Here is a 72,089-nt window from a genome sequence, read left to right on the forward strand (position 1 = left end):
AACAAAACAAAAATGTTGAGCCAGTGTAGTGGTGTATGGCCTGTAATCCCCAAAACTTGGAAGGCTGAGGCAGAAGGATTGCAAATTTGAGGCCAGCGGGCTGGGGATGTGGCTCAAGCACACTCGCCTGGCATGCGTGCAGCCCAGGTTCGATCCTCAGCACCACATACCAACAAAGATGTTGTGTCTGCCAAAAACTAAAATAAATATTAAAAAAAATTAAAAAAAAATTTGAGGCCAGCATGAGCAATTTAGTGAGGACCTCAGCAATTTAATGAGACTCTGTCTCAAAATATAAGTAAATAAATAGGACTGGGGATGTAGCTTAGTGTCCTTGGGTTCAGTTCCCAGTACTGCAAATAAATAAATAAATACATAAAAATTTCACTAACTTCATTTTTCACAATTTCTCTAACATTGAGCCACAACCCCAGCCCCATAAGGTACATTTTGATCAAATGATTTGACACAACAAAACAAGGTTCATGACTCTTCTAGCCTGGAGTCTTTGGGTCCTCAACACCCAGAAGTGACTCCTTTCACTAAGATAATGCCACTTTTAATTTTCCTTATCATAGCATCCAAGATTTACCCTAAATCCCACACTCATTATTTTGTTTGGTTTTTACTCTTTTCTGCCCATGATGTTGTCTGTCCTCCTCCCTTTTCCCATATTGTCACTTCCATTTCCCCTCTCACCTCGTACCTTCATACTTGGCTAACCCTTGATAATATTCAGAATTCTTTCAAGAAGGCTTCTCTGATGGGCTGGAGATGTGGCTCAGCGGTAGCGCGCTCGCCTGGCATGCGTGCGGCCCGGGTTCGATCCTCAGCACCACATACCAACAAAGATGTTGTGTCCGCCGAGAACTAAAAAATAAATATTAAAAATTCTCTCTCTCTCTCTCTCTCTCTCTCTCTCTCTCTCTCTCTCCCTCCTCTCTCACTCTCTCAAAAAAAAAAAAAATTAAAAAAAAAAAAAAAAAAAAAGAAGAAGGCTTCTCTGGCCTTCCCTCACCCTTAGGATGAAGTCTGACCTAAATTAATGGCAAAGGGAAATGTAAAGAAATGGATAATTTGGAAAAAATATCAAGGAAGCAGATTTGGCAAAACTTGTTAATGTGCAATAAATGTAAAAATAAATCATAAAGATCAAACAGGGCTGGGGTGTGTGACTCACTGGTAGAACACTTGCCTAATTCTGGCAAGACTCTGGATTCTATCTTCACTTACTGGAAAAAGAAGACAAAGAAAGAGGAGGAAAAGTAGAAGGAGAAGAAGAAAAAGAATAATTATCAAACAATGAATTCAAGATGAGAATTGATAGCAATTTAATTTCACATATGTATTTCCAAGTTTGATGTTATCTCCATTTTTAATAAGACAAATTCTCTGTATCCTGCCAGATACATCTTTTTTTTGGTACTGGGGATTGAACCCAGGAATGCTTAACCACTGAGCCACATCCACAGACTTTTCTATTTTTTGAGACAGTTTTCACTAAATTGTTTTAGGTCTTGCTAAATTGCTAACAATGGCCTTGAACTTGTGATCTTCCTGCCTCAGCCTCCCGAGTCATTGAGATTACAAGCATGCACCACCACGCCCAGCTCAGAAACATTCTTTAGACATTCCTTTCATAATATTGTTTTACTGACCCAGGACCTTTAATGACTCTCTCCTTGCTAATGCACTAAGCCTAAACTCAGCCTTGCTTTAAAAGCTGGTCTAGCCAGTTCCATTAGCTCTTCTTAGCTATGATTAGGTTGGCTATTTCCTTGTCCGGGCTCAGGTTTTGTTCACTCTTGCTTCTAGCACTTTTGCCACCCCCCTGCAGTGTACAGTCCTTTCCCCCTGCACATCTCAGGGATCATTCAAGGTTCAGCTTCAAGATTTATTCTTCTATAAAATCCTGCTTGCACAACCATGTTTGCTTGTGTTCTCTGTATTCCTGAAGCATTTGTAGCTGAGAGCATCCAATTTTGCACTTAATTATATATGCTCATCTTACATAATTTACTGTTGTTTTAATGTGGATAAGTCATGTTTCTCCCAACTAGATTATACATTTATTCAGGGTAGGAACCATAATTTATACTTTAGATTGTAAATTCTGAAATTACACTATGCTCAAATCCTGGCTTTCATACATAAAGGTGAGAAGGAGGTAATTAAAGACCCAAGGTTGAGCTCTACGCACAAACTATTATTATATTTTATATTATACCAATTAGATGAAGGTCCCTCCCTGCATTGCTCTAAATGTCATCAACCATGTGGCATTAGGTAAAGGGCTTAACCTCTCTATGTCCTAGTTTACAATATTTAAAATGGAGATATAAAAAAAGTATCTATTTCATAAAGTGTCTGTACAGTGCTTAGCAGACATCTGACACATTGTAAGGATTCAGTAAACATTAACTAATATTATTATCCACCACAATGTTCATCAACATTGAGTAGATTCCTGAAATTTATTTTTTCCTGATTTACTAGGTTGCATATACATTGTTTTTAGGTGCCTGAGAGAATCAGACACTTTTGGGTTGAAACAAAAAGTGTATATTTGTACAAATAGTAATTATTTTTAAATGTTTATAAAGAAAATTTGACTTCCCAAATTTGAGGAGCATCTCAGCATTGCCCCCATGTTTTCATCTTTGTTCTTGAGTCCAGGTGAGTAATCAAGAGTATGATTTCTCTCACATCAGGAATGAGCGCTAGACAGAGAAAGAGAACTGAGATGCCTAGAGTACTGTAGATGCTAGGTACCAGGCAGGGATCTGCTAAAAATCCATATGGAAAAGTCCTCATTTGTATAGCTCTCCGGTTTTTTTGTTTTTTGTTTTTAATACTTTTTTTGTAATTGTAGATGGATTCAATACCTTTATTTATCTTTATGTGGTGCTAAGAATCAAACCCTGGGCCTCACATGTGCTAGGCAAGCACTCTACCACTGAACTACAACCCCAGCCCCAACTCTCTGTTTTTTACATGTTTCTCAAAGAAACAAACATAAATCACCATACTGATCTATCTGTAGTTGAGGCGACAGTGTGTCTAGTAGAGTGAGAGACAATAATAAAGGTGAGAAGGAGGTAATTAAAGACCCAAGGTTGAGCTCTACGCACAAACTATTATTATATTTTATATTATACCAATTAGATGAAGGTCCCTCCCTGCATTGCTCTAAATGTCATCAACCAGCTTGTTTTGGAAACACAGTTTTGAGAACCATGTGGTTCCAGGACTGTATCTGGATGAAGTCGATGGGACTCAAGTTATTATGAAGAAGACAAATTATTGTTGTGGGGTAGGAATATGAGACTACAGCAGCTGATACTACCTAGATAGCCATGATACACACGTAGGATTCATAAGGACTGTATCAGGGCATGGTAGCGCATGCCTATAGTCCCAGCAGCTTAGGTGGCTGAGGCAGGAGGATCATGAGTTCAAAGCCAGCCTCAGCAACTTAGTGAGAACCTAAGCAACTCACAGAGACCCTGTCTCTAAATAAAATTCAAAAAAAGGCTGGGCAAATGGCTCAGTGGTTAATTGCCTCTGGGTTCAATACCAGCACCTAAATAAATAAATAATAAAAGACTGTAGTATGTGGGCTGGGGCTGTAGCTCAGTGACACAGGGCTTGCCTTGCACATGGGTTCAATCCTCAGACCACATATAAATAAATAAATAGAAAACAGAGAGATAAATAAATATTTTTTTTAAAAAAAGATTGTAGAATGTGAGTTGTTTTGAAAGAAATTCTATGGGATTATTCCTCTTCTGTTATATGTAAACATCATATTTTCTAAATGAAAGATTAAAAATAAAATTTGCTTTAAAAATGGGATTGACTTATTGTTTTAGGATGTAAAAATCCTAGACAAGGACTCATAGTGAATCACAATGGCACCTCCTTTTGGGTTCCCTTTATTCAAAACCTCTTTAAATTTTTTTTTTTTTTAGTTGTTGACAGACTTTTATTTTATTTATTAATATGTGGAGCTGAGAATCAAACCTAGTGTCTCACACATGCCAGGCAAGTGTGCTACTGCTGAGCCCCAGCCCCAGCCCTCTCCAAAACCTCTTAAAGTGATGGGTGAGGGGTCTTAGTCATTGAATGGGTGGGATATAAGGAGATGGGATGTGGGGGGTGTTGTGCGAAGAGTGTACCTGACTTCCAGCCTGGTTTAGCCTCTGAGCAGATCACTCTGCTTTTCTGATCTAAGTTTCCTCACCAGTAAGATGACCATTGAGAGACAGGAAAACATCTCTAAAACTTTTTCTAACCCTATCAGTTTAGGGTTCTGTTGAGTCTAACAAAAATTCATGTATTATTCTGGGTTTTAGATTTCAATTTCCCTCAAAAACCAATTAATCTCATTTCCTCCTCTTCTTCCCAGCATGCACATCCTGTTCCTCTCTCCCTCTGACCTTCAGTTCAGAATGTGAAAAATAAGCCAGTACTGCAAAAAATAAAGAAAAGAAAATAAAGAAAAAATATTCCTAAATCTAAATATATTGGTTACAGGGATGTGCTCTTCATTTTTTTTTTTAACCTAAAGGTGTCTAGAAGGTATTTGCTGAAAACTTGAATTGAAATTTGTAGTTTCATCCAGGTGTAGTAGCATACAACTGCAGTCCTAGCAACTTGGGAGGTGAGGCAAGATGAGTTCAAGTTCCAGGCCAGCCTCAGCAACTTAGCGAGATCCCATCTCAAAATAAAAGAGTTGGGGATGTAGCTCATTGGTAAGCATCCCTGTGTTCAATCCCTAGTACCAAAAAAAAAGAACAAACAAATAAATATGTAGTTTCAAAGGAACAGGGAAGATGGCGATGCTGAATGTCTGGCTATGTGGAGCTGCTCAAGGAAGTTTCTCTACCTGAGCTGAACAATCATTCCATACAAGGTTGATGAATATATATACTGCTTTCTTATTTTCCTTCAAATGGTTCCTTAAAATTAGGATTGCTCTAAAGTCTTCCTAATTGTCCTAAACCACACTGAGTCTTTCCATGTGGTCCTCTAATATAACTTCTGAGCAAGCAGTCTGGGTAAAAAAGGATTAGGTCAGCTCTCTTTGTGTGTCAGTGCTTGGCAGCACAGCTCCTCCTGGGACGTGTCTCCTGGCACCTACCCAGCCTAGCTATCAACAATAAAAGCTTCTCTTTGTGCTTCCAGTAAGTTATAAATAATTCTCCTCCATCCCACCTGTTTTCTGAGAAGAGCTTCACCCATGTCTTTCACCTTGAGTTGAAAAAGAAATATGACAGATGCTTTAGGAAAATGATTTTTTAATTTCCACTAAATAATTGTCCTTTTTCATCGTTCCCTACTCCCAATGTTTGGATGTGTAATTTGAGTTACAGTCCCTTCAGTTGCCAGGTTCTGAAGCTGACTGCTTCCCCACTTTATGCTAATTGCCTTTTTGAAGCTGCCCAGCCCTAAGTAATCTTCTTGTATACAGAGAGCATTAGTTGAGAAAAGAAGGACTCATTTTCTGAGCACCAGGGAAGGCGCACCCACCGCTGAGGCAACATCACACAGGGGCCATAGCTTCAGGAACTCTAATAACTATTCCCCAAAGGTGAGAAGGCCAGACTGTTGTCCTTTGGGGGAATGCCAGGCACCAGGCTGGCACTAAAGGAAGAGCAAAATAGAGTTCCTGTTTAGTCAAAGAAAATAGGTACCCTCAGTTGCAGTCCAAATAGGCTGGATTTCCTTAACACCTCTCATCCAAAACCTTCTTGAAACATCAGGCCTCATATTACTGTTCTGAGGTTAAACATTAAATCGTATTTTCCAGCAAGCTGTTGAATGAGGTCAAGCCCATTGCTCTCTGCTGCAGTCAATGCTGGAATGAAAGAATCTGCTGAATTCATCCTTAAAACTGCATAAATGAGTCATTTCTGCTGATTCATCACTGAGTTCCTATAAGCAACATCTTTCCTGAGGCATTAAAAATTGAAGCAGGAATCTTTCCTTCTCACTTGCTACTGGCCATGAAAGAGATCCAGAAAGACCAGAAGTGATCATTACCAAATAAAGTCTTCCACTTAACTTTGATCCCTATAAAGGAAAATAGACTCCAGTGTTTGTATTTTACTTGTCTATGGTACTAAACTCTGCAAGTGAATTTTGCACATAATGAAAATTTTTTTTAAATAAACATAATGATAGAAGTAATAAAAACTTTCAAAAGAGAACCAATATCCATGAGCCCACTACCATCTCAATAACTAGAACACTGCAAGCTCATGGTGTTCCCTTGCTTCCTCCTCTGTGGCATCCCTGTCTCCCCCACAGATGAATGCATTTATTACTCTTTTTCTTTTTATTTATTTATTTATTTATTTATTTATTTATTTATTTGGGGGAGGTACAGGGAATTGAACCCAGAGGTACTTAACCACTGAGCCACATCCCCATCCTTTTTTTTATATTTTATTTAGATACAGGGTCTTGCTGAGTTGCTTAGGGCTTGCTAAATTGTTGAGACTAGCTTCGAACTTGTGATCTTCTTGCCTCAGCCTCCCTAGCCACTGGGATTACAGGTGTGTGCCACAGCACTCAGCTTTCCATATTTTTTTACTGGTGAATTATAGTTGTATGTAATGATGGGGTTTATTATTACATATTTATATATACACACAATATAACAATATAATTTGGCCAGTATCACCAGTACTTTTTACCTCTCTCCCTCCCTTCCTTTCATCCCCTTCTTCCTTGCTTTTTTAATAGTTTTGATATTTATATCCCTTGACAAAAGTGTTAAGTTTTGTTTATTATCTATATAAGTTGGTTAGGGTTGCCATAACAAAGTACAACCAAGTGCTCTGAATAATAGAAATGTATTGTCTCACAGTTCTGGAGACTAGAAGTCTGAAATCACAGTGTCAGCAGGACTGGTTCCTTCTTTTTTTTTTTTTTTTTTTTTAAGAGAGAGTGAGAGACAGGGAGAGAGAGGGAGAAAGAGAGAGATTTTAATATTTATTTTTTAGGGGCATAGAAATAACTTATTTCAGAGAAGAATTCAGAGACTTTTTGTAATAAGGGGTTGACCTGTAAGCTTCCTGGTGTTCAGGTTGTACAATTTATCCATCTCAATGTGCACGTTATTAGTCTGGCAAATAATGAAACATTATGATCTCACAAAGCGCAAAAAAAAAAATTATTTTTTAGTATTTGGCGGACACAACATCTTTGTTGGTATGTGGTGCTGAGGATCGAACCCGCGCCGCACGCATGCCAGACGAGCGCGATACCGCTTGAGCCACATCCCCAGCCCAGGACTGGTTCCTTCTAAGGACAATGAGGGAAGAATATGTTCCAGGCCCCTGTCCTTAGCTTATAGATGGCTATTTATTTATTTAGCATCAGGGATAGAACCTAGGGGCACTTAGCCACTGAGCCACATCCCTAATCTTTTTTCTTTTATTTAAAGTAGGCTCTCACTGGGCTGGGGTTGTGGCTCAGTGGTGGAGTGTTTCCCTAGCATGTGTGACATACTGGGTTCAGTTCTCGGCACCACATACAAATAAATTAAAATTCATCAACAACGAATATAAATATTTTTTTTTTAAGTAGGCTCTTACTAACTTGTTTAGTGCCTTGCTATATTACTGAGGCTAGCCCTGAACTTGTGATCTTCCTGCCTCATCTTCCTGAGTCATTAGGATTACAGGCCTTCCAGCAACATAGGAGATTTCTGTGAACAGATGTGTACTGGGGATGGCACCCAGGAGTGTTCCATTACTGTTATATCCCTAGCCCTTTTTATTTTTGAGTCAGGGTCTTACTAAATTGCCTAGGCTGGTTTCAAATTTGTGGTCCTCTTGTCTCAGTCTTTCCAGTAGCTGGGATTACAGCAAGACACCACCATGCCCAGTTTGTTTTCCCCTTTTTATAAGGACACCTTTCATATTGAATTAGTGTTCACTTCAGTGACTTCATTTTAACTTGATTCCTTCTGTAAAAACTCTGTCTCCAGATAAAGTCACATTTGAGCTATTGAGGGTAAGGATTTCAACATATGAATTTTAAAGGAAACAATTCAAACCATAAGATTGTCACAAATAGGATTCTCAATATTTTGATTAAAAAAAGAAAAAAATGAATAAAAAATAATGTTCTCAGGAAAGCAGACAGTAAAATGGAGTTTAGCATATACAGTATTTATTAAGGCATATCCTTAGGATCAATATCTCTGGGAAGAAGGAAAAGGAGACAGAACATAGGCAGAGGGAAAGTTATGTGACGCAGGCCCAACAACTACTTTAGCTGATCCCACAGGGAATCTGAAGCAACAGTGGTCCTTCAGAGTTGTGTCAAGTTGGGCCAAGATGGATAGGCCTTCATACAACCACATAAATCAGTGACTGAACTTGGTCATTGCTTGCCCAATGCAGTTCTTTGCAGCTTAGGCAGTCTCTGAAGGGGCTGACAGCTGAAAGCATCTGCCAGAAGCACTTCAGCAGACAGGCAGCAAGTCCCTGAGCAAAAAGAGATATGGACAGTGAATCAAAGTGTCTATGATGCTAGCTTTGAATTGTGGAAAAATGGAGGCTCGTTATATGTCTTCTGTAACTTGGTATTCAAAAATTTTTATGCAGATATTCAGAAACCCTCAAAAGTAGAATAATACAATTAACCTTCATATACTCATCATCTAGATTCACCAATTACCAAAAATTGCAACATTGATTCATCTCTCTCTCTCTCTCTCTCTCTAACAGGGATTAAACCCAGTGGTGCTTAATCATTGAGCAATATCCCCAGCCCTTTTTTAATATTTTATTTAGAGACCTTGATAAGGACCTTGATAAGTTGCTAAGGCTGGTTTTCAACTTGTGGTCCTCTTGCCTTGCCCCCCTGGGCCACTGGGATTACAGGCATGTGCTACCAGGCCCAGCTTGTCTCTCTTTTTGTTATTTCAAATCATATTTTATGTTATTTCAGCACTATATTCTTCAATTTTATGTATATATGTATGTATGTATTGGGGATTGCACCCAGGAGGGATCTACCACTGAGCTACATCCCCAGCCCTTTTTATTTTTATTTTGAGGTAAGTCTTGCTAAGTTGCCCAAGCTGCTCTCAAACTTGGGATTCTTCTGCCTTAGCTTTCCTAGTAGCCAAAATTACAGGTATGTACCCTATGCATCACAGTGCAGCCTACATACTTCAGTATTTATTGTTAATAACCATGAACATTTTTTTTCTTTTTTTTTTATTGGTTGTTCACAACATTACAAAGCTCTTGACATATCATATTTCATACATTAGATTGAAGAGGGTTATGAACTCCCAATTTTTACCCCAAATGCAGATTGCAGAATCACGTCGGTTACACATCCACAATTTTACATAAATGAACATTTTTTTTACGTAACATCTACATCATTATCACATCTAATAAATTAACAACAATTCTTTGGTCTATGTTTAAATTTCCCTAATTATTTACTTATTGATTTATTTTATGACACTGGGGATTGAACTCAGAAGCCCTGTACCACTGAGGGCACACCCCAGTCATCATTGTTGTTGCTGTTATTATTATTATTATAATTATTATTATTATTTGGTACCAAGGATTGAACTCAGGGGTGCTTAACCACTGAGTCACATCCCCAGCCCTTTTTAAATTTTTTATTTAGAGACAGGTCTCTGCTAAATTGCTTAGAGCCTCAGTAAATTGCAGAGGCTGGCTTTGAACTTTCGATCTTCTTGCCTCAGTCTCCCAAACCACTGGGATTAAAAGGAGCGCCTGATCCCATTTCTTTTTAAGTATTAACTCATCTTTCATCTCTGTTCCTTTCCATTCCATATTCCATGTTAGGAAATATTAGTAGGTAAATTTCATTAAATGATTATAGATTATTGCTGAAATATCTCTGAAATAGTGGAAAGAGTATGAATCCTAAGCTTAGATATATTCAAATCAAGAACTTTTGTGGGTTTCTGTCTTATGTGACAATATCTATTCCACATAGTTGTATAGATTAAATAAGGTAATAGATGTGAAACTCTTTGTAAAAAATAAGGCACTATACTAGTCAACATTACTAGTCAAAAGCATTGGGAAAACACTGAATTAGTGGTACTATATTTTCTTTTTTTAAAAAAATCACTAGACGCTAACTAAATGTACATCTTGATATATAATTCTAAGAGTTGTAGAAAAAGAATAAATGAGTTAATACAATTAAAATGCTTAGAACAGAGACTGACATATAGTAATAACTTAAGAAATGTTAAATATTTTCTTTCTTTTAACAGACATTTTACTTTTCCTTTTTTTTTATAACTTTTTATTTATTTATTTATTCATTTTTATGAGGTGCTGAGGATCGAACCCGGGGCCTTGCACATGCAAGCAAGTGCTCTACCACTGAGCCCCAGCCCCAGCCCCAATGTTAACTATTTTCATAGATATCTTCAAATCATTTAGCTATAGGAGTCAGAATTTTTAAATACCATTTTTCAAATAATTACCATTCGAAGTCAAATCATAAGACTCCTCATATGCAGAGACAAAGCCAATTGTTAATAAAGATTCTTTAGCTGATATCCCAGAATCCAAATGCTACCCATAGATACTTTAATGAGAAACATGTGCTGTCCCTGTGTTATGATTTAGGCATGAGGTATTCCCCAAAAGGTCATGTATGAGAAAATGCAAGAAAGTTTAGAGGTGAAATGTTGAATTATGAGTCTTAACCTGATGAGTTAATTAATATACTTGATGGATTAACTGGATGGTAACTGTGGGCAGGTAGGGAGTGGCTGGAGGAGTAGGAGCACTGGGTATGCCTTTTGGGTATATATATTTTGTCTCTGGTGAGAGGAGATCACTCACTCTCTGCTTCCTAGTGGCCATGACCTGACCTGCTTTCCTCCAACACACTCTTCTGTCATGATGTTTGGCCTCACCTCAGGCCCAGAGCAATGGAGCTGACTGTGGACTGAGACCTCTGAAACCATGAGCACCAAATAATTTTTTTCTCCTTTAACATTGTTCTTGTCAGGCCTATTGGTCTCAGTGGAGGAAAAACTGACTAAAACACCCTGCAACCTACATTGTATCTTCTCTAGTAAGACACTCCCAGATATAGAAAACCTTCTGAGAAGACCTGTATCATATTACAGCTTGTTCTGTGTTAAATGGTGAACACAATTTTTATTAAGGCTGGTGCTTGAAGGTTTGTGCTTACTTCCTTGCTTAATAATACTTGTATTAGCACACATCACTAAGCAAATGACTTCCTTCATTTATATGATATACAAAGTCCAGCAATATGATGCCAAGTGACACAAAGATAGATGACTTTTCACTGAAGTTATACTGTTGACGCACTTTTTAAAAAATATATTTATTTAGTTGTAGATGAACATATACTATCTTTATTCATTTTTATGTGGTGCTGAGGATCGAACCCAGTGCCCCACACATAAGAGGCAAGCAGTTTACCACTGAGCTACAGTCCCAGCCACAACACACCATTTTTTAAGAACCCCTCTCCTAGTGATTTTCTAACAAGTGATTAACAAGTAGCAATGAGAAAGGGAGGGGAACAGAGGCTTGATTTGTAGCATTTATAAATTTCCATGGTGCAAATTTCAATCATGGTCAAATTCAAGACACCAATGTGATGTCACTGAACATAGAATTGGGAATAGGTACATAAGGTTGGTTCTCAAAAACACAATCAGGGCAGGGATTGTCACTCTATGGTAGAGTGCTTGTCTGTTACACATAAGGTACTGGCTTCAATCCTCAGCACATCATAAAAAAATAAAATAAATATACTGTGTCCATCTTCAAGTAAATATATATATATTTACTTGAAGATGGATATATATGTGTGTGTATATATATATATATATATATATATATATATATATATATATACATATATATATGTATCACTTACAATCAAGCTCTAGCATTAATCACCTGTATGTGACTATTTCCTGTTTTCTGCCCAGTGTGCATGTAAGAAGAAAAGTATTTTTTTTAATATATTTATTTTATTCATTTTAGTTATTGATGGACCTTTATTTTTTATTTATATGTGGTGCTGAGAATCGAACCCAGTGCCTCACACATTTGAGGCAAGCGCTCTACCACTGAGCCACAACTCCAGCCCAAGAAAAGTATTTTTAAAAAATATTTTCATTAGATTTTAATGGACCTTTATTTTATTTATTTATTTATATGTGGTGCTGAGAATTGAACCCAGTGACTCATGCATGCTAGGCAAGCGCTCTACCACTGAGCCACAACCCCGGCCCAAAAACTATTTTTTTTTAATTTAATTTTTTTTAGTTGTCGATAGACCCTTATTTATTTTATTTTTTATTTATACAGTGGTGCTGAGAATTGAACCCAGTGTCTCACACATGCCAGGCAAGTGTGCTACCACTGGCCCCAGTCCCAGCCCCAAGCAGAAAAGTTTTTTTAAAAATTATATATATATATATATATATATATATATATATATATATATATATATATATATATATATCAACTACTCAGGAAGGAGGCAGAGGCAGGAGGATCATAAGTTCAAGGCCAAACAGGGCAATGTAATGAGATCTTGTCACAAAATATAAAAATAAAAAGGGTTGGCGATGCTCAGTGTACAAGGCCCTTGGTTCAATCTCCAGTACTTCCAGAAAATTAAAAAATTAAATCAGTCTTTGTTCTAAATATATCAACTAAATGAACTTTTTAATCATGCAAAGGAAATGCAAGGATTTTATTCTGAAATGAAGATTTTGATTCAGTGTGGCTCTCAGACACTGAACTAAGCTCTGGTTAATGTAAAACACTGTAGTCCTTCAGACTAATCTTTTTAAAAAAATATTCTTTCTAAATTATAATTTAGACCACATGGTTGCTCGTTCCCCCAAATGATCTCTTGATCTTATTCAATAAAGAAAGGAGAAGAGGAGAGGAGATGAATGCAGGGTGACTCCAGGGGCAAATAATTGTCTAAAAAAACCCCCCAAACCTATCAGGTTGACTAAACTAGGATTTCTTTTTTGGGGGGAGGGGCAGGGTACATGGGATTAAACTCGGGGTACTTGACCACTGAGCCACATCCCTAGCCCTATTTTGTATTTTGTATAGAGGCAGGGTTTCACCGAGTTGCTTAATGCCTCTCTTTTGCTGAGGCTGGCTTTGAACTCGCAATCCTCCTGTCTTAGCCTCCTGAGCCACTGGGATAAACAGGCGTTATGAACTAGGATTTCTGAGCCCAGTAGGAGCCATCCATCTATAGATCCCACAGGGTGTTATTCCAGATTAAATAACCTAGATTTGAGGAAATCCAGGGAGGTAGAATTTTTGGACTGTAAAGGATTGTCCTGGTAGGGTCCTTTGGAAGGCCAACCTTAGACTAAGCAGACATTTTGGCACCATCCCATCCTATAAAGCAATAGAGGGATTCCACAGCCTGTGCTCTTCACTTTGATACAATATTGTGCTACACAATATATTTTCATATTGGAAACATTCTTCCTTAAACAAAACAGAATAATTGTTGAGAGTTAAAAACTGAAGCCAGACAGAAGCAGGTTTAAATGTTTGCTTTGCCATTTATTAGTTGTAAGAGACTTTGGGCATATTATTTAACTTCTCTGAACCTGTTTCCTCAACTGAGGAAAATAGTGAATACAACTGTACCTATCTCCTAGAATTATTTTGAGAATTAAATTAGATAATAAATCTTAAGTACTTAAACTTCATTAGGTATTCATAATATTCAGAACAATCAGACTTTCTTTTGGACTCTAGGTGCCAGACATAAGTATATGTTTATGTTATCTCAATATTAACCTTTTCTAAATCTGAGCTCAGATTTGTAATTGTTTCCAAGTTCAGAGTTGTAACCATCTATTTCTGGGGAGGAGACATGCAGGAACATAAGTCTGTGTTTGTACAGGATGGCTTGAGTAAGTGGGTTGTATTGATTTGTGGAGTTAATCTAAGAGCCAAGATGTCTAATTTTGAAAGATAATGTCAGTCATTTCTGAGGAGGATGATGATATGGATCTTTAACTAGTATCTTCGGGAATCCTATTATGGAAATAGTACCATCAGTTGTACCATTGTCTTAGTGTACATTTAAGGTGATCTCAAGGTGTCAGCAAATGTTGAGGACCACACTGCTTGAACTGGAAGTCACCTAAGTCTGATAAAATCTTTTCTATTTGTGCTCTTGGCTTTAGATTCTCCCCCTCCCCCTGCCATCCTCCATACTGGGGATTGAATCCACTGCACTACATCCCCAGCCCTTTTCATTTTTTAAAAATTTTATGCAGGATCTCACTAAGTTGCCCAGATTGGCCTCAAACTGATGATCCTCCTAACTCAGCCTCCTGAGTCACTGGGATTGTAGGTGTGCACCACCATGCCAGGCTCAGATTCTTTTTTTTTATATATAACTTTATTTTATTTATTTACTTTTTATATGGTGCTGAGGATCGAACCCAGTGCCTCACCCATGCTAGGCAAGTGCTCTACCCCTGAGCTATAACCCCAGCCTCTCAGATTCTTTATTATACGTTTAGTTAAAGCTGGAGACACCAGAATATACATCTTATTTTCCTATTTCAATTAAACTATTCCCTGATATCCTCTCAGTGTTTTACACTGGAGAACTGAAGTTCACAAAGAAGCTGAGGATAAATTCTTTGTGTGAAGCTTCCATTTTACACTGATTTTCAACTGAGCACAAAATGGACTGTTTGCTGTAAAACCAGTGGGGATAACAGGAGTGAGATTTTTAAAAAATATTTTTTTATTTATGTATTTTTTCAGTTTTAGGTGGACATATTATTTTGTTTTTATGTGGTGCTAAGGATCAAACTCGGTGTCTCATGCATGCTAGGTTAGCATTCTACCACTGAGCCACAACCCCAGGCCCCAGGAGTGGGATTTTTTGCAACGATTTTTATCTCTGGTGTTTCTGGCACTAACTTAAGGTTTCAGGCAAATAGGTCTATGAGGACCTAGCAACAATCACTGGGGAGTTTCCTGGTTGCTAGAAGTAGTAAATACCACAGGCACACAAAGACACAAAGACTCAGCCTTTCACATGCACACAACAAAACCTGGAACCGGGTTTTTCATGTAAGATATCCCGGAATTCTACAGGTACAGCATAGAAGATAGCTTATATGACCATCTTGCTTCTAAATTTGAATACTTACATTCTAACTTCCCTCAGAACTGCTACTTTTTTTCTATTTTAAGGAGAAAATGGAAGGAAATAGTGTTGTATATCTGTCTTCGGAATTTTAAATGTGTGCCTTGTTTGTAATTGCCATCTTCTATTGGAGTTACTATTGATTTCTACACTTCTGGATATATTTGTGAATGCTGAAGGATCTTCCTCTCCAATTTGATTTGTTTTTAGAAAAGGTAGAAGCATGCAGAATATGAAATTCAGCACTAGCAATTTAAGGTTTTTCTGTGACTCATTCAGGAAATTGCATAATAGCTTTTTCCCTGCCAAACTCACATACTCTTTTCAAATACCTTGCTATTTTCCTTATTTTATTCCCTTATTCCCAGCCTCTGGCTCTCTATCCTTTCTATATACTATTAACATTTTTTTCTCTTCTTTAAAGCTGTAAAAGTCTCTAGGATATAACTGTGAAGGAGATAACTGGAAACCAAAGTACCCCCCACCTTGCTAGTCTGTCTCCTAGCAACTGAATGATAGGTTGCTTAGTAACCTGAGGGGGAGGGTGTAATCTCTCTTACACATCTAAAAACACTGAAATCATTTTTAAAAGATTAAGAGTGGATTTATTTATTAAAATTTACTATATCCAGAGACAATCCTACAAAAGAGGGTACTTATTTCAGGCTGTGTTATCTTGAGTAAACCCCATAACTCTTATAAACTGTATACTAGAATAACAGACCATAGCCAGGCACAGTGGCACAGGCCTGTAATTTCACCTCTTCAGGAAGCTGAGGCAGGAGGATCATGAGCTTCAGGACAGTCTGGACAATTTATTGAGACCCTGTTTCAAATTTTAAAAATAAATATATTAACTAAAAGAGTTGAGGATGAATCTGCATCAGTTCCATCTCCAGTACTACCAAAAAAAAAAAAAAAAAAAAAAAAAAAAAAAAAAAGAATAACAAATTGTTGTGCATATAAACAGGTGAAGGGAAGAAAGGAAAAACCTGCAGCCTTTTTCTTCTGCAAGGTTTCACATATGCTAGCAAAGCACTCTACCACTTAGCTACATTCCTAACCCTATTTATTTATTTGTTTTTTGAGACAGTGATCTCTCTATGTTACCCAGGCTGGTCTTGAACTCCTGGGTTGAAAAAATTTTCTGTCTCAGTCTCTGAAGTAACTTGGATTACAGGTGGGTGCCACTGTTCCCCAGCTAGAAATCTGTATTTTTAACTATTACTACAATTACTTTAGCTAGTATATACTGACCTACAGAATCATTCCAACATGTTTCAGAGGGGCATCTTCCATTTTGAACTTAGATTAATACATGTAATGCTTAAAGATAAACCTCAAACACTGAGTACTAAATATTCTGCTACATCTTCCCCTTGCATTAGGTCCTTTGGCTAAAAAAATGGTCAAGCTTTAGATTTCTAATTTTTTTCATTCTGCAAATGCTTATTAAGATAATTCTGGGGCTGGGGATGTGGCTCAAGCGGTAGCGCGCTCGCCTGGCGTGCCTGCGGCCCGGGTTCGATCCTCAGCACCACATACCAACAAAGATGTTGTGTCCGCCAATAACTAAAAAATAAATAAATAAAAAAAAAAAAAAAAAAAAAAAAAAAAAAAAAAGATAATTCTGAAATATAAATGGCAGAATTTAATGACCAATGGAATTAACCATATGAATTAACATACATAAAGTACTTATAATAGGCCAGCAAGATGATGATAACAAACTGATACTGAGAATAGAAAATATAAATATAAAATGCTGAGGAGAGTAATGGGGGGGGTGACCCTAATTCTCTTTAGATTTATTTAACTTGAGACGTCTACAAGTCATCCAGGGAATAAAACCAGTATCAAATATAAATCTTGAATATGGAGGATTGTTGTATAAGACATTTAAAAAATGAATTCTGGCTTTTTATGTGTTTAGCTATATATTGTTTTAAGTCAAGCCTAATGCATCAATAAACACTTTTGCAAACATTAAATGTTTTTTTTGTTCACTGGTAAGTCAATCTCACCCAGGTTTATCTACAAGATGGAATTAATTAAGACAAGGATTTGAAAGAAAAGAGAGAAACCTACATTTGGATGGTTGGGGGAGGAGACTCTGGAGCTTCTTTTGATTACTATTAAATCTCTGTAGCCAGTGCACCATGGCAACCTTCCCAATCTGCCACCTAATTTCCATCTGCTTCAGGAAAGGGAAGGGCCTGGACAGAGGTGGTTCAATGTGCATTCTTGTAAGTGTGTGTAATTTGGGTCAATGAAATGTAACCATATTATAAACTGTTTCATTAAAACTGATATTATTATCTTCTCCATTTCCTTTTTGTTCTCTTCTCAGAATGTCTTTGAGCCTGTTTAAGTTTTGTTCACTTTCTCAATGTCAGATTTCATCAGTAAGCTTGGTAAACCACTATCCCAATGTACCAGAACAACATTATAAATTAAAATGTGTATTTTAGCTCATAAATGTTTTGTTAAAAAGAGTAGTACAGTAAATGACTAAACATTCATGAGTGACTTCAAAGCATTATATTACAATGTGGGAGATACATTTTTATACTACAGAGTACAGGTATATATTGTGTTATTTAATTTTTTGTCTTATTTCTCAAATAGAAATTTATTTACTATTTATTTTTTAAAAATATTTTATTTGAACACAGTAGCTTTATTATTTATTTATTTTTTTAATGTGGTGCTGAAGATGTTAGGCAAGTGTTCCATCATTGAGCCACAACCCCAGCCCCTCACTAGTATTTATTTCTGTTATACACATAAAAAATCCTTCCCTAGCAGAATACAACAGTTACTAATATGGCATTATGTAAAAATGTGGATGTGTAACCGAAGTGATTCTGCAATCTGTATACGGGGTAAAAATGGGAGTTCATAACCCACTTGAATCTAATGTATGAAATATGATATGTCAAGAGCTTTGTAATGTTTTGAACAACCAATAAAAAAAAAAGAAAAGAAAAAAAATCCTTCCCTAAATAGATAAAGTTCAGTAACCAGAATGACTATAGATAATTCTTTTTTGTGGAGAGGTACCAGGGATTGAACTCTGGGGCACTCAACCACTGAGCCACATCCCCAGCCCTATTTTATATATATATATATATATATTTTAGTTGTTGATAGACCTTTATTTTATTTATTTATATGTGGTGCTGAGAATCGAACCCAGTGCCTTACACATACCAGGCAAGTGTGCTACCTCTGAGCCACAGCCACAGCCCCCAGCCCTATTTTGTATTTTATTTAGAAGCAGAGTCTCACTGAGTTGCTTAGCTATTGCTGAGGTTGACTTTGAACTCTCAGTCCTCCTGTCTTGGCCTCCTGAGCTGCTGGGATTACAGGTGTGAGCCATCATGCCTGGCTAGATAATCCTAAAATGAAAAAAAAAAATAGTAATATTTTATTGTGTTGACCAGGGTTTGAGGGAAAAAACAAAACAAAACAAAACATGCTAAGATTGAAATAAAATTCTGAATTCTAGATTTTTAGCATTGGAATTTGGCCAAGGTGAATTCAGTAGAGAGTCTTTTAAGGGCACACATAGTGAAAGCCAGTTCACTCAACACATTTATTGTTACTGGACCCTGAATTGAAGGTAAATGTAAATTCATTGTGTTAGAATAATCATGTTCATTCCCTTGTTTAATTTAGAGTTTGAGATATATTTTGTTAGAGAATTTTAAGGGATAACTAGCACTTAAACATGCATCAGGAAGTGGGTGTGAGATGAACACATATGGTCATTTCACAAAGGACGCAGAGGCAATGATGAGACAGTGGGCACCACGGTGGAATGAAGTTGGGAAATGTAAATCCACAGCATTTCAAAAACCAGGCAACCAGCCTGTCTTTGTGTTTGGTCGATCCTGCTCTGATCTCTATCTTACTACATTCAACATACTGTATTTTTAAAAAATATTTTTAAATTGTCAATGGATCTTTTTTATTTTATTTATTTATTTATATATGGTGCTGGGGATCGAACTCAGGGCCTCACACATGCCAGGCAAGGCTCTACCACTGAACCACAACTGCTGCCTCAACATACTGTATTGTTTTTTTTTTTTTTTTCAAAGAGAGAGTGAGAGAGAGAAAGAGAGAGACAGAGAATTTTTAATATTTATTTTTCAGTTCTCGGCGGACACAACATCTTTGTTGGTATGTGGTGCTGAGGATCGAACCCGGGCCGCACGCATGCCAGGCAAGGGCGCTACCGCCTGAGCCACATTCCCAGCCCAACATACTGTATTGTAATAACAGTTTCCATCTTTGGGTCTTGAACAACTATGAGACAGTATACATTTTTTATATCTTTCATGCCAAGTCCTTGCTATTTCCTTTACTGATTTCCTTGTTGCTAAATCTAATGAACACTCTTCTGTCTTTATTTAAAAATAAGTATTTTAGCATTGGAATTTGAAATATCCAATCCAGTATGAAATCTGCAGTATTCAATAATATTCACCTCTTGCTGGGGATTGACCTTGAACATGCTAAGCACACATTCTGATGCTGAAATACACTCCCCGCCACAGCCCTCTTTGTTGACATTCGCCTTTGTTTCTGTAATATCAACATCTGCTGCTTTTCCTCCTCCTTCATTTCCTTTTCTTTTCTTTTTTTTTTAAAGAGAGAGTGAGAGAGGAGAGAGAGAGAGAGAGAGAATTTTTAATATTTATTTTTTAGTTCTCGGCGGACACAACATCTTTGTTTGTATGTGGTGCTGAGGATCGAACCCGGGCCACACGCATGCCAGGCGAGCGCCCTTCCGCTTGAGCCACATCCCCAGCCCTCATTTCCTTTTCTGACACTTCTTTTTTTGCAGTCCTTTACTGTTTTTATTATCATCATTGTCATTATTTTGGTGCTAGAGTTTGAACCCAAGGCTATAAGCATGTTAAGCATGTACCCTACCACTGAACTTTACCCAGCCTCTATTTTTAATATATATTTTATATTCTATTTTTAATAAACATTTTTAATATTTATTAAATTTTTAAAAACAATATTTATTTATTTATTTTAGTTTTAGGCGGACACAACATCTTGTTTGTATGTGGTGCTGAGGATCAAACCCGGGCCGCACGCATGCCAGGCGAGCGCGCTACCACTTGAGCCACATCCCCAGCCCTATTAAAATTTTTAATAAATAAAATTTTTAATTAAATTTGTTCCTAAATGTGGTAAATCAACATCCTAAATATTACCTGAATCTATCTCTTTCCCATTCAGTGGCATAAACTGAAATTCTGGATTACATTTGGAAAAAATCTATTTTTTATAACATATCACCAGCATTAATTAGAACAATGCAATTGTCATTTAAACTCCAAATACACATTTCCAACCCTCCAGTCCTGATCTTTTGTTGAACAGTGCCAATTTCAGATTCTCAGTGGCTTCCAAGCCTTCTGGCTTTAACCCCTCTATGACTTCAAATGGTATATAACATAAGACTGAATTGTCATGCCCTCAACACCCTTCTCTCAATACATACACAAACACGTTTCCTGCTCAGACTCGAATCCCTTTTCAACTTCCATTGTTCTATCTGCAGCACCTTTACCGTGTCATTCTTATAGTGTTCTAGGCTAAAAACTTTAAGGGTTAATTTTGACTCCTACTTCTTTGCCACATGTCCAACCAGTCACCATAGCGTACTTCCTTTGAATAGCATTTTCTATTGTCCTTTTATATCCATTTTCACTGTAAGTAATGATGATCTGAGGACTTTTGCTTCAATTATTGCAATAACCTCCTTATGGTCTCTTTGTTTCCAGCCTTTTCCCCTACTTCATGCATCTGTCAGATTAATTTTACAAAAATGCTTTTTTTTCACACAATTTTTCATTCTTTTCGATTAGAATGTAAAGGCTTCACATTTTATGGATTCATGCTCAAACTCCTTTAGAACAAAGTTCAAAATACTTTGTCAGGGTCTGGGGTTATAGCTCAGTGATGGAGCACTTGCTTAGCATTCATGAGACTTTGGGTCCTATCCGTAGCATAGTAAATAAATAATAATTTTTAAAGTCCAAAGAATTTACCATATGATCTGGACCTAAGAAAAGATACCAAGTAATAGCATATAAAAAGGATTTTGAGCTTGGGAATGGATGCGCTTGCTAGCCACTAAGAATGGACGAGATCATGTATACAGTACAACAAAATGAAGTAAAGGTCTGAACCTTGAAGAATTTCAACATTTGAAGATTAGGGAAAGGAGGGAGAACGAACAGAGACTGACTAGAAACAAAATGTGGGAGGAAAACCCAGAACACAGACTTTGTTTTGTTTTTGTGAAGTAGTAGATTAAACTTAGGGCCTCGTGCACGCTAGGCTCTACTACTGAGCTATATATCCCCAGCCCTTTTTATATTTTAAGACAGGGTCTTACTACATTGCCCAAGCTGGCCTCAAACTTGTGATCTTCCTGCCTCATCCTCCAGAGTAGCTGGGATTACAGGCATACACACATAGGTTTTCTTTTGTGGTGCTGGGGATTGAATATCCTTATCCCTTTTTATTTTATTTTTTTAGTTGTAATTGTATTTTATTTATTTATTTATTTAATGTGGTGCTGAGGATCAAACCCAGCACCTCCCACGTGTTAGGTGAGCGCTCTGCCACTGAGCCACAATCCCAGCCCATCCTCAGCCCTTTTTCTTTTTCTTTTCTTTTTTTTTTTTTGAGAGAGAGAGAGAGAGAGAGAGAGAGAGAGAGAGAGAGAGAGAAAAGAGAGAGATATTTTTTTTTTAATATTTATTTTTCAGTTTTCGGTGGACACAACATCTTTATTTTATTTTTATGTGGTGCTGAGGATTGAACCCAGCACCCCGCGCGTGCCAGGCGACTAAGTTAAGGCTTGAGCCATATTCCCAGACCCTTTATTTTTCATTTTGAGAACAGGGTCTTGTTAAATTGCTGAGGCTAGCCTTGAACTTGCTATCCTCCTGCTTCAGCCTCTGGAATCACTAGGATTAGAGGTGCATGTCAGCATGCCCAGAAAGTTTTTGAGGTCAAGGGAAGAAACTGTCTCAAGAAAAAGAAACTAGTGGACTGTGACAAAGGTTATCATGAGTTAACAAGAACTAAAAAGTATACAGTGAATTTAGCAACAAACATTGGAGGATTTTAGTTTCAAGGAGTGGTAGGAGTAGCATCAAGATGGAAATGGGTTTAGAGATGAATAAGAGGTGAATAAGTAAAGCAAGTCTCTTGCTTCCTATGTAAGTTATGATATGTGGGGTCATGTAATGAATCTGACAAGGTCCCTCTTCATACACTTACAAACACCTTATTCTCAAATCTACATAAATGTATATTCTTAATTATTTCCCTAGTTCAGAAGATTATAAAGAAAAGAGACCAAGCACCTAGTGTGGTGGCACATGCCTATAATTCAGGAACATGACACAGGAGAATCACAAGTTTGAGGCCAGCCTTGACAACGTAGAGAGACCCTTTTTTAAAATAAAAAAATAAAAAAGATTGAGGATGTAGCTCAGTAAGAAAGTACCCCTGGGTTTATTCCCTAGTACTGAAAATTAACAGCAACACCAAAAAACAAAACAAACCAAACAAACAAAGAAAAAAGAGACCAAGCTACTACCTCTGAGTTTCCCACTAGTGAAGATGGCCCTGGGTTCACTACAGAAATGCAGTAAATGCTTGTTACATATACACAGTAAAATACTTTATTAAATACCCTTAAATTACTAGCCATGAAAATGTTTAATTCAACAAACATTGGTGGGCATGTTGGTATAGGCCTGTAATCCCAGCAACTTGAGAGGTTGAGGCTGGAGAATCTCAACTTTGAGGCCAGCTTCAGCAATTTAGTGAGGCCCTAAGCAACTTAATGAGACCCTATCTCAAAATAAAAATAAAAAGGACTGGGGATGTGACTCAGTGGTTGAATGACCCGTTCAATCCCTGATACCAAAAAAAAAAAAAAAAAAAGCCTAAAACCATAAATAATGCCTAATGTATGCAAGGCATTTTAGCAGGAAGTAGGACTTACATTTTAATGGAAGAAAGGTATAGACATGCAAATAAATAATTAAAATTCCACAAATTTTATGAAATAAAAATATTTTATGTTTTACTGTCTACAGAATGAATCTGTTAACATAATACCCATGTATGTATATGACATAAATTAAAGAAATTAGTCATAAAAATAGGATAATAGTAATTTTTTTTTTTTTACTTTCCATAGTTTGAATGCTATTAAATCAGATGAGGACTAAAAAGTACAAATTGGGTAAACTGGTTATTTCCTTTGATCTTCCATTTATATATTTGTGGATTATCAGTGCTTAAATAGTCTATTTCTGACCTAGATCTTATTGTTACTTATTTCCAAGGGGAGGAAAAAATCCTCATTTACATAAGGAACAGAATGGCTCTGAGATAGAATTACAAAGAATCAATTGCATGAACCCTCTTCTTATTTAATCCTCTGTAAAATGCATAAAGAACTCACTATTGGGGAAATAAATGAAATATTCCTTATTTAGTCTTTTATATCATAAAGAACACTACATTCAAGACTGTGCTTCTCTTTCCAAAAAAATTCCTACATTTTACCATGGTCCAGTACTGTCTGATTTTTTCATTATGAAAATTGTGAAGAAATATTTTAAATGATCTGCTTGTTAATGCTTACACTCTATAGGGCAATTAATTATTATTTTTGTTAAATGTATTTATAAGTTAGAAAGAAGCATTCAAATCATCCTTAATCTTCCTCTTTACTGAAATATACTTTTATTTGCTAGAGAGGATGGAGATTATTTTCCCCATGTAATATCCAAGAAGTAGAAAATTTGTGTATTGGGTTTTATTTTTTCTAGAAAAAATGATTGCAGCAAATTTGAACAAGCAAACCTGAGCTGGGATGGTAGGCTAGAAAAATCCATGGCTGCCATTGTCACACCACAACCTGCAGCAGCTGTCTTCTCAAGTCCCTCCCTCCCACACCCTGCACTGCCTGCCAACTAAACGGGAATGAATGGGCTCTGCAGAGCATTGTAAATAGTGCTGCAGACCCTGAAAATGTTGGTTAAAATCAAAAGGAAAAATGTCAGTCAAAATCCAAATTTTCAATTTTGGTGGTCAAACAAACCTCATTACTTCTGAAATTTCTGCAGCGATGTTAAGTGGTCCACAGTTCAGAGCCTTATTCTGTATAACCCATCCTTGCTGATAATGGAGCCTTTCTAAATAGCAAAAGAATGTTACTGCAATCCATTTCCTAGGGGTGAAAGCAAAGCCTTTTTGTCCCAAGGGGCAATTGAGCAACCATTGCAGTCTCTAGTTGAATAGCAAGGGTGTGAGGCAGCTACAATTCCCACAGTCAGAAGCCCAACCTCAGAAGAGGCTATTTACCAAATTCACATAGGAACTGCATAAAAGTGAAATGCAGCTGAGCTGAGGTTACACAGTGGTCTGTGGATGGAGACAATATAACAAAATAGTCTTCCTTTTACTTTATATGTTATATAACTCTTTAAAATTTGGTGCTTCGAACGTTTTTGTTTGATATTTTCTAGAAAAGAGAGTAATGCAGAAATATAACTAGTACTAGCTTCTGAACTGAATTCCTTCTCCTTGTATTTTCACAATTCTATATCAGGAAAGATGATTCATTTATAGGGACAATGCACCACACAAATATATTACATAGAGTTCTGGTTAAGGAATATCTCTGGTAAACTATTTACTGTATATACATTAGCTCTTATAATTGCATATTAGAACAATTTGCATTTTCTAATTATCATATTCTTTCCATTTTTCACTTTTGTTTAGCTATTTGGTGCATGCAAAGGTCTGAAAATAAATTATTTGAACTTGAGAAACCATTTTGAATGACTATGCTGCATCCTTTCTAAAAAAAAAAAAAAATCATATTCACCCAAGTCATTTTGACCATCACTCCCATCTTCTAGTCTTTATTTTTAAAGTAATTGAGATCTTTCATCCTTACCAAATATAGTCGAGTTTAATATACTATGAGGAAAGGCTGGCAGTAATTTTCCATAATTATTTAATCTCAACATAAATTCTGTGACCAAATGTAGGGAAAACACATAGATGATTTTAACTGTAGTTTAAGGTTTAAGCAAAAAACCTCAAATCCAACCCGTTTTCTTTCTTCCCTTTCCGCCCCTCCCCAACCCCACCCCATAATGGATGCTCGGTTGACTGCCTTTGCACGGTCTCTTTGTCTGAAGGATGCAAACAGTCTATGGATGCTAGGGAAAAAGGGGTGGGGGAGAGATTACCTCATCCCATGTCGTTTGCACCAATCACCACTCTCCTGTCGTGGCTTCTCTGGGCAGATTGAGGGGTCTGGACCAACAGGAAAAGGCCCTGGCCCATCCCCATGGTGACTGAGTTGTATATAGGGAGCCGCATCCGCCTTTGCGCCGCAGGTTCTCTTACATCGACCGCCTAAGAGTCGCGCTGTAAGAAGCAACAACCTCTCCTCTCCTCTCCTCTCCTCTCCGCCATCTGCTCTGCAGCCGCGAAGCAGCAACCATGGTAAGAATGTGTTTTTTCCGGCTCTTTTTGGCCGGTGGGTGGAGTCAGAACCCTGGGATATTCTTGGAAAACCTTAAGCTCTTTTCTTTTGTAACCTCTTTGGGTCCCGGTAGTCTTACGCTGTGTGAGATTTAGCTTTGTTCTACCCTAAATCCTTAAGCCCCGCTGCCGACGCAGTGCGGGAGCTGAAACCCGGGTAGAAATGTGCCCAGGACGGTGGAGAATCATGGGGAAGAGCAAAGGCGGCGCGAGGGGTTTTTGAACCCTACGGGACCACAAGCAGCCCATCTGCAGTGCGGAAGGGTCTGGGGCCGGAAAAGGCGGTGGTTGTGTCCTGTACTGGGCCCTTGCATTTCTGAGCCAGGATTCGTTTAATTCCAAGAATCCCTTTTCTTTCTCATATCGCTCCCAAGAGCAGGGAGGGGAGGAGGAGGAGTCTAAAAAAAGAGGAAGAAAGAAAGAAAGACAGAAAGAAAAAAAAAAAAACCTTCACATACCAAACGGGGCTGGCGAGTGGTGTGGAGCTAGGGAATTGAGGGGGCAGGAAAACAGACAAAACTGAGCCTTGAGTTTGTACAAAAAGACCCCTCGCAGGTTGTTGGCATTTTAGAAAGAAACCCATGTATTAACGGGAAAATAAATAGTAATAATAATAATAATAAAAGGTTTAGTTTTCTGTTTGAGCCCTTGGCAGCCGGTGTCAGGGAGGCGCAGGGGCGGAGTTGTTTGTTTCTTGCTTCCCTGGCGTTGGGCGGGGTTCGCCTCACTAAACCTCTTCTGTCAGGAAAGAATTATAATAAAAGTCTTTCATCATTGTGGAACTGTGGGCTTCAAAAGGTATTTTAATTCACTATTAAAACTTAGATGACGTTTTTTTTTTTGAGCAAAAATTCACTTGACAATGAGGATGACCCGCCCTGAGAAAGAGAGACAGAGATCGAGAGACCTAAACTGTAGAGGCTGCATGGATATAGAGGAGAGAGAAAGCCCACTTTGTGAAGCCCGGGGTACCCCAAGTGTCCGACTAAGGGAAACGCCCTTCCCCGCTCCCCCGCCCCCTTAAGTCAGTGAATAGACAATGAAAGTTGTAGCCCTTTAGGGGCTATAATCTTTAGATTATAGAGAACGTTTCTATACAATATTAATGTTAAGGGGAGGGTAGTGATTCTCAGAATGGAAATACTATTTTGTTTTAAATAAATATTTCATTATATTTTCACCGGACTTTAATTTAATTTCTTTTGTTTGGTAGCATCTTAGGAACTGTTTCTTAAAAGTACTAATAATTTTTCAGTTTTTTGCAGTGGAGAAGATTCAGGGAAATTTTTTTAAAAAAAGAAAAATATTGCTGCAAAGGAGAATTATTCTTCATCCAGCTGTCTTTTGTTCTAGTGCATCTTTATTAATTCATTTCAATTCAGGAACACGGTCCTAGGCTGGGTCAGAGGAGGAACACTGGCAAAGCAGCACAATGAGATCATGTGGGCAGTTGCTGGAAATAGAGCTGTTCTGTTAAATAATGTAGCAAAGAGTACAGGCCAGCACCAGGCACAGCAAATACAGCAATGCAGCAGTACAGCAGTGCAGGAGGCCAACCTTGTCTTTCTTCTAACCCCCTAATATTGATGGATTCCAATTCCGCAGACAGACTGCATAGGGTGTGGCTTCTAGCCTCAGCTGTAGTACAGATGTCCATGTTGAAATATACTAAGTCCTATTTAGAAGAAACCTTCATCTCTACTTAAAGGAAAAGAAAGCAATGAATTCCAATTACTATTTGAATGCAATTTATTTCATTTTACAAAATTTGTGCTTTGACTATTTTTTAACATAAAAAATCTTCATTCAACCATAGCTGTAGGAACAATGGGCTTGCACCATGTGCTAAATTGTGCCAAGGTGACATTATTATTCAGACCACATATATTTGCAGCATTTGTAGCAGGTGCTTTTCATTAACCGTTTTTCTCTTATGACTCAAATAAATTTGAAAAATACCTGTAAATTACTAGAAATAATTTTTTAATTTACTGAAAATTCAAAATGCTAATACAGCTTAATTTTATAATTTTTCTTTCTGTCATAGCGTGAGTGCATCTCCATCCACGTTGGCCAGGCTGGTGTCCAGATTGGCAATGCCTGCTGGGAGCTCTACTGCCTGGAACATGGCATCCAGCCTGATGGCCAGATGCCAAGTGACAAGACCATTGGGGGAGGAGACGACTCCTTCAACACCTTCTTCAGTGAGACAGGCGCTGGCAAGCATGTGCCCAGGGCAGTGTTTGTAGACCTGGAACCCACGGTCATTGGTGAGTTGATGGATCTGTCCTGGGTTCTCCATTGATCACATAAACATATTGTCTTTCTTACCTCCCATCCCCTCATCAGAGTTGAGCAGGCTTGTGCAGGTTATTAATGAGGAGTGACTGGTTTCCTTTCCAGATGAAGTTCGCACTGGAACCTACCGTCAGCTCTTTCACCCTGAGCAGCTCATCACAGGCAAGGAAGATGCTGCCAATAACTATGCCCGAGGCCACTACACCATTGGCAAGGAGATCATTGACCTTGTCTTGGACCGAATTCGTAAACTGGTATGTTTATCCTTGATAATATAGTAAATTAATGATCATAAGGAAGACATTTGAAACAATGCTGTTTATTATAAAAACAAATGTAGTGGTTAGATAAAATATTCCTTTTTAAAAAATTTAATTAAAACATGAACTGTTTAGCATCATTTTGTAAATATTTAGGTTTTTCATTTAAGAAATATTGAGTAATTCAAAGAATGTCTACATTTTTCTTTTTCTTTTTTTTTTTTAATGGTGCTGGGGGTCAAGTTCAAAGCTTTATACATGTCAAACAAGTGCTATATCACTGAACTACCACCACAGATTCCTTACACTGTTTAAAAAGCATTTGTCAATGGGGCTGGGAAGTAGCTCAGTGGTAGATGTGCTTGCCTAGCATGTGCAAGGCACTGGATTCAATCTCTAGTATGGTAAAGAAATAAAAATCATTCTTCAAAATAAGATCTAAAATAAAAGTTTATTTACTATGATTATAGAACAAAAATTAAAAATTTATCTTTTCTTTATTCTTCTCTTTTCTAACAGGCTGACCAGTGCACAGGTCTTCAGGGCTTCTTGGTTTTCCACAGCTTTGGTGGGGGAACTGGTTCTGGGTTCACCTCCCTGCTGATGGAACGTCTCTCTGTTGATTATGGCAAGAAGTCCAAGCTGGAGTTCTCCATTTACCCAGCCCCCCAGGTTTCCACAGCTGTAGTTGAGCCCTATAATTCCATCCTCACCACCCACACTACCCTGGAGCACTCTGATTGTGCCTTCATGGTAGATAATGAGGCCATCTATGACATCTGTCGCAGAAACCTTGACATTGAGCGCCCAACCTACACTAACCTGAATAGGCTGATAGGTCAAATTGTGTCATCCATTACTGCTTCCCTCAGATTTGATGGAGCCCTGAATGTTGATCTGACAGAATTCCAGACCAACCTGGTGCCCTATCCCCGCATCCACTTCCCTCTGGCCACATATGCCCCTGTCATTTCTGCTGAGAAAGCCTACCATGAACAGCTTTCTGTAGCAGAGATCACCAATGCTTGCTTTGAGCCAGCCAACCAGATGGTAAAATGTGACCCCCGCCATGGTAAATACATGGCTTGCTGCCTATTGTACCGTGGTGATGTGGTCCCCAAAGATGTCAATGCTGCCATTGCCACCATCAAGACCAAGCGTACTATCCAGTTTGTGGATTGGTGCCCCACTGGCTTCAAGGTTGGCATTAATTACCAGCCTCCCACTGTGGTTCCTGGTGGAGACCTGGCCAAGGTACAGCGTGCTGTGTGCATGTTGAGTAACACCACAGCCATTGCTGAGGCCTGGGCTCGCCTGGATCACAAGTTTGACCTGATGTATGCCAAGCGTGCCTTTGTTCACTGGTACGTGGGTGAGGGGATGGAGGAAGGAGAGTTTTCTGAGGCCCGTGAGGACATGGCTGCCCTAGAGAAAGATTATGAAGAGGTTGGTGTGGATTCTGTTGAAGGAGAGGGTGAGGAAGAAGGAGAGGAATATTAAAGTTAAAATGTCACAAAGGTGCTGCTTTTACAGGGAAGCTTATTCTGATTTGAACATTGAAAAGTTTTGGTCTGATCAGTTAATTTGTATGTAGCATTGTATGCTCTCATATATAATTACTGACCTATGCTTTAAAACATGAATGCTTTGTCACAGACCCAGGCTGTCCATTTCTCTGATGGGTTTTGAATAAAGTATTCCCTGTCTTAAATGAGTTGTCTTGTGTTTTCTATTGGGTATCTGAATTTTTTTTTTTTTTTTAACCAGGAATTGAACCCAGAGGGACTAAACCACAGAGCTACATTCCCAGCCCTTTCTATTTCTTATTTTGAGACAGGTTCTCACTAAGTTTTTAGGGCCTCAGTAAGTTACTGAGGCTGGCTTTGAACTTGTGATCCTCCTGCCTCAACCTCCCAAGCCTCTGAGTTTATAGGCATGCACCACTGCACCTAGCTGAAAAATTTTATGTGTTCAGTACATTGAGAACAAAGGATACCCTGCTAGTGGTTTATGCATATACTATTAAGTACCTTTATTTTATTTTAAATTATTCTAGAATATTATAACTTTTTTCCTTCCTGAAATTTTTATTTTTAACTGATACACAAAAATAAAAGTTGCAAATATTAATGGGTTATCGTGTAACGTTCAATATGTGTATACACTGAGTAATGTTTAAATCACATCTTTTATCTTCTCATTTATCAATTTCTTGTGGTGAAAGCTTTCAAAATCCTTCTAGTTTCTTGAAATATACAGTACATAGTTATCTATAGTCACAATACTAGTGCAATAGTAACCCCAGACTTTCTGCTTATAACTAACTGTAGATTAGTACTCACTGATCAAACTTTTCCCAACCTTCTCAGGATTTTAAAACTTTTCAAATAAAATATAAAATGTATATCTAGAGATTACCATTAGAGAGTCAGGTATGATGGCGTACTCCTGAAATCCCAGCATTTTAGGAGGCTGAAGCAGGAAGATCACTAGTTCCAGAGCAGCCTCAGCAATTTAGCAAGACCCTTGTGGTATGTGTGAGGTGGGGTGGGAGTGGGAGGCATTACCATTGGATAGCATTGCATACTATTTTTTTAAGTTTTGACTTCAGTATAATAAAATTAAACTGATATTACTTTTTAGAATTTAAAGTTGCTAATACATAGCCAAAGTCATCTTGTTGGCTACTGAATCTCTTATTACTAACAGATAAATAGTGAATATTTCAAATATGTCTAGTCATAAGCTTTTCATGCCCTTTCAATTCCTTGGCATATGTATATGACATATGCTTTCTCTGCCCAGGGGTTCTCAGAAGAAGTCCTCTCTCTCCAAGTAAGGGCCTCCTATTTTAGACATAGATGTTCATCTATTTTCTAATCCTGCTTTTGGCTGAATATCATGTTGTAAAAGCTTAATAAATTTGTTCACTCTACTGTGTTAATTACATATTTGAATGTTAATTCACCAAGGATATTCTTATTTTAATATGAGCTAAAGAACAAAGCTCTAATAGTGCAGTTGCAGACATCAGTACCAACATTTAGAAACAGTTTTGGACTGAGAATTTCTCCAAAAATAGATCTTTGTTGCCAGTCCAACTGACTAAAAGGCTTTTTCTTCTCAACAACAGCCAGTTGTCTTCCACCTCTCACATTTTCTTTTTTTTTTTTTTGTTTGGGGTGGGGGATCTGGAGATTTAACTCTGGGGCACTTTACCACGAGTTACATCCCAGCCCATTTTCCTTTTTTTTGTTTTTTTAATTTGGAGACAGTCTCACCAAGTTGCTGTTTAGGGTCTTTCGAAGTTGTTGAGGCTGACCTTGAACTTGCAATCTGTCTGTCCCAGCTTCCCCAGCTGCTGGTATTACAGGTTTGTGCCACCATGCCTGGCACACATTTTCTTATTCTGGATGAATATTGAGTGGTAATGTAATAATTTGGGAGGGCTGGGGTCCGCCCAGAAGTTTTGTTTAGTGGGCCCTGGTGACCACAGGTGCTGGTTTCATACATGATTCCTTTGAAGCTAAAACTTCTTAAAAACACCTGCCTCACAAAGCAACAGTGCTGTGGTAGTGTCCCCTCTCCTACCTGGCCTGAGATGTTTACCTCTTGTCACTCCCTAGTGTGCACACACACATTACAAATGTAAACTCCATGAGGGTATACACTATTGTTCACTAAGTATATGGAAGAATGTCTGGCCAATTTTATGAAGGTCTTCAGTAATTGCTGAATGGATTAACACAAGAGTAATACATAGGTAACTCTTCTACCCTTAAAAAATTCAGTGTCTAGTGAAAAAAGAGGAAATGTAGGTATTGATTCTTTTTTTTTTTTTTTTTTTTTTGGTACCGAAGATTGAACCCAGGGGCGCTTAACAAATCCCCAGCTCTTTTTAAATATTTTATTGAGAGACAGGATCTTGCTGAGTTGCTTAGGGTCTTGCTAAGTTCCTGAAGCTGCCTTAGCTTCTTGAGCCACTGGGATTACGGACATGTGCCATTGGGCCTGGCTTAATTCTTGTTTATTGCCCATTAACACATTAAATCATCCCTTCTAACCTGATGGTCACTTGGTGGAGAGTACCAAACAACCAAACACTGCATCATATGGGATAATTTCTTTAGTAGAAAATTATCCAAACAACATGATCAAAAATCTAGACTAGGGTGACATTTGTGATTCTCACTTTATGAAACTACTTTTTGGAACAGAGAAAATAGACACAGTGCTACATTTTGCTGCAAAAAAACCACATGTAGATCTGTTTGTCTGGGCTTTTGAGTTTATATATATTAATGTTCTCATGAAGCCATAATGGAGAAGTTTATTTATGCCAGCACAGATGAAGTTTATAGAGATAGTCTTAATAATTTTAAAAAATATTTATATTTATTTTTTAGTTGTAGGTGAACACACAATCTTTATTTTATTTTTATGTGGTGCTGAGGATCAAACCCAGTGCCTCACATGTGCTAGGCAAGCACACTATCACTAAGCCACAATCCCAGCCCTTGATAAGGAATTTGATGAATCATCACCCAAACACCTATAAATCATCATCCAAAGGAGCTCTGAGTGTTTCATAGGACATTACTGGGAATAATACAATAGGAAAAGCTGTATTCGTGGATCAGGCCTTCAACCAAAAAATTTCCTTTATGCTACTGATGTAGCTCTCCCCAAAGCATTTCTTACTGTCCTTGAAAGGAGAAAACAAGTGAAATTTATAGCATCAGAACCAATTCTGAAATGTCAGTTGTCCAATTTGCCAAAGAACTAATACAACTGATAAGAGACCAATTCATTGATTATGTTATGAGTTATTGAATGAAGTCAGAAAAAAATCATGTATTTGAATGAAAACCTAAAATGTCTTAGAATAAAGGAATAAAAGAAAACAATTGAGTGGTGCAGAGAAAATTTTCACAACTGGAAGAATACAGAAAAAGCATTAGAATCCTTTCCAATACAACTACCATTTAGATAATCAATGTAGTTTCCAAAGAAGAAAATTACCCTACCTATGAATCAAGTGACCAGGGCTGGGGTTGTACCTCAGTGGTAGAGTGCTTGCCTACCACATGTGAGGCACTGGGTTTGATCCTCAGCACCACATAAAAATTTTAAAAAATATAAAGGTATTGTGTCTATCTACAACTAAAATATAAATATATTTTTTTATATTTTTAATATTTATTTTTTTTTAGTTTTCGGTGGACACAACATCTTTGTACAAACATAACATAATCATATCATCTTAACATAATCATATCATCTCAATGGCTAGCTGGTGTCACCTTTGTATGTGGTGGTGAGGATCGAACCTGGGCCACACGCATGCCAGGTGAGCGCGCTACTGCTTGAGCCACATCCCCAGCCCTAAAATATAAATATTAAAAATTTAAAAAAAGACGTGTCCATCTACAACTAAAAAAAAAAAAGGAAAGAAAAAAGAAAAAGAAATCAAGTAACCAAATGAAGTGCTGTATTTTCATTTGGAATTAGATTAATGACTTTATGTATTAAATTAAAGTGCAAAGTACCATAAGCTTTGGAAGAATTTCAGTGTTGGCACAGGATTTAAACGTCAAAATTCTTTCAGAAAATTTCTCCGGAAATTAGAAAATAGTATGCATAGACTCTCTCCAGGGGTGGGCCAGGAAAGAATCTCTTGGTTCTAAGATCAAAGACAGGTAGTGGTGCTGGATGGACAGATGGTCCCAGTTTCCAATGGTCCCAGTTTCCCAGCCTCTCCCAGTGCCTAGAAAATGGCTCAAGTTTTCCTTTTTGGGCAAAATTGGATGAATATTATGCTCTATTTCAGCTCTTTTTAATTTTGATTTTTTTTTAAGTCGGACACAAATCTTTATTTATTTTTATGTGGTGCTGAGGATCGAACCTGCCGCAGTCTGGCTAGGCACAAAATCATGAGCCACTTAATCAGGAACAAACTTTATTTTTTTGAAACTGCCGCCAATGCCCCGTGCGCCCCCGGGAAGAATCCTGATCGACCCACACGGTGTTCTCCCGGAACCCCAGAGGAAGTTCCTCCCCCGGAATTCCCTCCTACTGTACTTCCCCAACCAATGGGAACTCTCCAGGAGTCCCGTAGCAGGCTGAGGTGAACAGCAGGAGTCCAATATCCATATGAATGCAAATCTTAACATAATCATATCATCTCAATGGCCAGCTGGTGTCACCTTTCAACCAAAAATGCCATGCATCATATTACTTGGCTGTGGCTCTTAGCATTTCCCCCTTCTGTTTAATTAAGCAACAAGCAATGTGGCTAGGGACCGTCCCTGTTAGATTTGTCCAATTCAACATATGGTTCTTACCCGTCATCGGAAAACTGACCTCTAGGCGTTAGCCTCCTGTCTTAGGTTGATACCACTGCAATTGGATCATACCTGTCACTGACTACCGGTCCAGCATATAGCCATACCTGTGGATAGGCCTATGCACCAGTGGGGGGGTGAGGTTCTTTGCCTCACCTCTGTTGGCCCCCAAAATTAGACCATCACTAGTAGAAGGGAGGAGGATACAGAAATGCCAGGACACCAAGTCAATTGATGGCTCTTTAGGAAAAATTGCAACACTGGTGACACATCAGCAAAGATACGCCAGCACTACCATAATTCCCTGCATCAACAGATACAGCATATAAGTGATACATAGTCCAGGCAAGTTTTGTAAGCAGTTCAAAGCGGAGGAATCTATCAATATGTCCATTTCCTCCCAAAATAAATCAACTCAGTGATTGAGCATTACTTGTTGAGTTATTATTCATTGATGCACCAGTTTATACAGTTTGTTGTGATAACTATCGAAGAAACTGTAGTTTGGTTTCATCTTGTCTTCACCGGCACTGGGATGAAGATAGGAGTTCTGACAATGATGCTAAAAAAAAAAAAAATTATGTAACATTCCAACAGGTACTAAGAAAACAATTTTTTGAACGATTTACATTATCCTGAACAGAATTATTATTATTTTTTTAAAGAGAAAGTGAGAGAGGGGAGAGAAGAGAGAGAGAGAGAGAATTTTTAATATTTATTTTTTAGTTCTCGGCAGACACAACATCTTTGTTGGTATGTGGTGCTGAGGATCGAACCCGGGTCGCACGCATGCCAGGCGAGCGCGCTACCGCTTGAGCCACATCCCCAGCCCCTGAACAGAATTATTAAATATAATGAAAAGGAAAGGTGAAAGTAAACAAACAGATCTGTTAACCTGCTTATTTGTACACATATTAAAACAATCCTCAACAGCTGTTTACCCAATTTAAATTAAACCATTAAAATCACGTGAATAATAAAAAAAATTCGGATCCATTTATTCATGAGCGCTCCTCATATATGATATATGGACATACGCACATACAGACATACAACACAAAACAGAAGTGTGCACACGTAACATACAACACATAAGACAATAGTAAAGGCCTTGTAGCTTTACCTAGGTGAAATCTCCATTGCAATGTTTAAAAACTCCATAGTCAAAAAATAAAACTGATCAGAAAAACATTAACCTAGGTCTGTATGAGCTCAAAAATAAAATAGAACTTTATGATGTGGGAAAAAGCAATAATAAAATAGATATTGAAAAAAGCATCTTGGTTAATCACTGTCGCAGATGTAAAAATAGCCAAGCTGGAGTTCTGGATATGTGCTAGGTGAGGGCTCTACCGCTGAGCCACAACCCCAGCCCCTAATTTTGATTTTTTTATTAATTTATTTTTGGTACCAGGGATTGAACCCAGGGGTGTTCAACCCCTAAGCCATATCCCCAGCTTTTTTTTTTTTTTTTTTTGAGATAGGGTCTCAGTAAGTTATTTAGGGCCTCCCTAAGTTGCTAAGGCTGGCTTTGAACTTGTAATCGTCCTGCCTCAGCCTCCTGAGCAGTTGGGATTACAGGTGTGTTCTACCATCTACCATGCCTATTTGTTTTATTTACTTTTATGTGGTGCTGGGGATGGAACCTAGTGCCTCACATGTGCAAGGCAAGCACTCGACTGCTGAGCTATAACCCTAGCCCCTATTCAGTTGTTTTTTTAAGGGTCTAAAGTTATGCTATAGTTGCTTCCACGGAACAAAATGGGATTATATCTAGCACTTTTTAACTTTTGATAATTTTTAAAAATTAAGTAAAATGCTTTTTAAAAACAGTACATAAATTTTCTCTATATATTTTTAGTACTGGGGATTGAACCACTAAGTTATATCCCCAGTCTTTTTATATTTTATTTTGAGACAGGGTCTTGCTAAATTGCTTAGGGCCTCACTAAATTTCTGAGGCTGGTGTTGAACTTGTGATCCTCCTGCCTCAGTGTCCTAGGTCAATGGGATTACACGTGTGTGCCACTGCACCTGCTGTTTTCATATTTTCAAAATCAGTTGTTGACCTATATATGACCTTTGCCAGAGAAATTTTATCATGTATTTTTAGTTTTAAATGATTTTACTTTAAAATTGTCAGTATTTTAATGTAGAATGTGACATTTTAATGTGTTTAATATTTTTTTTTAGTTGTTGATGTACCTTTATTTTTTATGTAATCATTTGTATGCTGTGCTGAGAATTGAACCAGTGCCTCATGCATGCTAGGCAAGCACTCTACCACTGAGCTGCAATCCCAGCCTTAATGTTTGTTTTTTATTTTTTTGTAGAAAAAAAAATTTAAATACTTATTTGTTTATTCTTAGTCTTTGTCCTAGAGACTGTAAGATGATTTGGAAAAGTAACTGGATATTGGTTTCAGAAATAGAAAAAAGCTGGTCAACCCTCTGATTATTAAGAACATATATTTCAAAGCTGGCAGCCTTGGATCACAGGACACATGGGCTGGAGCAGTAAGCCTCAATGTGGAATGTGTGGCCACTAGAACTCAAAGAGGGGCCTAGGGATATGGCTCAAGCAGTAGCACGCTCGTCTGGCATGCGTGCGGCCCGGGTTCGATCCTCAGCACCACATACAAACAAAGATGTTGTGTCCGCTGAAAACTAAAAAATAAATATTAAAAAATTCTCTTTCTCTCTCTCACTCTCTCTTAAAAAAAAAAAAAAAACTCAAAGAGGCCTACAAAGCACTGCTTCCTTCTTTGTGGAAGAGGATATAAGAAACAACAATTCAACTTACTTTGGGGGGCATGTCCTTGCACACTCTGATTATTAGACTCCTAAAAACTTTATTGAAATGGCAAGTCCTTGAATCATCATTGGATTTGTCTTCTTCCTAACTTCAGTGATGAAAATGAATTATCAAGACCACCCATATGCTTTTACCTCCTTTTAATGCTGCCTGGTGAGTACAATGCCATCAATATGATAGATCCATATGATGTTCTACAGGATTTTCAGAAGATCCAAGTCTCCTAGGAAAACAAAGCCAGTTCATACATCCCTGAGGTGAAACTAAGTCCATCTGGCTTTTTTTGTTTGTTTTAAAAAAGAAGGAACGGTTTATTTGGGGCTCACAGTCTCAGTGGTCTCAATCCATGGTCAGTTAACTCTACTCCTCTGCATACAAGTAGAGGCAAAACATCCTGGCAGAAAGGAGTCATGAGGGAAAACTGCTCAGCTCATGATGGCCAGAAAGGGTTGCAGAGGTTTCAGTCTACAGACAGCTTCATTCACCAGGGCTCCAGATGAGGCTGAATATCATGGTGGGAGAGTGTGGAAGAGGGAAGCAGCTCACAGGATGATCAGAAAGCACAGAACACATCTGGCTTCTTATCTTTCATGACCAAGTAGAAAAGTACACATTCACCAAATCAATGGTTGAATACCATGTTCCAGGAGCCTCCTAATATGCCTCGCTAAAAAGATGCCACATGGGCACAAGAGCTGCCATGAGAGTAGCTGCTTGATTCAGCTGGCAGTTGTCTGCAGTTGTTCTCCAGGGTTACCCAGTTTTGACAGGGACCAGATTAGTGAATTTTAAATGGATATATGGTAGGTAAAAGCAAATGAAAGAGAATACAGAAAGAAAAAGAAATGGAGGCAGACCTCAATAGATCAGAAATGCTTTATTAAGCAGCAGAGGGGCACATTTTCAAGAGGGAAAATGGCAAAGGGCTCTAATAAGGATCTGAGTTTTATAGGGTTTAGAGGGGCTGAGTCTTATTAGGAAATATGTTGGTTATAGCTGGTGGAAGATCTTGGGCAGTCAGGAAACAGTCGTAGATAAAGTCCATTACTCTCCCTTTCTCCTAGGGGTTTGTTATTTCCATATTCTTCAGTAGAGACCAACCTCTCCATCTTTGGAATCCTCAAGGGTGATCTCATCCTCACCATCTCCAACATGCAGTTTGATTTCAATTTACTGTCTTGGCTAGGGGAGTCGCCCAGTTGAGAAAGCTCTGTTAAACTAAGACACTGATTGGAAAAACCTAGGACATGTACATAGGAGTATATGATGAATGTCTTTAAATATCTCGATGCTAAAATTTTTAAACTATTAAGTCTTGAGTTTGGTCTCAGGCCTTCTATTTTATTTTTTTAAATCTAACTCAGGTGATAAGGTGCTCAATTAGTTGTCACTTGTTTGTTATTATGCTCAACTTCTCCTTTCCCTTCTGTAGGTGCCATTACAATTTAGTAAAAAACAATCAATGCCATTGCCCTATAACTTGTTCCCTGAATTTTTTTTTTTAATATTTATTTTTTAGTTCTTGGCGGACACAACATCTTTGTTGGTATGTGGTGCTGAGGATCGAACCCGGGTCGCACGCATGCCAGGCGAGCGCGCTACCGCTTGAGCCACATCCCCAGCCCGTTCCCTGAATTTTTCATACTCAAATTACTGCAACAGCCATGGCAGTATGGTCTTCCCCACAGGAACACTCTCCCTAGTCACTACACATAGTTTTAGCTATTGGGTGGCCATTTTACATACGGGTCTATTCATGCCCCACAACCTATTCAGAATGATATTCTAGTGATCAGCCAGGCAGAAAGTGATCCAGCTCCAAACTCATCTTACCACCTGCCCTGTTGGATCATTCTTGGAATCATCTATGTTGGATCCTCTGGGAAGCAGGACTCAGAGTTTGAGGTGCAAGTAATTTCTTAAGTGGGGAGTGGGAATGGTAATACCTGTGAAATACAAGGAAGGATGTATAATGGGCAGGAGAAATCTTGAGGTTGCGATGCAGATCTAACAGCTTTGAAAAAAAAAAAAAAGAGAGAGGAAGAAGGGCTGTTAGAGAAAGCTTCCAGCTATGATGCAGAGCCAACAGAATAGAATCTCAACTAACTCAATAGGGAGCTCCAGAACAACATCACCTGTTAGAGAATTTCCCCACTGGGTAGAGATGGCCAGGCTCTTGGATGTGCTCATTCATTGGCTAGGTGAAACAAGAGCCAAAGACAATCTGAAGGCATTACCAGGTCAGCTAACTGCTTTCTTGGCAGCAGAGTGGCAACCTCTTTCTGGAAGGGAAATCCAAGGGAGATCTTCATAATTGCCACTTGGGGGCCTTGGGGTTCATTTGCTCTATATACATATTTTTAACCAAAAAAATGATTTTTTATATCAGTTGCCTATTTAATCTATTTTTCCCTTGACATTGACAACTAAGGGCGTATAACCACTGAGCTACATCCCCCCACCCTTTATTTTTCTTTCTTAATTCTCAGTCAGGGTCTCGCTAAATTGCCCTGGTTGACCTCAAACTTGTGATACCTTTGCCTAAGCTTTCCAAGTAGCTGCAATGCATGTGTTGCTGTGTCTGACTCATAGTGAGATATCTTAAAAGAAAAGTAAAAAAATGTACAGTTTTTAGTAAACATGGTTCTAGTAATTGTAGTGAGCTTATTTAGAAGCTGTTACATATTAGAATAAATCAAATAAGTAATTAATTAATGTTATTGGTATATAAGAACCTTGAACCAAGGCACGGTGGTGCACACCTGTAATCTCAGAAACCGGCAGGAGGAAAGAGGCTGAGGCAGAAGGCAAGTTCAAAGCCAGCCTCAGCAACTTAGGAGGCCCTAAGCAACTTAATGAGACCCTGTCTCAAAAAATAAAAGAAGGCTGGGGGTATGGCTCAGTGGTTAAGCCATCTGAGTTCAATTCCAAAAATCAAATAAACAACAACGACAACAAAACACCCTTGAAAGTTACTATATTATAGATGGTCAAGAAAATAAAGAGTTGGGCTCAGTAGTAGAGTGCTTGCCTAGCATGCTTATGTACTGGTTCAATCCCCAATACTCCCCTCCAAAAGAAGAAAATAAATTTTAAGTAATGATATAAGGGGGAATGATTCAAATCAGAAGTTGGATATGGTGGCATAAACCTGTAATTCCAGCTACTCAGGAGGTCAAGGCAGAAGGATGACAAGTTTGAGGCCAGCCTGGGCAACTTAACAAGACCCTGTCTCAAAATGAAAAGGGATGGGGATGTAGCTCAGTGATAGTGTTTGCCTACCATATTGAGGCCCTCAGTTCAATTCCTAGCAGTGTGTGTGTGGGATTCAAATCAGAATTCTGAAGATGAAAAAAAAAATGTACTGAAAGGAATTACAAGTAGATTAGACCCTAAAGAAAAAAGATTAGTACTGGATGCAGTGGCACACACCTGTAATCCCAGAAGGTTGAGGCAGGAGGATCTCAAGTTCAAACCCAGCCTCAACAACTTAATGAGGCCCATCTCTAAATAAAATATTAAAAAAAGGGCTGGGGATATGGCTGGGGATTGTTAAGCATCCCTGAGTTCAATCCCTGGTTAAAAAAAAAAAAAAAAGCTTGCAAAACTTCAACAATGAGATTTTAAAGTTCATTTTATTTTTGTAATAGCAAACTACTTTCAACATAAAACAGTGCAAAAAATAATTTTAATGTATATTTTAAAATAAATTTTATCAGGGCTGAGATTGAGGCTCAGAGGAAGAGCGCTTGTGCTCGAATGCATGAGGCACTGGGTTTGATCCTCAACACCACATTAAAAAATAAAACAAAGATATTGTGTACACCTATAACTAAAAAAAATAAATAAATGTTTAAAAAATAAATTTTATTTGTATGTGAAGTACTTAAAATATATACTTAAATCTAAATATAAAATATGTAGATACATAAAATTATATCTATAAAGAAATATTGATTAGAAATTACATAATATTAGGGGGCTGGGGTTGTAGCTCACTGGAAGAGCACCAGTGAGGCACTGGGTTTGATCCTCAGCACCACATAATAATAAATTATGTCCATCTACAACCAAAAAAATTTTTTAAAGAAATTACATAATATTAAAACATTTTTGTATAACATATAATATATATAATGTATACATATATATGTGTGTGTGTGTGTGTGTGTGTGTGCACACACACACACACACACACTTGTTATTTTATTTATTTATTTTTTGCAGTTCTGGGGATTGAATCTAGGGGCACTCTTCATTTGAATTACATCCCCGTGCATTTCTGTTTTTGTTTTTTTGAGACAGGGTCTTGCTAAATTGTTGAGGCTGTTTTCTGGGGGGTTTGTTTGGGTACTTGTTGGGGCACTTGACCACTGAGTCACATCCCCAGCCCTATTTTGTATTTTATTTAGAGACAGGGTCTCACTGAGTTGCTTAGTGCCTTGCTTTTGCTGAGGCTGGCTTTGAACTCGTGATCCTTCTGCCTCAGCCTCCTCAGACACTGGGATTACAGGTATCACCACTGCACCTGGCTTGAGATTGGTTTTGAATATACAATCCTTCTGCCCCAGCCTCCCAAGTTGTTAGTATTACAAACATGCACCACTGCACTCAGATATATACATTAATTTTGTTTGATTTGTCACTGAGGTAAAACACATATAACAATATTTACTATGTTAAACTTCTTTTGGGGCTGGGGATGTGGCTCAAGCGGTAGCGCGCTCGCCTGCCATGCGTGCGGCCTGGGTTCGATCCTCAGCACCACATACCAACAAAGATGTTGTGTCTGCCGCCGAGAACTAAAAAATAAATATTAAAAAATTCTCTCTCTCCTCTCTCACTCTCTTAAAAAAAAAAAAAAAAAAAAAAAAAAAAAAACTTCTTTTGGTGGAGGGGTACCAGGGATTGAACTCAGGGCACTGGGCCACATCCCCAGCCCTATTTTGTATTTGCTTAGTGCCTCACTTTTGCTGAGGCTGGCTTTTGAACTCAAGATCCTCCTGCCTCTGCCTCCAGAGCCGCTGGGATTACAGACATGTGCCACTGTGCCCAGCTTATGTTAACGATTTTTAAGTGTACAGTTCAGTTGAGTATACTCATATTGTTACGCAACCAATCTCCAGAACTATGAATTTTGCAAAAGTAAAACTTATACTCATTAAATAACATTAATAACATGGTTTTCATGTCTATGAATTTGACTATTCTAAGTATCTCATATAATTAGAAAAAGATAGTACTTGACTTTTTCATGACTGGTTTGTTTCACTTAGCACAATGTCCTTGAAGTCCTTGTAGCATGTGGCAAAATTTATTTTCTTTTTAAAGCTAAATAATATTCCATTGTATGTGTATACTACATTTTAGTCACTCACTCATCCATCTATTGATACTTTAATTGCTTCCACTTTTAGCTACTGTTAATAACACTGCTATGAACATGGGTATGCAAATATTGCTTCCAGAGCTTGCTTTCAATTCTTTCGGGCATATATTTAGAAGTAGAATTGTTCATAGTTCTACTTTTAATTTATTTTATTTTATATTTATTTATTTGTTTGTTTTTGCAGTGCTGGGGTTAGAATACAGGGCCTCACTTGCATGCTAGGCAAGTGCTCTCACTAAGCTGCATCTCCAGCCCTCTATTTTTATTTATTTATTTTTTGACCACTGAGCCACATCCCCAGCCCTTTTATTTTTTATTTATTTTTATTTTTTTTAATATTTATTTTTAGTTTTTGGCAGACACAACATCTTTATTTGTATGTGGTGCTGAGGATCGAACCCGGGTCGCACATATGCCAGGCGAGCGCACTACCGCTTGAGCCACATCCCCAGCCCTTTTTTCCCTATTCTTAACTGAAATGTAGCTTTGGGCTTTTTTTTTTTTTTTTGGGGGGGTGCTGGGGATTGAACCCAGAGCCTATGTGCATGCAAGGTAAGCACTCTTCCAACTGAGCTATATCCCCAGCCCATCTTTGGCTTTGAGAATTATGTTCTATAAGTTTTTTCTCAGTATATAAAAAGTATATAGTATCTCAATGTAAGAACATTTATTTTGGGCTGGGGTTGTGGCTCAGCGGTAGAGCGCTTGCCTAGCACATGCGAGGCCCTGGGTTCAATCCTCAGCACCACATAAAAATAAATAAATAAAGATATTGTGTCCAACTAAAAAATAAAAAAAAAGAACATTTATTTTATGTATTACAATTTTTACCAGAATGGATGTTGAATTTTATTGTGTCTTTTTAGCAATATTTGGAGATTAACATGATTTTTCTCCTTCAACATAAAAGATTTCCTAATCACTACATATTCATCATAAAAAAAACTTGGTCACAGTGGTTTTTTTCTAATGTGTTACCAAATTCTATTGGTAATGTGAAGTTTTACTCCCATCAGCAGGAGTACAGAATTATAGAGCTTAGCTTTATAATATTCTTCAATATAGACTGTGGCATCACACTGCAACACCACATGGTGGCATTTTATATTATTCTTCAACATACACTGTGGAATGTACCCTTTTTTTTTCCAGGAAAAAAAAAAAAGTCATTTCAAGCCTGATCAGTGTCATTCTTGCAAATAGGCCTTTGGTCGTCTGACTTACAGAATTTAGAGTACCTGAAGCAGGGGTTCATTCTTTTTTCCTTAATAATGATTTCTTTCTTTTTTATTTTATTTTTTAGTTGGACACAATACCTTTATTTTACTTATTTATTTATTTATATGTGGTGCTGAGGATTGAAACCAGGGCCTCACATGTGCTAGGTGAGCGCTCTACCTCTGAGCCACAACCCCAGCCCCAGCAGGATTTCATTCTTGATAGCTAGAAGTGGTGAGAGCAGATCTCCTTTACCATTAAGTATGATGTTAGCTCTTAGTTTTTCACAGATGCTTTTCATCAGATTGAGGAAGTTCCCTTCTATTTCTATTTCACGGTTATTTTGGTAAATGAATATTGGATTTTTCAAGTTCTTTTTCTGCATGCATCTATCAAGATGATCACATATGACTTCTCCTTTTGTCTCTTAATATGGTGAATCAGATGCACTGTGGTTTGTTTGGCTCCCCCCCACACACCCTGGGATTTAATCCAGGGGCACTTAACCACTGAACCATATTCCCAGCCCTTTTTAGTTTTTATTTTTTTTTTAAAGAGAGAGTGAGAGAGGAGAGAGAGAGAATTTTTAATATTTATTTTTTAGTTCTTGGCGGACACAACATCTTTGTTGGTATGTGGTGCTGAGGATCGAACCCGGGTCGCACGCATGCCAGGCGAGCGCGCTACCGCTTGAGCCACATCCCCAGCCCTTTAGTTTTTATTTTGAGACAAGCTCTTGCTAAGTTACTTAGGGCCTTGCTAAATTGCTGAGGTTGGCTTTGAACTTGCATTGCCTCTGCCTCCAGTTGCTGGGATTACAGGCATGCACCACCATGCCTAGCTCATTGTGTTTTGAATATGAAACCAAACTTGCATTCTGGGGTGAACTACACTTAGCTTATATTTTAAAATAACCCTAAGCTCAGAAAAGTATGTCACAGATGGTTCTCATGGGTTGATAAACTCAATTATATGAACGTATCCATAAAGAGAGTTCTGTGTGAATATGGGGCTGGGGATGTAGTTCAGTGGTAGAGAGCTTGGCTAGCATGCACAAGTCCTGGGTTCAATTGGCAGTTGCATGAAAAAAAAAAGAAAAGAAAAGAAAGATGAAGAAAGTAAAAGAAAAATCTGAGAACTGGGCATGATGGCACACAGGAGACTGAGGAGGCAAGAGGATTGCAAATTCAAGGCCAGCCTCAGAGGTTTAATAAAAAATAAAAAAATAAAAATAAAAATGGTCAGGCATGTAACTCAGCGGTAGAGCATTGGCTTGGCATGTGTAGCACTGGGAATTGAACCCAGAGCCACAAAAAAGAAAAAAAAAATCTGTATGAGTACAGTCTTGATAAATTTTCTCCAAAGAAAGCTACTAACTATCCCTTTCATCCTTGTAGGTACATGCTACTTCTTCTGTGGAGAGTTAAAATCATTTCCCCTCTCCTTAAATCTGAACTAGCCTCATGACTGCTTTAACTAACAGAATGTGGCAGAAGTAAAGCTGTGCCAGATCCAGGTTAAGTCTTTAAGAAGCCTGGCAGCTTTGTTTTCATTCTTTTAAAAACAAGTCACCATGTAAAGAAGCTCAGTGGCAGAGTACCCCAGAATGGGTTCAATCCCCAGTACTCGGCGGGGGGGGGGGGGGGGGGGGGGGGGGGCGGCGAAGGGGGGGCGAAGAGGGGGAGGGCGGGAGAAAGAGGAAAAACAAGAAAAAGAAAAAAAAAATGATGTGTGTAAGCCCTTTTTAAGTTCCTATTTCCACATGTGCCATAGTGCCTAGCTACATAGACATCTTGAAAGACAAAATACTGTTTCCATCTGATTCTCCAAAAATAATTAGAACCACTAATCTAGAGAAAGAAAAAGAAAAGAAAAAAAAATTGTGGAGGGGTAGTGGTGGTACTCAGGATTGAACCCAGTGGTATTTTGAGACAGGGTCTTGTTAAGTTGCATAGGGACTCTCTAAGTAAAGCACAGGAGACTTTTTAGAGAAAACATTCTGAAACTTTATTGAGAAATATTATAAAAAGATTGCAATTGAGAGAAAGCACATTCCTGATTTAGAAGTATCAAATTACAAAGATGTCATTCTAGCTAAATTGATTTATACATTCAATGTCCTGGAAAGGTAGAGTAGACATGCTTCTCCAGTTCCTCCCACTAAATGCAATTAAAAACTCTGAACATTATACATACAACAAACATGAGAAGGGGGAGAGAAGGCAACAGATGGGCTAGGAATCTTAGGGACCAACGAACAACATGGTAGCAAGTTCCCTTGATGGTGGTGGTAGTGGCTGTGCTACTTTTTCTTCTTCCTCCTCTTTTTTTTTTTTTTTTTTATACTGACTGAGGATTGAACCCAGAGGCACTTCAGCTTTGAGGTATATCCCCAGTCCTTTTGATTTTTTTTAAATTTTGAGACAGGGTCTCTCTAGGTTACTGTGCAATTCTCCAGCCTCATCCTCCCAAGTAACTGGGATTACCTCAGGTTTTCTTCCTGCCTCCTACATCAAAGCCTTGCAGCTGAAGAAGGTGAAAACCCAGAAATGTTGAAGGATGCAGACAAAAATGAAACAAAAGATAAGACAATAAGTATGATCTTCATACTCAAAGAACTAGGAAAAGGGCCATCTGGAAAATCAGCAAACTTTTAGATAAGAACTATTCTACTGAAGACAAACACTGAAGAAAAAAACCTGTGGTCCCCTCCCTTCACATGCCAGCAAGATTAAGTCTAGACTTTTAGTCTTGCCAAGCTAAAAAATGTGCCCCAAATTATAGTCATTTTTTATAAATGTTGCTGGGACAACTGGATATCCATATGCAAAGGAATGAAATTAGACTCTATGCTGTGGCCCCTACCCCTACCTTCATGTCTTCCCACAACCTCAGAATATGACTTTACTTGAAATATAGTCCTTGCAGATGTAATTAGTTAAGATATTACTGAATGCTATCCTTCTAAGAATGGATACAAATGCACAAATGCCACTTAGCAATAGAAAAAGAAACTGCAATGATGTGTCTACAAGGCAAGGAATGTCAAAGACTGTCAACAACTACCAGAAGCTAAGAGAGACATGGGATAGAGCCTCCCTAGCAGCCTTCCGAAGGAACCAAACTGGCTGACACCTTGATTTCAGACTTCTAGCTTACAAAACAATGAGGCAATAAATATCTGTTGTTTTAAGTGACCCAGTTTGCGGTATGTTGGTATAGTGGCCCTAAGAAACTAACATATAGGGGCTGGGATTGGGGTTCAGCAGTAGAGAGCTCACCTGGCACAAGAGAGGCCCTGGGTTTGATTCTCAGCACCACATAAAAATAAAATAAAGATATTGTGTCCAACTACAATTAAAAAATGAATATTAAAAAAAGAAAGAAACTAACATATATACACCTACCTCACACCATATACAAAATGTAACTCAAACTGGATCAAAGATTTAAATGTAAGAGTTAAAACTATAAAACGTTAGAAGAAAACACAAGTTTCAGGAATCAGAAGGATCACAAGTTTGAGACCAACCTGAGTAACTTATGAGAACCCATCTCAAAATAAAAAATAAAAAGGACTGGGGATGTACCTCAGCAATAGTGTCCCTGGGTTCAATCCCCCAGTACCAAAAAAAAAAAAAAAAAAGTTAAACATAGGGGCTGGAAGTATAGCTCTGTGATAGAGCATGTGTTAAGCATACATAACTTCTGGTTTTAACCCACAGTACTCCCAAAAAGTTAATTTGGACCCTAGGTTCAAACCCCCCACCTCAAAAACAAAGTTAAGCTGGATAAGATGTAGTGCACTATGACTCCAGCCTCTCTGGAAGCTGAAGTTTGGAAGGAGCACTTTAACCCAGGAGTTCAAGACCAGCGTGGGCAACATAGCAAAACTCAGTCTAAAATAAACAAATAAAGTAAACTTTTAAAAAAGGAAGAAAGAAAAATAAACATAAAAGTCATCTATAAGATCCTGAGTTTGGGCTGGGATTGTGACTCAGTGGTACAGCACTTGCTAGGCATGTGTGAGGCACTGGATTCAACTCTCAGCACCACATATAAATGAATAAATAAATAAAAGGTCCATTGACAACTGAAAAAAAAATTAAAAAAATAAAAGACCCTGAGTTTGGTCCCTGGCACCTCAAACAAAAGAAAACAGAATTAACATATGACCCCAAAATTCTACACCTGGATGTACAGCCAATAGGAATAAAAACATATAACCACACCTTGCATAAAATGTTCTTAATAGCATTATTCATAATAGCCAAAATGTGAAAATAGCTCAAATGTCCATCAAATTGATGAATGGATAAAGAAAATGTGGTAGATCTATAAAATGACATCTTATTGGCAATAAAAAGAAATGAAACACTTATATATACTACAAAATGAATGAACCTTGAAACATCATGTTAAGTGAAATAAATGTGTCATAATAAGCCACAACTCATATAATTGCATTTATATGAAATGTCCAGAATAGACAAACCCAAGGAAATAAAGTAGATTAATAGTTTCTAGGGACTGGGGGTGGGTATAAAAGAGGAGTAACTGTTATGGGCCTGAGTTTCTTTGGGGGTACATAGTGATGGTTACATAATTCTATAAATATATTAGAACCCACCAAACTTATAGACTTTAAAAGAGTGGGTTTTATGGAATGTAAATTATGTCTCAATACAACTATTTTTGTTGTTGTTGTTACAAGGTAGGTAGAGGACAAAAAAATACTTCTCTCTTTTCTCTCTCCTAATTTTTTTTTTTCCAGCATTGGGTATTGAACTTAGGGGCCATGTGCATGCTCTGGAAGGTGCTCTGAAGTATATTCCCAGCCCCCTTAAATGAATCTTAATCCACTATTTTATTTTATATTGATCTTTTACTTTACATTAACTCTAATTATAAAAATAATGCATGTGGCTGGGCACAGTGGCACATGCCCAACAGCTCAGGAGGCTGAGGCAGGAGGATCACGAGTTCAAAGCCAGCCTCAGCAGTAGCAAGGCACTAAGCAACTCAGTGAGACCTTGTCTCTAAATAAAATACAAAATAGGACTGGGGATGTGGCTCAGTGGTTGAGTGCCCCCGAGTTCAATCCCAGGTAACATATAACCACACCTTGCATAAAATGTTCTTAACAGCATTATTCATAATAGCCAAATTATGAATAATGCATGTGGAGTAAATGCATGTGGAGTAAATAAACTGTAAATACATTAAAATAAAATGATTTTTTAAATCACTACAGGATTGAAGGTGTAGTTTAGAGAAAGACAACATATGCTTAACCTGTGTGGGGAAGCTCTGGGTTCCATTCCCAGTACCACTTAAATAAATAAGTAAATAAAATTATCACAAATCCTACCACTCAATACTGAGATTCCCATTTTCCTTTCATGGAGGAACCATTAGTGTATAAGGTATTTCCATTTGAAACTAGTGTACAAATTATTTGTTTTCCCATTTCCAAAATATTTTTTGAATCTTCTTTTCTAAAGCAGGTTGTGCATATAAATTCAGATCATGGCTGGTTTCTACTTAAAATCTCCTCCTTAATCCTCTTTTAGTTATTAATGGTACTTTGTGTTCATTTCTTTCAAAGTGCCTTGTTACCAGTTCAATTTAACCTGAAGAAAATTTAGCCTTCTGTTCTTATTTTCTGTGTAGAAGATTTAGGTGCTCAGTTGTCTATAAGTATACAGTCCAATATAGTAGCTACTATATACATGTGGCTACTTAAATTTAATTAAAATTTAATATTCAACTCCTCAGTCACACTAGCCATATTTTAAGTGGACAGCTTTGTCCAAATCTAAGTAGTATTTTCTTTCTTTTGTTGTGGGGGTGTAGGGTAGGGGGTATGGGAATTGAACCCAGGGCCTCACACTAGGCAAGTGTCTATCACTGAGAAATATCCCTAGCCCCTCATTTTTTTTTTTAAATTTTGAGACAGGTCTCCTTAAATTGCCCAGGTTGGCCCTCAACTTTCAATCCTCCTGCTTTAGCCTCTCAGGTAAGTAGTATTTTTAAAAGCTTTGGTGTGTGTGATACTAGGGATCAAACTCAAGGCTTTATACATGCTAGGCAAAGGCTCTACAACTGAGCCACACATCCAACCCCCTATACAAAGCATTTTCTTTCTTTATTTATTTTCAATTTTTTTTTGGAGACAGGGTCTCACTATGTTACTCAGGGCCTCATTAACCCTAGTCACTGGGATTACACATGCGCCACTGTGCTTGGCTTCCAAAGCATTTTCTTGCTTTTGCTGAGGCTGGCTTCTGGCTTCAAACTCTTGATCCTCCTGTCTCAGCCTCCCAAACTGCTGGGATAACAGGTATGCACCACTGCACCTGGTGCAATCAAATATTTTTGATCTGAGTATTTTGATATACGAGTATGTTCACTTTGGGTTAATTTATGAAGCTGAACATGTATGATATCCTTTTCTGTATGTGGGTTATTATGTCATATTGCAATAAAAAAATTTATAAAAATTTTTATGAATATCAAATATTATTATTTGTTGGTAACAGGGATTGAATTCAGGGGCACTCAACCACTGAACCACATCCCCAGCCCTATTTTGTGTTTTATTTAGAGACAGGGTCTCACTAAGTTGCTTAGCACCTCGCCATTGCTGAGGAACTCATAATCCTTTTGTTTCAGCCTTCCAAGCTGCTGGGATTACAGGCATGTGCCACTGCAACCAGCCTCAGTCCTTTCTTTTTTTATTTTGAGACAGGGTCTCACTAAGTTGCTTGGAGCCTCACTAAATTGCTGAGACTGGCCTCAAACTTGTGATCCTTCAGTCTCAGCCTCTGGAGTCACTGAGATTAGAGGCACACACCACCACATTTGGTATACCTATTTATTTCTAAACAATAATACCTATGCTGCTATTTCTTGATTTATGAATTTTATTTTACTTATTTGTTAGTACCTGGCATTGAGTCCAGGGGTGCTTTACCACTGAACTACCTCCCCAGTCCTTTTCCTTTTTGTTTTTTATTTTGAGACAGGGTCTTGCTAAGTTGCATAGTGCCTTGCTAAATTTCTGAGATTGGCCTGGAACTTGCAATCCTCCAGCCTCAGCCTCCCAGCATCCCTGGGATTATAAGAGTGAGCCACCGTGCTCAGTTTATCAATTTTAGACATCATCTGTTTACTTTCCAATATGTTAGTTAAAAATTTAGTTATTTTATATTTTTCATACTTTACTTCCCGGTCATCTCTCCAATATCATTTTAATTTAAATGAGCCCAGAGACTCAGGAAGCTCCCAAGATTAAGGCCAGCCTCAGCAACTTAATGAGACTCTGTCTCAAAAATAAAAATTAAAAAGGGCTGAGGATGACCCAGTACTGTAATCCTAATGGTTTGAGAGACTGAGGCAGGAGGATCACAAGTTCAAGGCTAGCGTCAGCAATTTAATGAGGACTTAAGCAACTTATCAAGACTCTTTCCCAAAATAAAAAATACTGGCAATATGTATCAACGATCAAGCATCCCTGGGTTCAATCTCTGGTACCAAAATAATAATAATTAATAATAATAATAAAATATCTCCCATATAAAACAAAGCAGCTGGGGTGGTAGCTCAGTGGTAGAGTGCTTGCCTAGCATGTGTGAGGCACTGGATTCCATCCTTAACATCACATAAAAATAAATAAGTGAAATAAAAGTATCGTGTCCATCTACAACTAAAAAAGTTTTTTTTTTTAATTCTCCCTTTATTGAACATCCTTATCCAGTTATCCCAGTTATTACACTTTCTAATCCCTTAAAGCAAAATTTCAGGAGATTCCCCCAATCCAGTACTGGGGATTTAACCCAGGAACACTCACTAAACAACATCCCCAGTCCCCTCTTTTTTTTTTTTTAAGAGAAAAAAGGATAAATTAGACTTTACTAAAATTAAAAACTTCTGCTCTTTAAGACTCTTTAAGCACAATAAAAAGTTGAACCACATATTGGGAGAAAATATTTGCGAAGCCTATATTTGATGAAGAATGTATCCTGAATATATAAAAATAATAAGAAAACAAACAACGGGGCTGGGGATATAGCTCAGTTGGCAGAGTGCTTGCCTTGCATGTACAAGGCCCTGGGTTCAATCCCCAGCACCACCAAAAGAGAAAAAGAAAACAAATAACATGATATATTTTTAAATGGGCAAAATAATTGAATAATAAGTTAATGAAAGAAAGTATATGGATGCCAAATAAGCATATGAATAGATGCTTACCATCATTATAAAAAAGGAAATTAAAATCACCAGATACCGCTACATACCTATTTGAATAGCTAAAATTAAATTTAAAAGACTGACCATAAAAATGTTGATGAGGATAAATAAGAACTGAAATTTTCATACACTGGTGATGGGAACAGAAAATGATCCAACCACTTTCAAAAACCCTTTGAAAATTGATTAGAAAGTTAAACGTATGCTACCCATATGATCCAGCCATTCTCTTCCTCCGTATTTACTCAGTAGATAAGGATGTCTCTTCCACACAAAGATTTGTCCTGGTATGTTTCATCACAGCTTTATTTGTAATAGCCAAACACTGGAAATTTTGGGGGGTCATTCTGCATCAAGCATGGTGGATAGTACTTGGGAGGGACCCTCTCAATGAATACCAGTGTCTTTCTCCTCTACTAAGCTGCTTATTCCCATCCCCCCAGTACCCCCCCCCTTTTTTTTTGGTGGTGCTGGGGATTGAACTCAGGGCCTAGTGCATGCAAGGCAAGCACTCTACCAACTGAGCTTTATCCCCAGCACCCACCACCCCAGCCCTTTAAAAAAAAATTTTTTTTATTTTTTATTTATTTTTTTTTTTGAGATAGGATCTCCTTAAGTTGCCCAGGCTGGTCTGGAACTCACAATCTTCCTGCCTCAGCCTTCCAGTAGATGGGATTACAAGTATGTACTACTGGGACTGGGGATGTGGCTCAAGCGCTAGCATGCTCGCCTGGCATGCGTGCGGCCCGGGTTCGATCCTCAGCACCACATACAAACAAAGATGTTGTATCTGCTGAAAACTAAAAAAATAAATATTAAAAATTCTCTCTCTCACTCTCTCTTTAAAAAAACAAACAAACAAAAAAAAAAAAAAACAAACAAGTATGTGCTACTGCACCCTGCTCAAGAGGTTCCCCTTGCATTCTATATTCTGTATTGAACCCACCCCAGTCAGGCTTTCCTTTTTTGTTGTTTTTTGTTTTTGTTTTGGGGCACTTAACCATGGAGCCATATCTCCAGCCCTTTTTATTCTTTATTTTGAGACAGGTTCTTGCTAAGCTGCTTAGGGCCTAGGCAAGTTGCTGAAGCTGGCTTTGAACTTTTGATCCTCCTCTCTGCCTCAGCCTCCTAAATTTCAGGGATTACATATGCCCCTGCTCCTGCCTAATCAGTCAGGCCTTCCTTTATCCCTACTGTTCCATTGCAGGTAATTGTGCCAGCAGCTTTCGAAGCTCAGGCAGGAGGATTGCAGGTTTGAAGCCTGCCTCAGCAACTTAATGAGGCCGTAACCAACCTAATGAGATCCTGTCTCAAAATAAAAATAAAAAATTATAAAAGGGCTGGAGGTGGGGCTTAGTGGTTAAGCACTCTTTGGCTCAATCCCTGGTACCAAAAAACAAAACAAATAAATAAATAAAAATAAAATAGACTGAGGATGTAGTATATCCCTAGGTTCAATCCCCAGTACTTGATGAATAGGGGAATCTACCACATAAAGCAGTTTGAGGAAGAAAAATCACATTTGAACCAATAGATGTAGAAAAGCATATGATAAATATAAAACTCTTTCATGATAAAAACCTATCCTTCAATGAGGATAGGGAACTTCCTCCATCTGATTAAAAAAAAAATCTATAAAGACTCTACAGCTAACACCATACTTATTGGTGATAAACCAGTTTTCCTGATAAGATCAGGAATAGGTATGGATGTCCCCTCTCACCATTCCTTTTTTTTTTTTTTTTTTTTAAGTACTGGGATTGAACCCAGGAGCACTTAACCACTGAACCACATCCCCAGGCAATTTTGAGACAGGGTCTCACTAAGTTGCTAGGATCTTGCTAAATTGCTGAACCCTGAATCTCTGGGATTACAGATGTGTACAACCATGCCCAGCTCACGCTCCTTTTTAGTTATAGGTGGACACAATATTTTATGTAGTACTGAGGATCGAACCTAGTGCCTCACACATGCTAGCAAGCTCTCTACCCCTGAGCCACAACCCTCATATTCCTTTTTAACACAGTATGCTAGAAGTCCTGGATAATTCAGTCAGAAAAGAAACTAATTGAGAAGAAGAAAACTTTGTTAGCAGATGACATGATAACTCTGTGAAGCCACAGCAACTCTCATTCATTGCTGGTGGTAATATAAAATGGTAGTCACTTTGGAAGACAATTTGACAGTAGTATTTTATAAAACTAAACATACGTTACAATTCAGCGATCATTCACCTTGGTATTTACATAAAGGAGTTGAAAACTAACATTCATACAGACATCTAAATGCAGATGTTTATAGAAGCTTTATTCATAATTGCTACTACTTGGTAGCTACCAAATAACCCTCCAAGATGTAGGTGAATAGATAAGTAAACTATGGTATATTCAGACAATGAAATATTATTTAGAGCTAATCAGAAATGAGATATCAACTTACTGTTTCCTAAATAAATCTGAAGATGGGTGGTTTTAAGATTGGGTCAACAACTTCACAATGTCAGACCACTGAGTTGGGTTGGCATCTCAATGATTATCTGTGCATTAGTCCCTTTTTGGTACCGGGAATTGAACCCAGGGCCACGGAGCCATCTCCCCAGCCCTTCTTTATATTTTATTTAGAGACAGAGTCTCGCTGACTTGCTTAGGACCTCACTAAATTGCTGAGGCTGGTTTTGAATTCCTGATTCTCCTGCCTCAGCCTCCCAAACTGCTGGGATTACATGAGTGCACAATGATGCCCAGCACCCAGCCCATTTTTTATACTTTATTTTGAGACAAGGTATTGCTAAATTGCTCCTAAGCACTAAATTGCTGAAGCTGGCAATCTTGCTGCTTCAGCCTCCCAAGCCACTGGGATTACAAGCATACACCACTATGCTCAACTACATTAGTCTTGGATCTATGCATTAGTCTTAGATCTAGGCATCATATCTTCACAGGACATTTTCAAAGGCAAAAAGAAAGCAAGGAAGAAGAGTGAAACAAAAGGGCAATCAAAAAAAAAAAAAACAAGGGAGCAATCTCTTTTCATCAGGTAGAAAAACCATTCCCACAACTCTCTAGCTGACTTCCTTTTATGTTCCATTGGTCAAAACTAGGTCCAATTGTATAGGAGACCGAGAAAGCAAGTATCTGAAAAAGGGAAACAAGTTTCTTCTCTGGGACTAAAAACATGAATACCCTCTTTTAAAAATGGGGTTCTCTTCAATCCCTAGCACCACAAAAAATGGAGGGGTTCTCTTATCAAGGAAGAAAGCAAAAAGGTGGGTTTTGTAAGGGTAACTGCTATGATTTGGATCATAAATGTTGCCCAAAGGAACATACATTGAAGGCTTAGGTCCCCAGTTGCACTGTGGAGAGAAGTTTAGGTCAGTGGGACATGTCCTTGAAGGACATTTTAGGACCCTGACCCCTTTTCTTCCTCTCTCTCTTTCTGGCTGTCATGAGCAGCAGCTTCTGCCAAGCAGTCCCACCATGATGTACTGCCTTGCCAGAGGCCCCAAAGCAACAATAATATGGACTGAAACCTCCAAAACTGTGCCTAAATAAACTTTTCTAAGTTGATTATCTCAGGTATTTTATTACAATAACAAAAAGCTGACTCACAAAACAACGAGGATCCAGTTACTAAAAACAAAGATAGTGGTTACATAAAGGGAAAAACTTTAAACAAGTAAATAAATGTACAAATAAAGTATTTTCAGATGTTCTGATAACTGTGAAATAACAGGGTGACTGATAACAAGCAGCAGACATATTCTGATGATGAAGTGAACAAAACTGACTAATAGAATTGAATATATGATAAAAAATGGTTTAAGTTAGTAATTCTCATTCATAAATGAAGTTCAAGAAAGTCAATTAAGGGTCTAAAGACAAACCATTTATAACAAAATTAGAACTGAATCCAGTCCTATCTGCAATCAAAGCCAATTTTATTTCCCCTATATCATTTATCTATGGAAAAAGTAGAATATGAAATGGCACATATAAATTTATAACACTGGGATAAATAAAAATAAAGACTAAGTATTTGTAGTTGATGCTTTGATAAGTTGTTACTTGTTATTTTTGTTTTTTTTTCCCTTGTAAAACTGGTATAGTGAAGAAAATACTTTGTAAATTTCTGTTTCAAAACCAAAATATGGAACTATTAAAAATAGTTACTCATTGCTTAGAACAGTAGCCAATGGTCATGATATTATGTAGCAAACATGGGAGCAGCTCAAATTGTAACAAAGGATTTCCCATTGCAGCAAAATCTCAAAGCAGATATTTACAGGCTCTGAAAGAGTCCAAGGAAAGAAAGACTTATATAATCAATTAAAATGCTTCACTTTGGGGTAGTACATATTTATGTTACAAAGATAACCATGTTATATTTGTTAAATATAGATAAAATATATATATATGCATATATAATATAAACAAATCCATCCATGAAGGTTTTAGTATGGGTGAAAAAGGAATATCTGTCCTTTCAGGTACTAGAGGAAACAAAATAAATTATCACTATTCAATATTTTTCTAGCATAAAGATACCATACTAGATTATATTTTTAAAGGTCTCTTAATTCCATTATTCTGTGAAACCTGAAGTACATTAGAGACCTTAAAAAACAAACAAAAAACACTCAGGAACTTACTCATTCACAACAGAGGAATATAAAGATAACAAGACTAGCAAAGCTAATGATTTTAGGAAGGCATCTGGGGAGACATATAGGCCCCTGGGAGCAAATCTCTGCAGTGAAAGCTCTGATTTTCTGCAGAGCCAAGAGGGAGGTGTCTGCTTTCAAATGGCTTTCATCCAGAGCACAGAGCAAAATGGAGTTCAACAGGGTGGTTCCCTAAAATTCATTTTTCTAGTTAACACAAGCTAATTATTTTCAGACTCCTTTTTAAGAGTAATTAAGAGGAAAAAAGAATAAGCAAAAACAATAAATCTGTCCCTTCAAACCAATCTGGGAAATTCAAGCAAATTTGGATTTTGAGTCAAAACCCTGTTAATAGGACTTCAAAAAATATTTGTCAGAAAAAAATAAGAATATCCTCTTTTGCATGCTAGGTTGAAATGGAGATATATATCCTTACAAAATGCACTCACATATTGACAGTGTATATTTGCTACTTGTTTGAAACAATGGGTGAAGGTTTTACCAAATCTGAATTAGATGATAACTGAATATGAACTACAAATTTTTTATTGACTTATGCTTACCTTTTTTGTTATTCTTAGACTAACTTGGGGAGGACATTTTGAATAACAGTTATAGGTTTCAATTTTAAAGTCATCCTTTAACTCTAACCACACCATGAATTTCCAAGGCTGAGTAATGCAGATTTTGGTCCTGGAATATATCCCCCCACACCCCCACCCCGCCTCCGGGAGCAGGGGAGAGAACTAGCCTATTCACTATAATCTGGGCCTCCTTGTAGTAAACTATAACCCATTTTATGCATCATGACATAATGCCAAGCAATCTTCTTTAGAAAATTCTAAATAGCACAAGCAATCCCTTTATATCCTTGCGTGAAACAATTTCACTCTTCATAAATTTCCCTTCTTTGAATCAGCTACCATTTAAAATATTTTTTAATCTTTTTTAAAAGCCCCTAGAGCGGTTGCATAAAGGTGGTGGCTTGCATCTAAAGGTGTGGCCTACACTGCCATGTTAAGAGCCTCAACCTTCCACGCTCAGGTTCTATTCTTTAAATAACTGAAATATTTGTTTCGAGCATTTGGTATCTTAGTTTCGAGAACAAGCCATTACAATAAATCATCCAGGTTTTCTAAAGCTTGAATCCTCCACATTATCAGGTAAGTACAGACGGAAGTAAAGTGAGAAAAGAAAAAGGCAAAACTCACTGACAAACTGGAAACATGAAAATAATCAGCTGAGCTATCCGGACCAGAAATTTCTGCATTTTAGGGTATTTCATCTTTAAAACTGACTGGACCTCTCAGGACTCCCATCCCCCAGGTGGGTTTCTCCCGGTCTCTGCACCCGCCCTGCCCAGCCAGGAAGCGGCGCACTGCAGTCTGCAGCATTGGCGGGCGGATCCGCAGCGTGGCGGTAGAGGCCCCCGCGAGGGGAGGGGGCTCCGAGCGCCGAGCCCGCCTCTGCGGTGGCCAGGCCCGGCGCCGAGTGGACGCCTGTGTAGGGGGAGGGGCTGCGTCCGCCGCGCCGCGCGTGCCCGCCCGCCCCTCCCTAGCCGCTACTTAAGAGGCTCCAGCGCCGCCCCCGCCTCAGTGCGTTACTTACCTCGACTCTTAGCTTGTCGGGGACAGTAACCAGGACCCGGTGTCTGCTCCTGTTGCCTTTGCTTCCTAACTCTTAGCCACCATGGTGAGTGGACCGCGCCGCGGCGCCCTGAGATGTTCGGGAAAACCGGGGGAAAACGAGCGGGAGAGGGCGAAGGGCTTCTAGCTAGAGAGGGCTGGGACAAACGCCATCCAGTTGGAGAGCAAAAGGCGAGGCGGGGGCGGGGGTAGATGAGATCCGGGGACAAGGACTGGGGACCAGATAAAAGGGGGCTACGGGATTTCATCTCGGGCTCGGGGGGTAATGGCGAGGCACCCGCCCCGCGGTATCTGGAGCTCCGTAGCGTTAAACTCTGGGGGCCGGCGCCTCAAGACCCTACCCTTTCCCGCGCGTGCCCTTCCCCCATCCTAAACCCCTCAGGCGGGTGCGCGCAGTCACCCCGCCCTCACTTCCTCCGGAGCGCGAAAAGCGGGGGCGGGAAGGAGCTGGAGACAAAGCGCAGGCGCGACCGTTACCTTCCCGCCCGAGAGCGGCGGGAAATTACCACTGCAGTGTGCGCATGCGCACAGAGGTTCTGCGGCTCCATGACTGCAGGGCGTAGCCCCTGTAACCGATGGAGTTTTCTTAACACAGTACCACACTACGCCCCAGCCTATTAAGACAGTTAACATCTAACAGCTTTCAGAGAACCTGTCTCCACTGCACTAGGAAATCCTGTGGGGAGCAGGTGGTGGCAGTGAAGAATTTGGAGAGAATGGAAATCTGCATTGGGGCCCCTGAGAACAGATGGGGAGGTGCAGGGCTGAGCCCAGTGCCTGCAGGTATTGCGGCATCTGCAGCTGCGCACTCCCGCCTTTGAGCGCAGCAGTGAATTGCTCATTCATCCAGTGCCGCAGAGCCCCACCCCTTGTCCCTGCGGCCAGACATTTTCTTTGCTCTCCTGCCATGTGCTTCCTGTGCTGAGAGCTGTCCGGAAATCTGGCCAACTGTACTGAAGTGGGGTTCTGGGCCTGAGCAATGGGTGGTGGATGAATTTCTCACTGCCCTGTGTTAAAAAGGGGAACCTGACTAAGCATTCTTACAGGTCTCAAAATAGCACTTCTCGATTTAAGGGTCAGAGGGGAAAAAATCATTCTCTACTACAGAAAAAAAAAAAATACGACATTTTGGATTGTTTATTTTATGGTAGAGATTGAGTCCAGTCAGGGCTCATCACTGAGCTGTGTCCCCAGCTCAAATCATTTTTTTTGCAATACCGGAGAATACTCTTCCACTAAGCTACATTCCCGACCTTTATTTTTTTGTTCTAAGACAGGGTCGCCTGAATTTGCCTAGCTGGCTTGGATCACATGTGATCCTCTTGTCTCAGCTTCCTAAATTGATAAGAATTACAGGCATGTGCCTGAAAAAATAATTTGTGGTAGTGGGGGCTTGGAAGCACACCTGTAATAGCAGCGGTTTAGGAGGTTGGCGCAGGATTGCAAGTTCTGGACAACCTCAGGAACTTGGTGAGACCCTGTCTCAAAATAAAAAAGAACTGAGTGTGTAGCTCAGTTGGAAAGTATCCCTGGGCTCAATCCAAGCACCAAAACTTTAAAAAAAATAAATAAATAAATAAAAAGGAATTTGTTTAAATTCCATGACTTCCCCTGTCCTTTCCACAGCGTGAGTGCATCTCCATACATGTAGGCCAGGCTGGTGTCCAGATTGGAAACGCCTGCTGGGAGCTCTACTGCCTGGAACATGGCATCCAACCTGATGGCCAGATGCCAAGTGACAAGACCATTGGGGGAGGAGATGACTCCTTCAACACCTTCTTCAGTGAGACGGGTGCTGGCAAGCACGTGCCCAGGGCAGTGTTTGTAGACCTGGAACCCACGGTCATTGGTGAGTTGTCTGGGTATGTCTTGGGTTCCCCATTGATCACATACACATTGTCCTTCCCACCAGAGTTGAGCGGTTTTGTGCAGGTTATTAAATGATGGGTGCTGGTTTCCTTTTCTTTTTCAGATGAAGTTCGCACTGGGACCTACCGTCAGCTCTTCCACCCTGAGCAGCTCATCACAGGCAAGGAAGATGCTGCCAATAACTATGCCCGAGGCCACTACACCATTGGCAAGGAAATCATTGACCTTGTCTTGGACCGAATTCGTAAACTGGTAAAAACCTTAAATGAATATGTATTTTAAATGGGGTGAGAGGCTCCAGAGCAAGTTGAATGGACTGACCTAATGACTTTGTTCTTTGGTTCCAGCAAAGTGGAATAGGCTGCTTACTATATAATTAATTAGACTTCTATGCCAGTCAGTCCCTGGCTGTAGAATAATTTGTGGTGTGTCTGTTAGCCAATTTTTTAATGCTATCTGGATATGGTCATGATTTAAAGGAATTATGAATAGTTCCTTATTTCCTTTTTTTCTTCCCCTACAGGCTGACCAGTGCACAGGTCTTCAGGGCTTCTTGGTTTTCCACAGCTTTGGTGGGGGAACTGGTTCTGGGTTCACCTCCCTGCTGATGGAACGTCTCTCTGTTGATTATGGCAAGAAGTCCAAGCTGGAGTTCTCCATTTACCCAGCCCCCCAGGTTTCCACAGCTGTAGTTGAGCCCTATAATTCCATCCTCACCACCCATACTACCCTGGAGCACTCTGATTGTGCCTTCATGGTAGATAATGAGGCCATCTATGACATCTGTCGCAGAAACCTTGACATTGAGCGCCCAACCTACACTAACCTTAACCGCCTTATTAGCCAGATTGTGTCTTCTATCACTGCTTCCCTCAGATTTGATGGAGCCCTGAATGTTGACCTGACAGAATTCCAGACCAATCTGGTACCCTATCCCCGCATCCACTTCCCTCTGGCCACATATGCCCCTGTCATTTCTGCTGAGAAAGCCTACCATGAACAGCTTTCTGTAGCAGAGATCACCAATGCTTGCTTTGAGCCAGCCAACCAAATGGTAAAATGTGACCCCCGCCATGGTAAATACATGGCTTGCTGCCTGTTGTACCGTGGTGATGTGGTCCCCAAAGATGTCAATGCTGCCATTGCCACCATCAAGACCAAGCGCAGCATCCAGTTTGTGGATTGGTGCCCCACTGGCTTCAAGGTTGGCATTAATTACCAGCCTCCCACTGTGGTTCCTGGTGGAGACCTGGCCAAGGTACAGCGTGCTGTGTGCATGTTGAGTAACACCACAGCCATTGCTGAGGCCTGGGCTCGCCTGGATCACAAGTTTGACCTGATGTATGCCAAGCGTGCCTTTGTTCACTGGTACGTGGGTGAGGGGATGGAGGAAGGAGAGTTTTCTGAGGCCCGTGAGGACATGGCTGCCCTAGAGAAAGATTATGAAGAGGTTGGTGTGGATTCTGTTGAAGGAGAGGGTGAGGAAGAAGGAGAGGAATACTAATTACCTATTCCTTTCAGCACTGCAGCATGTCACACTCCCAGAACTTCAGCATTAGCTAACAGGCATTGAAGTTTACCAATTAAGATTGTCTTCACTCAATCATGATCATGTCTGTCTTTTTCCATGTGTACCTGTAAAATTTTTCCATCATGTCTCAAAGTAAAGGCTTTAAGGAAAAGTGCTTTGTCTCCTGTGCTTTATTGTAATGCATCCAATATGGAATCACTGCAATACATTGTCAAAGACCCTCACTACCTATCTAGGATCATTTTGCTACCTTGGAGCATAGTGGACTGGGCTCAATCTGGAGCACCAAAGGAATTGAGTGATTGTCAAAATTATAAGTGGTTTTAAATAGCCTATTAATGGCTGCTGTTACCATTACCACACACAAAACCTCAAAAAGACCCTTGAAGTAGAAAAGGGTGATAAGCTGTTTCAGCTCTAAAAATGAGAAAAAAAGTTGCAGGATTTATAGCCCTAGGAGGTATGGTGGCACATTTTACCCCTGTGACTTAGGAAGCAAAGTCTGGAGAAAAAGTTCAAGGTTACCCTCTACAATTTTGCAAGATCCTGTCTCGAAATGGACTGGGGATATAGCTAAGTGGTTGGGTGTCCCTGGGATAGAGAAGAAAACCAAAGATTGAACAATAGGCCGTGTGCATTGGAGAGGGGGGATTGCATTACAAGATGTAATGGCAACAACTGTAAATGGTAGGATAAGGGGTCACACTATGTAACATCTGGCATGATTTGCATTCTTTCAAGCATATAGTTCAATTAAATCTAAAGGTCTGATAATATGTAGCACTTGGCATGGTTTACATTCTTTCAAGTTTATAGTTCAATTAAATCTAAAGGTCTGTTAGAGGGGCTAAGGATATAGTTGAGCCATAGAGAGCTTGCCTAGTATGTGGGAGCCTCTGGGTTGGTGGGTTCAATACTTAGCACTTTTAAGGAAAAAAAAAAAAAAAAAGGATCCAAATAGAGGATTCAACCTTGGAGAAAATTACTTCACATACAAAAAGCACAAGGATAAATCTGAGGATGATGATATTTTGTTTTGTGAGTTTTTTTGTTTGTTGGTACTGGAGATTGAACCAGGGGTGCTTTACCATGGAACTACATCCCAGCACTAATTTATTTATCATTTTCTTTCCTTATTGGTAACAAGGATTGAACCCAGGGGTACTTAACCACTGGGCCACAAGCTATATCCCAGTCCTTTTTACTTATTAATTTATTTTTTATTTGTTCTTTATAGTTATACATGATAGTAGAATGTTTTTTGACATACATATATGGATTATAACTTCCCATTTTTGCGGTTGTACATGATGTGGCATTACACTGATTGTGTATTCATATATGAACACAGGCAAGTTATGTTTGATTTATTCTATTGTCTTTCCTGTTCCCAACCTCCCTCCCTTCCCTTCATTCCCCTTTGTCTAATTCAATGAATTTTTATTCTCCAACCCCCCCACCCATTGTAGCATCTGCATATTAGAAAACATGTTCGGCCTTTGCTTGTGGGAATTGGCTGGCCTTTTATTTTTTACTTAGAATTTTTAGACAAGATTTCACTAAATTGCCGAGGCTAGCTTTGAACTTGTGATCCTCCTTCCTCAGCTTCCTGAGTTCCTGGGATTACAGGCATAGGCCAGCATTCTGGCTGTTCTCCTTCTTGAAGACACTATTAAAATAGGAGGAGCCCAGGGGCTTGGAATGTGGCTCAAGTAACAGTGTGCTGTGGTAGCACGCTTGCTTGACATGCGTGAGGCACTGGGTTTGATCCTTAGCACCACATAAAAATAAGATAAAGATATTGTGTCCATCTAAAACTAAAAAGTAAACATTTAAAATAGGAGGAGCCCAGTGCCTTATTCTACAGGTGATAGATTTAATCAGTAGAGAGCAAAGGAAATAGTATCACAGTTCTGTGTCCTGCCTTGTAGGACTGGAGCCGTAAATATTGTTTGCTAAAAAACAAAGGAAACTGGGTCCCCCACCCCAATGTGGGGGACCCAGGATGTGATTTAGACTAAAATGCTTGAGTAAGGCCTTTTTCTCCACTCAATCCCACCAAACTCATAGCAAATTCTTTAATGTCCTGCAGATGGCACCACTAACAAGGAATTCTCCATCCGGGAAAGCCTAATTCACATTTGTGAACTCTGCCCTTGCAGTCACCTTGGAGCTAAGCCTAAAAGATGCACAACAAACAGGAAGTGACTGACCTGGCATCCCTAGCATTCACATGCTTGTCACTTTTTTGTTCTGACAATTACTGGAGGCAGCTGGGCCTTGTGCTAGGCCACTCAATCAGGCAGGCAGCCAAGGGAGACCCCACATCCAAGGAGTTTCTTGAACTCAGCCTTCTAGGGTATTTTCCCTGGGTGGGATAAATATAAAAACATAGCCTTAGGGTCAACATGTAGAAAGGGAGGAACACATTGTGACATCTAAACTCAATACAAAGTCAATAACTACCTGATGATGTGGTCATCATCGTGTAGATAGGGATGTCGTTGTGTTGCTAAGACCAGCTCCTTCTCTGCCATCTGGTCCAAAAATCAAATAAATGCCTTACCCCACCCACCTGAAACTGACAGCCTTCTATATTTTACTGTATCCAACTGTGACAGAATCAGGCTCATGACATCATTCTTGTGTGGGTCCATCAAACACATTCCTCCTTTGCCTATAATACCTCCTCCAACCCAAACTGCCCAAAACTGCCCTCAACACATTTGTCCACTCAACTCATACTCTTTCTTCAATGATGGAAACCCAATTGTCATCTCATTTAAAGACTTGGAGACTAGGTCAGACTAGGTCAGATTCTATACTACATAATATTTCATATAACTTTCTACTTACTCTCATATCATTTATATTTTGTAATTACATATTGGTGGTGTGATTATTTAGTATTCTTCTCCTTTACCAGATTTTATTTTTTTCTCTACTAGATTTTTTTTTTTTTTTAAACCCAGGGGCCTCGGCCACTGAGCCGCATGCTCAGTCTTATTTAGTATGTGGGTAATGACATCCAATGGAGGTGGAGAGGAAGGTTTCTTCTCTGTTCTAATGATTCTTCATGAAGAAGAGATCCTTCAGCATCTTCTGGCTCAGTTCAGTGTCTCATGATACTGGCATGTAGGCACTTCTGTTGGCTCACAATGACCAAATGAATACATGCCATGAAACTAGGTGTGACCCAGAGCAGGCTGATGTCACCTTAGATATTCCTTGTATGCAAAAGTGCTCAAAATAGCCAGGCATGGTGGTACACACCTAAAATTCTAGCAACTCCAGAGGCTGAAGCAGAAGGATCTCAAAATCAAAGCCAGCCTGGACAACTTAGTGAAACCCTGTCTCAAAATAAAAACAAAAAAAGGGCTAAGGGTGTTGCTCAGTGATAGAGCACCTCCAGGTTAAATCCTCAATATAACACACACACACACACACACACACACACACACACACACACTGCTCAAAACTAGGCAGGTTAAGTATTCCTCCACCATCTTCAGTGGTCATCCTACTGAGAAGTCTGTTATTCAGTTCTGTGTACTTGCTTCAAGAAGAACATGGATAAGTAAGAAAGTGGTGTGGTAAGGGTTACTAGATAGAAAAACTCAGAGAATTGAGGATATTTAGCTTAGAAAAAATAAACCTTACAAATGCTGCTATCCAGAACAGCAGTAGATTAATTCCTGTAAATCCCAGAAAGCACAGCAGAAAATGGGGAAGAATACTACAGTTCACTTTCTAATAATTAGGGAGGATCAACAATGGGTTATGTACTATCAATGTCTTGAAGGGCAAACAGATAAACTGATGACCTCTAAGATTCCCATCTATCGCCAGAATCCAAGATTTCTATTTATTTATTTATTTATTTATTTATTTATTTATTTTGGTAGTGTTGGGGATTAAACCCAGGGCTTTGTACATGCAATGCAAACACTCTACCAACTGAGCTATATCCCCAGCCCAAGATTTCACAAATTTTACTGCAGTCTCAAGCCAACATTTCATTATGATTATTCTAAATATTTGGGGGGAGGTCAGAGACAGATAGGGACAAGGGAATAGAATATTTTAAATCTATTAAACTCTTCTCCCCTTTTCCTAAAACCCATTCACAACAAAAAGTTTTCAGATCCTGGGAGGCCTTGTTAAGGGAATTCCTGGTTTTCTGGCTTCCCTGGCATCCTAGACAAGAAGGCGATTCCAAAATTGACAGTTCATTTCTAGGAATTAGCCCTGTTTCTACCAGAGAGAAAGAAAACAGTTTTTATCTATAGTATTTTTCACCTCAGAGCTGAATGAGCTCAAAGACCAGGAAGTTCTGGGAACAAAACCGCCCTGAAAGTAGTCTTATTAGAGTGAATTTTTCTATACTTATTATATTGTTGTTGCTTTGCTTTGTTTGGTTTGGCATTGGGGATTGAATCTAGGGGCAATTTACTACTGAGCTACAGCCCCAACCTTTTTTTCTTTTTTTAATTGTAGATGGACAGAATGCCTTTATTATTTTATTTTATTTTTTTGTGGTGCTGAGGATTGAACCGAGTGCCTCATGCATGCTAGGCAAGTGTTCTACTGCTGAGCTACAGCCCCAGCCCTATTTTTCTTTTGAGACTGCCTCACTAAATTGCTGAAACTGATCTCAAATTTGTGATCCTCCTGCCTCAGCCTCCAGAGTTTCTTGGATTACTGGAGTGCATACAATACCATACCTAGCATTTATTGTGTTTTCTGTGGGAAAATTAGAACATATAGGAAAGCAAAGAGAAAATAAAAGTAATCCATATTTTGAATGGACAGTTTCTGAAATCTTCATTTAAAGAAAAAGGCACTGTGTACGGTGGCCCATGCCTATAATCCCAGCGACTCCCAAAGGAGGATCATAAATTCAAGGACAGCCCTCAGCAACTTTTTTAAGACACTGTCTCAAAATAAAAAATAATGATTGTGAATGTAGATCAGTGGTAGAGCACCCTTGTGTTCATTCCCTACCTTCTTCAAAAAAAAAAAAAAAGGCAGCATATCTTAATCCTTCTGCCCCTGTCTTGCCCCAATCACCTTTGGGAGTGGGTTCTCCTGAATCTTATCTTCTGTCTATTCCACTCAATAATAAGTCAAATCATTCAGAATCACAAAGGTTGCCTTACAAGAAGGGGCAGAACAGTGAACCTTTTAGATTCAGATGGGAGTGTGTTAGTATTCCTGAAAGCTTGGTCCTTATACATGATGCCAATCCAATAATGAGGATATAGTTTTGAGAAAAAGGAAAAAAATATTGTTTTGCTAGCATAAGAGAAACACAAGGGACTCCTATCCCAGAAGCTGTGATTCTCTCCATCAGTGGTACAGAATTTTTAAAGAGGTGATCCAGAAGGACTCCTTTCCTGAGATAAGGGAGGCAAGATTAGGGAGGAGAGAAAAAACATGTCCATTTTAGAATAGCAAGGGCTATATTCAAAGCATAAAGTAGATGGATCACTGTTACATTAAGATTCTCAAAGTTCAAGCTTTACCTTTTTTTTTTTTTTTTTGGTATGGTATTGAGAATCTATAATTTTTAATTTTAAAAATTAAATTTTAATTAATTTTTATGTAGAGACAGGATTTTGCTAAGATGCACAGGTTGACCTCGAACTTGCAATTTCTCCTGCCTTAGTTTCCCAAGTCTGGGATTATAGGCATGCACTTCCACATCCTGCTGTTTTTTTTGTTTGTTTGTTTTTGTTTTGTTTTGTTTTACCTTTATTTTATTTATTTTATGTAGTGCTGAGGTTTGAACCAAGGGCCTCACACACGCTAATCAAGTGCTGTACCACTGAGCCACAACCCAGCCCCCTGCTCTTTTTCCTTTTATTGCAGGAATGGGGATTAAACCCAGGGCCTTGGGCATGCTGTGCAAGTACTCTACCACTGAACTACATCCTAGCTCCTAGCTCCCCACCCTCTTTTTTTTTTTTTTTTTCCTGATACTAGGGATTAAACCCAGGGATGCTTTACCAGTGAGCTTCATCCTTCACCAATTATAATTAGACATTGGAAAGAAAGTTATTGTGCTTCGAATGGATTTGTAAACAAGTGCTCATGGACTTGTGAGTCACTAAAATCAGATTCCTACTAGGTTCAAAACTACTTCGTCAAAAATGGGTACAGTGACACACACCTGTAATCCCAGCAACCTGGGAGACTGAGGCAGGAGGATTGTAAATTCAAGGTTAGATTTAGCAACTAAGTGAGGCCCTAAGCAACTTAGTGAGATCCTGTCTCAAAACAAAGCAAAACAAACAAACAAAAAGTACTAGGGATGTGGCTCAGTGGTTAAGCACCTCTGGGTTCAATCTCTGGTACAAGAAAGAAGGAAGGGAGGGAGGGAGGGAGGAAGGAAGGAAGGAAGGAAGGAAGGAAGGAAGGAAGGAAGGAAGCAAGCAAGCAAGCAAGCAAGCGGGGAGGGGAGGGAATGGAAGGAAAAAGAAAGGAAGGGAGTGAGAAACAGAAGAAAAATGGAACTGGGGTTGTAGCTCAGCAGTAGAGTGCTCGCCTAGCACATGCGAGGCTCTGGGTTCGATCCTCAGCACACATAAAAATAAATAAACAAAATAAAGATATTGTGTCCAACTACAACTAAAAAATAAATATTAAAAAGATAAAAAAGGGTCTGGGGATGTGGCTCAAGCAGTAGCACGCTCTCCTGGCATGCGTGCGGCCTGGGTTCGATCCTCAGCACCACATACAAACAAAGATGTTGTGTCTGGCGAAAACTAGAAAATAAATATTAAAAAAAAATTCTTTAAAAAGATAAAAAAGGGCTGGGGATGTGGCTCGAGTGGTATTGCGCTCGCCTAGCATCCGTGAGGCACTGGGTTCGATTCTCAGTACCACATAAATGTAAAATAAAGATATTGTGTCCACCTAAAAAAACTAAAAAATAAATATTAAAAAAATAAAAAGATGGGGGCTGGGGATGTGGCTCAAGCGGTAGCGCGCTCGCCTGGCATGCGTGCGGCCCGGGTTCGATCCTCAGCAGCACCACATACCAACAATAAAAATGTTAAAATTCTCTATCTCTCTCTCTCTCTCTCTCTCTCTCTCTCTCTCTCTCTCTCTCTCTCTGTCTCTGTCCCCCCCTCTCTCTTTAAAAAAATAAAAAATAAAAAAAAAATAAAAAGATAAAAAAAAGCTATGTTAAAAAAAAAGAAAAAGAAAAAACACCCTTCTTTGTCGAGGAAGTCTTCTAGTTCTTCCTTCCCGTTCTGAGCTTGAATTTGGATTGTATTATGCAATTCTGAACTGATGTATGTATTGATATTTTGCCTTTGAAAGTTCACTTCAGTTGTTTACATCTATACATTCAAGAAAATAAGTCTCTAAGCAGAATCCATGTTTATCAGTTGTTCTAAGAATCAGATATAGCCAACTGTGATGGTGCATCCAATTTGGGAGACTGAAGCAGGAGGTTTGCAAATTTGAGGCCAGCCTCAGCAATTTAGCAAGGCCTTAAGGAATTTAACAAGACCTTATGTCAAAATTTAAAAAATAAAAAGGGCTGGGAATGGGCTCAATGGTACAATGGTACAGTGCCCCTCCCTGTGTTCAAACCCCAATACCAAAAAAAAAAAAAAAAAAATCAGATATAATTGTCCATGACAGAAGAGGCCACAGCATTTCATTAATCTATGAATATGAAATTAATAGATTTGGAAGCAATCTAAAGGTGAAATGAGATGAAGTCAAGTGTAGCACAAATGACAGATTACTAGAACCAGAACCTAGCCCTTCTGATTATTAGCAGTGTCTACCATCTTTTCTCCTACATTTTTGTTTGTTTGTTTGTTTGTTGGCACTGGGGATTGAACCAAGGGATGTTTAGCCACTGAGCCACATCCCAAGCCCTTTTAAATTTTTTCTCATTTAGAGACAGGGTCTTGCTAACTTGCTTAGGATTTTACTACATTGCTGAGGCTGGCTTTGAACTTGCAATTCTCTATCAGCCTCCCAAGCTGCTGAGATTACAGGCATGTGCCATCATGCCTGGCTTCTCACTACATTTGTAAATGTTTGAGTCTCTATCTGTATAAGACACCAGGTTAAAAGCTCAGGAAATCACCCAGTTCAAGATAAATATGATTCTTTCTCTGGAGAAGTCTCCCCCTGCTCCAGAAGTCTATAGCAGGGAAGGCCAAAAGTAAACATAATTGTGTGTCAAATAATAACAAAATTAGGCTGCTTTATATAAGGTAGTGGTGGGAAGACTCCTTTAAGCAGGGAACATTTAAGCCCAACCTGAAGGCTATTGGAGCCAGCCAAAAGTAAACTGGAAAAGAAGGGAAGAAGAGAGGAGAGCTCTCTTGGGCAGAGAAAATAACAAATTCAGAACCCTGGGGTGGGGAAAAGAACTTGGCAGGGTCTACCAGGGATCAACTGAAGGTCAGGATGAGGATAAATCCAAGTTACAATGGAGAAGGGCTTGGTCAAGGGTCTTAAACTCAGATATAACTAGGCAATATAAATAAGAAAACTGGTGAGATATAAAATTGAGTAATAGGGGGACATCTTGCTCCGTGCCATAGGTCCTTATTGCCCAGCTCTGCCAGATCCAGATCTCTGTTTAAGAGACAGATATCTGATTTTTTGGGGGGTGGGGGGAAAGTACAAGGAATTTAACCTAGATGTGCTTTACCACTGAGCCACATCCCCAGTTCTTTTTTAAAATTTTTTATTTTTGAGACAGGGTCTCAATAAATTGCTTAGGGCCTCACTAAAGAGATAATCTGGATTTTTAACAAGACATCTTTTTATTTTTATTTATTATTATTTGTAGCACTAGGGATTGGATCCAGGGATGCTCTACCACCAAGCTACATCTGTAGCCCTTTTTATATTAGGTAGGTCACTCTAAGTTGCCAAGTCTAAGTTGCCAAGACTAGGCTCCAACTTGTGATCCTCTTGTCTCAACCTCTCAAATCACTGGGATTATAGTTCTGTACCACCTTGCCCCTCCACCTTTTCATTTGTTTAGTACTAGGTATTGAACCCAGGGCACTTTACCATTGAGCTAGTTCCCTAGCCCTTTTTGTATTTTTATTTATTTATTTTTGGGTGCTAGGGATTGAATCCCAAGGGTAATGAGCTACATCCCCAGCCCTTCTTATTTTTTTTCTTTTCTTTTATTTATTTATATGTGGTGCTGAGAATCAAACCCAGTGCCTCACACATGCTAGGCAAGTGCTCTAACACTGAACCACAACCCCAGCCCCCTTTTATTTTTATTTTTTATTTCGGGACAGGATTTTGCTAAATCGCTTAGAGCCTTGCTAAATTGTTAAGGCTGGCCTTGTATTTGTGATCCTTCTGCCTCAGCCTCCCAAATTGCTGGGATTATAAGCATGCACCACTATGTTTGACTTTCATTTTTAAATGTTGGTTTAAATCTGTTAGAAAGACTTTAAGACAAACTAAACAGCCTGTCTTATACAGCCCAAGGGCTACTATTTTATTAACTGTGAGGGCCTTCTAAGTTTATTTGAAGCTAGTGATTTTTTTTTTTTTTTTTTACTTAGGATTGAACCTACGGATGCTTTTCCACCGAGCTACTGAAGCCAGGTTTAAAGACAGGTAGTAGTTTAAATAGGGTCTGATAGAGAAAATGGAGTCCGATTTGAGTCCAGGAAAATGGAAACAGCTCCTGGGAGAATAGAATGTTCATGTCTCCAAAGCCTTTTGATACTACCCCTCCCAAAAAGGTTGTTAATTAAGCAGCTCCTGAGCAGACAGGGAGCTGCTCATCAAAGCCCTGTAGGCTGCCGCTCCCTTCCTGCCTAGCACTCTAGCTAGGCCCTTCCAGCCCACCTGCTCACCCCCTGCCATTCCACCAACATCCCCCAGTCACTATGCAGGTGCAGGATGAAGGGGAAATGAACAAGATCAGGGAGAAGAAGGCAGGAGAACAAGGG

At 38.9% G+C, this 72,089-nt stretch overlaps 2 protein-coding genes and 1 pseudogene across 2 annotated transcripts; all 3 read left to right on the forward strand.

Moving 5' to 3' along the window:
- Nucleotides 1–25,700: 25,700 nt before the first annotated feature.
- Nucleotides 25,701–30,117, forward strand: LOC113195470 (tubulin alpha-1A chain). Its single transcript, XM_026407012.2, has 4 exons — nt 25,701–25,809; nt 27,896–28,118; nt 28,252–28,400; nt 28,926–30,117. Exons 1-4 carry the CDS (start codon nt 25,807–25,809, stop codon nt 29,904–29,906), a joined length of 1,356 nt encoding a protein of 451 aa, XP_026262797.1. The 5' UTR covers nt 25,701–25,806; the 3' UTR covers nt 29,907–30,117.
- A 726-nt stretch (nt 30,118–30,843) lies between these two features.
- LOC113195462 (dTDP-D-glucose 4,6-dehydratase pseudogene) lies at nt 30,844–33,399 on the forward strand (annotated as a pseudogene).
- Nucleotides 33,400–58,655: 25,256 nt separating this feature from the next.
- Nucleotides 58,656–62,284, forward strand: LOC113195453 (tubulin alpha-1B chain). The gene is made up of 4 exons (XM_026406982.2): nt 58,656–58,776; nt 60,357–60,579; nt 60,703–60,851; nt 61,123–62,284. Exons 1-4 carry the CDS (start codon nt 58,774–58,776, stop codon nt 62,101–62,103), a joined length of 1,356 nt encoding a protein of 451 aa, XP_026262767.1. The 5' UTR covers nt 58,656–58,773; the 3' UTR covers nt 62,104–62,284.
- The last annotated feature ends 9,805 nt before the right edge of the window (nt 62,285–72,089 follow it).

This window comes from Urocitellus parryii, chromosome 5, assembly GCF_045843805.1.
Source record: "Urocitellus parryii isolate mUroPar1 chromosome 5, mUroPar1.hap1, whole genome shotgun sequence".
NCBI lineage: Eukaryota > Metazoa > Chordata > Mammalia > Rodentia > Sciuridae > Urocitellus > Urocitellus parryii.

Excerpts from the sequence above, each read along its gene's own strand:
- LOC113195470 (XM_026407012.2), top strand. Across the intron at positions 28,119-28,251 it reads CCTGGAACCCACGGTCATTG|ATGAAGTTCGCACTGGAACC; the intron begins GTGAGTTGATGG and ends TTTCCTTTCCAG. Across the intron at positions 28,401-28,925 it reads TGGACCGAATTCGTAAACTG|GCTGACCAGTGCACAGGTCT; the intron begins GTATGTTTATCC and ends CTTTTCTAACAG.
- LOC113195453 (XM_026406982.2), top strand. Across the intron at positions 60,580-60,702 it reads CCTGGAACCCACGGTCATTG|ATGAAGTTCGCACTGGGACC; the intron begins GTGAGTTGTCTG and ends TTTCTTTTTCAG. Across the intron at positions 60,852-61,122 it reads TGGACCGAATTCGTAAACTG|GCTGACCAGTGCACAGGTCT; the intron begins GTAAAAACCTTA and ends CTTCCCCTACAG.